The sequence below is a fragment of the Neophocaena asiaeorientalis genome, unplaced genomic scaffold, assembly GCF_003031525.2.
Source record: "Neophocaena asiaeorientalis asiaeorientalis breed wild unplaced genomic scaffold, Neophocaena_asiaeorientalis_V1.1 scaffold113, whole genome shotgun sequence".
NCBI lineage: Eukaryota > Metazoa > Chordata > Mammalia > Artiodactyla > Phocoenidae > Neophocaena > Neophocaena asiaeorientalis.
In genome coordinates this window covers 4,730,293-4,802,381 of record NW_020172316.1, presented here as the reverse complement: position 1 = coordinate 4,802,381, position 72,089 = coordinate 4,730,293, and the positions used below count along the sequence as shown (strand labels likewise).

The 72,089-nt window shown below is 39.2% G+C and overlaps 1 protein-coding gene and 1 pseudogene across 1 annotated transcript; both read right to left on the bottom strand.

Moving 5' to 3' along the window:
- Nucleotides 1-50,533: 50,533 nt before the first annotated feature.
- On the bottom strand, nucleotides 50,534-52,915 carry LOC112414193 (importin-7 pseudogene; annotated as a pseudogene).
- A 2,085-nt stretch (nucleotides 52,916-55,000) lies between these two features.
- On the bottom strand, nucleotides 55,001-58,655 carry LOC112414186 (importin-7-like). The gene is given in 7 exon segments (XM_024766501.1): nucleotides 55,001-55,291; nucleotides 55,294-55,498; nucleotides 55,500-55,595; nucleotides 55,597-56,720; nucleotides 56,723-57,382; nucleotides 57,765-58,099; nucleotides 58,177-58,655. Coding segments are annotated over 7 exon segments (3,117 nt in total). The 3' UTR covers nucleotides 55,001-55,073.
- Nucleotides 58,656-72,089: the final 13,434 nt, after the last annotated feature.

Here is a 72,089-nt window from a genome sequence, read left to right as displayed (position 1 = left end):
TGGCTCAAGATCACACAGAGGACATCTGCTAAACCCAGGCTGGTATTTCTGCCATCACAGAACCTACTCTACCTAAATAGTACTGCTTGCCCCTTTGGCATGGAAAGTGTACTTGATGCAGATGCCCTTTATTTCTCATGTGTATTAACCACTTTGCCTAAAAAACAAGCTCAAGAAAAGTGGAATGGTAATTAAGGATGATTGAAGATTATTGATTCAATTAGTATGGAGATGTTTAAGATGGAATTTTAAGGTTTTATACAGATTGCACAAAGAAAATGTGCTAAACGATGTAGATAACTTTAAAAATTTATAGCAGTGTTTTACCTATGCTGTTTTACAGATGGTGAACTCAGACCAATGTTAGCCTTGTCATAGTTTATATGCTCCAATGCAGAAGGAAAGAAACGCAGTTGTAGTTTGGTCTGGAAGGTTGAAGCTCTTGGGTATTTTGGGATTGATGGACATATTGCATTTTGTAGGTTTTACACTGTTATAATTTTCTTAAAGAGGAGTATACATACAGTCCTGTATATGAGGATTTAAATAGTGATTTTATCAAAATTGTGTAAATACACAAGTTACAACTATGTAGAAATCATGTTTGTGAATAGAGATTAAAAGATAACACATTAGGGTGGTGAGATTATGGGTGAATTTAATCTTCCCCTCTATGTGTGGTAACATTGTTTTTATAATATAAAGGGGAAAATGGTTTTTATTGTCTTGTAAAAATTTGCCACAATCTCCACTTTAGAAAGGCTTGTTTCCTGTCAATGAGGTACCTTGTAAACAACTGAAATTCAAAAGATTTGGTTTGGTTTATTTACTTCAGTTCTAGTTTAATCACAGAAACCAAGGTTAAACTGGCAGAAGTACATATTTTCAAACCTTACTGGGAATTTTGAGCGAAAATAAATGATTGCCCCAATCCCAGCAGGCTGTTTGCTGGCAATGTTCAGTGCATTGTCGATGTTCATACTGATGAAGAAATGTTTAATAAATGTAGCTGTCTTCAATTTGTGTTTTCCTTTGAAACGGTGCAAGGTTAAAAGAGTCGCCAGTAAAGTTCAAGAGATTTTCAAAATTAAAAATTAGAATAGCTGTTGATTTTGCATGCTTGGAGACCTATGTTTTGGTTGAGAACTTGTATTTCTCAAATCATGCATGGATCAAATTGAGGTATAAAATAACATTTCACATATGTGAAAGAAAACTTGTACTTCTATGATATGTCGCATTTCAGTAATAACAGTGTAGCCACCCTTGAATTGTGTATAAAAGCTTCATGGGCAATAATAAAACTTATACAAGTGATCAGTGATTATCCGTTGGAGAAGTCAGGCATGTGTATCGGAATTGCCTAGAAAACTTTTTTAAACCCATGTTTCCCTGCCAGCATCCCCATCCTGTGATCACAGATTTCCAGATTTGGCGCTGGGGTGGGTGGGTGGAGAACGCAAGAGTGTGCGGTTCCAGGACTTTACAAGGTGCTGCAGAGTACTGGTGCCGATGGGGCCTTCAAAGTCACTCCCACCCCAGGCGTGCCCTCAGTTTGAGTTAATTCCTGGGCTCCTGGAGCCGCTAAAACGCCTTGAATACTGAACTCACAGTTGGCTAGAGTTATTCAGTAGTTGTAACAAACCTAGGGGATAGCTGAATGGAGTTCATAGGCTCCCATTTGGAGGTGAATTCTTTGTTCAATCAGTTCCTGTTAAATAGGAAGGTAAGGAATCCAGGGGGAAGACCAGGACCAGCTCAGCCTCCCTCATGCCTGATTTGTAGCATATCAAATACTCCAGCTCCCACAGAACCTTTATTTTCTCTACCAGTTTCTCACTGTGCTTAGAATCCCACCATTAGATTCATTCTTGGGCTTAAAATATAGGCATCTCCAGAAATCTTAACTTTTTAATGCTGACATTACAGGAATCAGTAACACATTGAGTTTTATTAGTTTTATCAGGAACTCTACACTGAAGCTCATTAGCTCAGAAAAATCACTTCTCACCCCTGACACCTGGCTGAAGCAAATTGTTGGGTAAATGGGGATTTTGATAAGGGAAAGAGGGAAAAGAAGCCTAGAGCATTCTAGCTACTACTTGAGAAGACAGGCAGAAGGGGGCAGGGGCTGATTGCCCAAGGGAGTACCCTCCAGGCGCACAGAGGAAATCGATTAACTAAAATGCAGGCTCTGATTGGAGTTGTGGGCAGTAGAGTCTGCATTGCAAGCTCCTAAGTGAGGCCCCTGCTGCTCGTGTGGAGGAGCTTCATCTCCTTCACCTATTGTCTCTAGCAAGTCCTACACCCAGCACGCAGGGGCCCAGAAGTTCTTGTTATTGCACTTCAGTGAGACTGAGAATCACCTGGAGAGCTTGTTAAAGCAAAGTCCTGGGCCCTTCGTCAGAGATTCTGATTCAGTTGGTGGGGGCCTCGAGTTTGCCTTTCCAGTTGCTGATGCCTGGGACTGAGTAGCAATGCTTTAGACAGCACATCTCCGAGCCGCGTCTGCAACCCTGGCAGAGCACCCGATACCCCAACATATGCCGAAGTTCTAAGTCGTGGGCGCTTCCCGACGTGCTGCAAAGGTGAGCCCAGCATCCTCATATTTGCCAAAACTTATCATCTACGAGATCTCCCATTCAGGCTCTCGTGATGTTGTGTTTCCTTTTTTTGCAAACTTAGTCACACACAGGTGGGTCAAGATTTTGTATTATGTCTTGCATACTAATGTATCAGGAGGATAAAGAATAAAATTCAGTAGGCATGGGACTTCAAAATCATTTTGATCAGTTTCCTGGCCTGGTGGGTTGAATTGGTTGAAATCCACAACCTGCTTATGGATGCACAGCAGGAGTTAGGAATGATACTGTTTTTTTTGTTTGTTTTGCGGTACGCGGGCCTGTCACCGTTGTGGCCTCTCCCTTTGCGGAGCGCGGGCTCCGGACGCGCAGGCTCAGCGGCCATGGCTCACAGGCCCAACCGCTCCGCGGCACGTGGGATCTTCTCGGACCGGAGCACGAACCCACGTCCCCTGCATCGTCAGGCGGACTCTTAACCACTGCGCCACCAGGGAAGCCCTGATACTGTTTTAAATATGGCAGACTTTTCCTGGCAAAATCTCTTAAAAACTTTGATAGAAATATTTTAAGAACTTGGAAATTCTTAGGGGTTTTTCTTGGTTTGTTTTTTTGTTTTTGGAATTTAAGAATTCAACACATTGAAAATGAAAAAAACATCCGCAGAGTACTGGAAGAAATTTCTTCACATTCTTGTCTCCTTAGAAAGATGCTTATTATATTCTGGTTAAGCTGAAGGATAAAGATGGGGCTAAGTATAAAAGTATTTTAAGTTAACTTGAAAGAAATTTCAGTCTTAACTATTACTGAAACAGCTTAAAATACAGAACAGATTATTGTTTGCAACTAGCAGTTCCCTTTCCATTTTAATCAGTTCCTTTCTTCGGTGTCTTTGAGTGTTATCTTTATTATGAGAAAATATGGTTACAGTTCCTCGACCTTCATATAGCAGTATTTAATAATTAAGGGTTATCAAAATTTGTCTCAAAGATTAACTATGCTAAATATTATTTTAAAATATATTTTTAAAATACATTAAATATAGAGTTTTCTTTCATTTTTAAATCAGTTTTACTTTTATTAATATGTAGCTCTCCTCTTTGAGCTATAGAGTGTTGTGATTTGTAAAATTTCTCTCAGCGGGCATGCATTTAAGAACATTAGCTTACCTCGTTGGAGATTTGTGAGAACTGCCACAGCTGGGTATTACAACTGGAAATAGCTAAGAAACCTTGGTTTCATAACAACATAAGAACATGGACTCAATGAAACGACAAGAATAAGATTTGTCAAATGTTGCTTGTTAGAGTCTGGTCTACTTAGCAGTGCTAATCTCAATAAATCTATCAAGAGCTCGTTTCTTTTCCTTCCATATTTACAGAAACCTCTATGTCATCTACTATAATGGATGGATTTCTTAGGTAGCTTTCAGTGTTAGTAGTTCAGTTACATTACCAACTGTTCTATCACTATAAAAGATTTTCAAATGGGAAAACTTCCATATCCCACCAACACAGGCCACTTTCCTTTGTTATATGTTCTCCATAAGCAGGCTTTTTTCTTAGCAGAAATCGCTTTAGTCTGTAACTAAGGTATTTTCTTATTTGTGTGTCTATTTGACTATCCATCGTCCTCACCTGGGCTTCTGAGCGCATGTGCACAAGGACCATGCCTTACGCTTCATTGCAAGCCCCGGGCCCAGCATAGTGGTAGCAGCTCAAACTACTTTTGATTAGCAGTTCTCTGCTACGAAAGATTTTTCATAGTTGAGAGGTTAGTTTTCTACTACTGTGTTAGGGACTTGAAGCTTCCATTGTGTTCCTTCTCCGGGTAAAAGTGAACCACCATCCCACCCCCTGCCCACACCCCCTCCACTGGAGCCCATCATCAAAGGAGTTAGCTAGCCAGGCACACTCTTTCTAATGCTTCTGAAATTGTTTTGAGTTGTCTCTTACCATTCTCAACCCAACCCAGCCTGAGCATTCTCTCCTAGCTCTGGCAGGGAGATGTGTGCTCATCAACCAGGCTGGGTCCTACCTACCTATGTTCCAGATCCTCTTTGCCCTGCCAAGCACTTCTCCCACTCCCTGGCACAATTTCCTGTGAGAGAGGGCAAGGGGGATTTTGACTAGGAAAATGTACATTCCTATCTTAAAATGTGACATGAAGGAAATACACAGAAACAAATGTTTTGCATCAAGTTTATTTCTACGTTTAGCATTATTGCTACTTGGGGGAGGGGGTTGTAGATATAAAACGTTTTACAAGTTTTATGAGTTTAAAATAAAAAAACCTTGGGCCATCTGTACCATTTCAATTTCTGTTTTTAATAGGAAAACTTTGGCTTTTCCCCACCCTGGTTTTCATCAAGATAATACCTCCCTTTCCTCTATTCTTATGGTATATGTTTTTATAGTATAATCTTGTTATCTGGATTAATTAAATCTTTAGTTTTGTTACGGAACCAAACTTTGGTCCACTCGCCTGCGTGCAGTAAAACCACTATACTGAAACCGGGTTGTGGTGAAGCAAAGTGTAGCATTTACTGCAGGGTGCCAAGCAAGGAGTCCAGGACAGCTAGTGCTCAAAAACCCCCCCTGAAGGGTTTCAGCAAAGCATTTTTAAAGACAGGGTGACAGAGGGACATCCCAGGGTATGTGATCAGCTTCTGGGCAATTCTCTGATCAGTTGATAGTGAGGTAACAGGGCCGTGTTACAGGGATTAACATTATCAATCCTTAGGCTCCAGTAGTCTGGAGGGCTACATGGTGTGGGTTTTAGCATCTGTAAAACAACTCAGGAAATGTGTATCAGATACTATTATCTAGGTACTTCAGAGAGAAGCTAAAGCAGAGGATATTGGGGAGAGGCCTGTCCCTGGAAGGCCCCATAGTGTCCTACTCAGTTACAGTTTTATGCTCAGCAGAGAGGAAGTATGATTTGATCATTACCTTAAAGCTTTTAACAAGGGTTTGTTTTTCCAGTTTATGAGAAGCAGACAAAATCTGATTAGTTAAATTTGTCAGTATCACACAGTAAGATGGTGCATATAGTGTGGCAGTTAACCACATGGTCTCTTTACCCCATGTTAGCTGTTTAACCTTGGGTAAATTACTTAACCTCTCTGTGGTTTAAATTTTTCATCTGTAAGATGTACATCACAATAGTATGTATTTTTTAGGGTTGCTATAATGAGATACAGGTTGTCAGTGCTGCTGAAAACTCAGCCTCTGTGCACCAGTGCCGAATCGAATCTCAGAGACAGATTTTTTGGTGAAGTAGAAAAGAATCGCTTTATTGCTTTGCCAGGCAAAGGGGGACACAGCGAGCTCCTTCCCTTGAAAACTGTGTGTCCCAACCCAGGGGAATTTGGTAAGGAGTTTTATAGCAATGGTTCAATGGTGGGGTTGCTGATAGGATTAGGGTATGTGCAGGGCCTGCACTCCTTTCATCTGGTCTCAGGCAATCTCTCTATGAGCTTCTCTGGTTTCTTTAATCTGGCCTCAGGAGGTCTTCTCTGGAATGAAGAATGCTAACTCCATTTGTTGGGGGTTTCCGGATCCTAAAGAGCTCAAAGATATTGTTATGTGTCTCCCTTGAGGTAGAACCAGGACCCTGCCCCAAGGCTGCACTATTGTTTCTTGACTGCCGCTCCCTTGTCTCTGCATCCCCTCCCTTCTCTGATTAGCAACTGTTTGAATCTGCCCTTTGGGACTCAGGGAAGGTCATGAAGGCTAGAGTCTGTTCCCTACAAACAAGGAACAGGGTACAAAAAGGCTTTCATGCCCAGGAATCCCACAGAGTCCTGCTTGCTTTCATCAGGAGTGTAGTGTAACTCTACGTGAGCCTGGCACAGTTAGGTGCTCCATCAATGTCAGTTACTGTGTTTTTCAAATGTACAATAGCAAACAGCTCCTCATAACCTTTATTTTCAGAAAAGGAACCCTGTTTCCTAGACAATCTGACTACTTCTTCTAGCTCTAATTGCATGATTAACTGCACCTACTCCAGCCTCTCATAGGGGGCTTATTTCTTTACTTAGCGTCAGCATTTCTGACCGTAGATGAACTTAAAGAAGATGGAACAATAAATCCGTAGGCGACTTGTGTTGCGGAAGTCTTCCTTGTCATGATGTTGCAAAAGGATCCGTGCCTCCACCCAAATCCCAGAACACCTTCTTGTAGTAACTTCATGAGGCTGTCTTGTATTTGGCAAATGTCTGAATAAATCTCTTAACCATTGTCAGGTCCTAAATGTGTTTAACCCAGTTGAGGGCAGATTTCCTGACTAGGTACAATGGACCAGTCCCTGGGGCCCGTGCGTGCTGCTTTTCTTTTCCTGCCAGTTCTAAGTGTGCCACCACCAGGTATATAATTGTGCTCTCAATAATTGGCATTCACACCTTTAGAACTTGGCTCTAGGAATTGGCAGCAACAAGAATAAGGCAATGAAATTCTTTTTCCTTTCAGTCATCACTTTCTATTTTGTATAATTGGACTCTTTAATATCTAGGCCCATCATTTATCGCAGATATATTGATTCCTGAGAATCACTTATTTTACAGTGCCTTCACTTTATCTGACCTAAGATACCTGTGAAATGGGTGATTCCCTTTCCCCTTCCTCAGGGGTAAGCCCCAGGGGGTAAGCTGGCAGTGGGCATTGTTTTGCACAGGCCTTAGGAGCCTCAAGAGAGGGCAGGGATAGGTATTGACTATATGCTTTAAGGATCATGTCCATCTTCAGGACTCCACCCAGACCTTGTGTTAAAAGGTCACTCTAACTCCTAGAGCCTGGATCCAGCTGAAGAAGGAGCTGAGCCATAGGGCGCAATGCAGGTGTGCAGTGTTGTGGTTTTTGACAGCAGTGTGTGGCATCCAGCTGCCTTGTTACCCGCAGGAAGCCTGTGCAGCACTGAGTGATCAAAGGCTTTGTGACATTCTAAAAACCAGAGACATCACCCTCTCTCCTATAGAGGAATAGAAGGGGAAGAACACTCTAGATAAAGGAGGCGTCAAGTATAAAGGCCTGATGGAGCGGATGGTGTGGGTGAGGTTTGTAGGGGCAGAGTTGATCGACTTGCTGACTAATTGGATAAAAAAACTGGAAGAAGTGGGTGAATGTTTTTAAATGACCCTGAACCTTCTAGTTTGGATGACTTGCTACGTAGTCATGCAGTCAGTCAAGAAAGGAAATGTGTTACTAAAGAAGGGAGTCAGAGTAAGAGAGGGTGAGAACTCACTACAGCTATGCCTTGTCATCTCCATATGGGATTTCTTTGATTCCTTTTTTAAAAACCTCAGTATAGGAGATTTTATTGAGACTAAGTACTTGCCCAAGGTTGCAAAGCTAAAGTGGCAGAACCAAGATTCAAACTCAGGACCCTGCAACTACAAAGCCAATGACCTTTCGTTACACCAAAGAGAATAGACCATAAGGCACACTATCTTGGGATGTTTCTTATGCTGCAAGCACTGTGCCCCAATTCTAAAGATGATCCTATGTATTGAAATGCCCCCCCCCAATTAATCATCATTGTGAGGACTGAATGTCTGCAACAACCTGCCCAGTCAGACTTTCTCCATTTACATCAAATGCTATTTATTTAATTAAAGAGAAAGTTATACACACAATTGAACCACCACAAATGCAGCACTGAAGTGTTTTGCTGTTTTGATAATTACGAGTTTGCACGGGAGCCTTGAAACTGAGCATCAAACGTTCTGTACCAAATCGACTGCCAGTTCTATGACCTTGTTATCGCGAACCTCCCTTACTGGAAATCTTCATAATTAGAGCCCATCCTTCCCTAGCACAGCATGCTGTTGCAGACACAATTGACGACCTCGGAGCCCAGATTGGCTCAGGTCCTGAGCAGTATTGGCGGGAGACCCATCAACGTTATTTCCATTTCTCACTATTATAGGCCCCATGTTGTCCAAGATCCAAAGCAGTGTTCCTTAAAGTGTGGTTCCACAGCTCCGCATTTGGGCTGAAGCTAATATACGAGTGCTTGGGCCCCACTCCAAATGTATTCACAGTAATTATTGCAGAGTGATCCAGGAATCTGCATTTTAATAAACGTCCAATATGATTTTCACATATGCTGTTTGAAACAGCTGGTCAAGATGTGTGTAGACAGACCACTGTTACAATTGTGTTGGTGACGGCAGAGGGATTCCTCCCAGGGGAACAGGCAAGAACGGAGTCCTTAGAAATGTTTTTTCTACCACCATCTATCTATTGGTCCTTTGCCTTCTATAAGTGATGCTGAAAATTCGGCCTCTGTGTACCAGTGCTGAATCGAATATCAGAGTTGGGTTTTTAAAAATTTAATTATTTTATACAGCAGGTTCTTATTAGTTGTCTATTTTATACATATTGCATATTAGTGTATATATGTCAATCCCAATCTCCCAGTTCATCACACCACCACCCACCACCCACCACCGCTTTTCCCCCTTGGTGTCCATATGTTTGTTCTCTACATCTGTGAGAGACAGAGTTTTGGGTGAAGTAGAAAAGAATTGCTTTATTGGTTTGCCAGGCATAGGGGGACAGACACAGCAGGATTGTGCCCCGAAAAGCTGTGTGTCCCAACCCAGGAGGATTTGGTGAGAAGTTTTACAGCAATGGTTCAAGGGCGGGGGTTGTCGATAAGGATCAAGGTGTGTGCAGGGCCTGCAAGTCCTTTAATCTGACCTCAGGTGGTCTCCTGATGAGCTTCTGGATGTTATCAAACTGTGATCTTCTCTGGAATGAAGAATGCTAACATCTTCCATTTGTTGGGGGTTTTAGTTCTGTAGAAGATTGTTGTGTGTATCCCTCGAGGCAGAACCAGGACCCTCCCCCAAGGCTGCACTATTGTTTCTTGACTGCTTCTCCCTTGTCTCTGCATCCTCTCCCTTCCCTGATTACCAAATGTTTGAAAGGCTTCCATGCCTAGGAGCCCCACAGGGTCCTGGCTCGGTTTCATAAGAGCACAAAGGAAGTCATCATTTTTACTTACCTGTGATATTGCTACAGTCAAGATACACAGATGATAGCAATAGCTTTCCAAAAAGTTGCCTCTCCTCTTGCTGGTTAAAAGTATATGTGCTTTGTTAAGAGAGGTATTTCATATGCTACAAAACACTAGTGTTTGATTTTCATGGCGTCCTTTTTTGAATTTCTGTAGTTGTCTGCAATTTTTGTTGGAGTTGGCCAAGAATATTTTTCTCCCAAGTAATGCACTAGTAAACTGCTGTGCAGGGGTACCCCAAAACAATGCTCAGTGAAACTGGAAGCAAAACTGTGTCCCATAGGGAGCACAGCATATCATCACTGATTTTTTTTAACAGTATCATATGAAACCAAAAGTGACCAAGAAAAAGCAGAGTGTTTCTGTGCACAGCTTTTTGGCTCCAAAATGCCATTATTTTTATATTGATAGAGCGATCAATAAAATAATTTGATGGATGCACACATCCATGTTGTTAAGTGTGAGAGATATTGATTGAAGACCCTCAGCCAAAAATATGTTGTGCCCAGAAAACTACACTTAGGACTAAAAGGGAGGTGCTTTTTGAGAGGTACCTCAACAAGCATTTGATAAATAAGCACACTAGATCCGTTCTGCTCACTGGTGGAGCCCGAGTCCTACCCTCCCCAAATGACATGTTTTGTAGCTTGTGATTATGATGAAGATTAATTTGGGAGTTTCAGCCAAAGCATTGTGACACGGAATTAGTATAAAATCTCAAAGAAATGATAATTAACCAGATTTTGTTATCATGAATGATTCTGCTTAAAACATATAGCTGAAAATTTGAGAGACTCAGACAACTTCCTTGTCATCTGTCTCTGCAACATTAAACAATGACACTCTGATGTTCCTGGTTACTTTTACTGAGTTTACTGGCCCCTTCCCTGAACTGGTCTAGAGACTAAGGTATATAAATATGAAAAGATAGGGATTAATCATCAAATTAATGACACATACATATATCCTAATGTTGGGGGCCATTAATGTTGGGGGCAGTGGTAGAGAGGAGACTGAATCTGGGATGGACTAATCAGGAAGACTTCCTGGAAGAAGGGCTATTGAGCTGAACTTTGATAGGAATTAAATAGGGAGCAGAAGGTGGCAGAAGAGTGTAGAAATACCTCTGATGATAATGAAAAAAGTACGTTTGGTGGATGGTTTGCTGAGAAATAGGTGTAGGAGAATACTTGCTTTGAAAAGGAGTGAAAAATAAGGTTGAAAAAGTGAATTCAGTGAAAACAGTTTCCTTGAGGATGATGGGGCACATGCAAAATCTCTGCCCTGGGGTCTTCAAAATATATGCTCCTGAGAGCAAAAGTACCAACATACAGATGAAAGCCCAGTCTTAGCAATCACCTCACACAAAAGTCCAATGGGGAGACAATGGAGATACAAATTTGCATCACTGCAAAGCAAATACCTTAAAAAGCCCAGTCACATCAGATAGTCCTTCTTCGGCCCCTCTACCACCGAAGGTTTCATCGATTCCTCTCACCTCTTCCCAGTTTCTTTCCATCTTGCTGGCTCTCCTCCCTTCTTCCCTCTGACCTTTACCCATCTTTGCTCCTTTTATTTACAGGGGAAAAGACAATGAGAAATCCCTTTCTTCATCCCATGCTGAGCGGCTTCCCCGTCCTCTGAAATCTTGCTTTCCACTATGCTCTGCACTCAGGGGGAAAGGAAAGAGCACACAAACATGACGTCTTCCTGAACAAAGGCAGTTCTTTCCCTAAGAGAAATTCTGGTGCCAGCTGTGAAAGTCCTAAGAAAAAATTAACTTCACTGAACGTACAATGACAAACAAGGACTAGAACAAAAAGGATTCTCTCCAGGTCCTCTTAGCTTGCCCCTGTAGCTCATCAAGCTCTCTGTCTCACTAATTTGGACACTACCTACATTTGCTTTGTAAATGGCAGCTGGTTTATTTCCTGGTGATCAGGATCCTCCCCCTCACCTCCCCTCTCCTCCCCTCCCTGCTTTTCTCCCCTCTCTCCCCTGTGGTGATGAGAGAGGAATAAAACTCCTTCTGCCAGGAAAAGTCACTTCAGACCTGGTGTGCTTTACAGTGCTCCCTGGAAGCAACTAATATTCATTACTCGTTAATGACGTCTTGCCCAACATAATGTGGGTTTTACATTCACATACCTTCTCCTATTTAATTATCTCCATAACTTTGTGAGAGAAGTATAATTATGCCCGTTTTTATACGTGTGGGAGCACAATATTTGAGAAATGAAATAACCTGTCCAAGACAATACAGAAAATTCAAGACAATAGGATTTGAAACCAGCTCTGTCTTGGGATTTGAGAGTAAGTTAGTTTGACTCCTTACTACTTTCTACTATTTCAGCTTCTCTTCCAAAGGTTTCTTCCGTTTTTGTCTTGACTGAAAGAAGAATTGCAGCTGTATTAATGTGAACATAACCACTAGCATGTCATCTCTTAAATTACTATTGAAATTACAAATATGCTTCATATTAATGATCCTCTTTATGCATTTCTCGGTACTGCAATCACACAAAACACCTAATCAGTTTATCTCTGCTTTTCTGTTTTCTATCTGAGGATTTCTTTAGCTCATATCCTGTATTACTTAGTTCAGACTCATTCCTCTCAGCTTTCAAGTCTATTCTCAATATATCTTTAAAAACACTCCTATACTAGTCAGGTTCTCCAGAGAAACAACCAATAGGACGTGTGCATATACAGACACAATTAGAAAGATTGATCAAAAGAGAGACTTATTTTAAGGAACAGGTCCAAATGACTATGGAAGCAAAGGCAAAATTTGCAAAGTAGGCTGGCAGGCTGGAGACCCTGGAAAGAATTGCAATTTGTGTTCGAAGATGGGCTCAGAGGCAAAATTTCTTCTTCCCTTGGGACTTTCAGTCTGTTTTCTCTTAATGTCTTCAACTGATTAGATGTGGCCCACCCACCTTATGGAGCATTATCTGCTTCACTCAAAGTCTAATGATTTAATATTAATCCCATCCAAAAAATTTCTCCACTGAAACATCTATAATACTGTTTAACCAAATTTCTGGGTACCGTGGCCTAACCAAGTTGACACAAAATTAAGCATAAAAACTACTTACCCCCAAGCCATTTCTTTTACCTAGGTGCACATTTGCATGTGCAGAAAAAAATGCCCTAAAGTATACACACTTTACAACTAGAGAGGATACATCATCTTGGGCAGTGGGAAAGGGGGAGAAATTTACTTTTTTGGTCAGACCACTCTGTATTGCTTAAATTTTTTTCAGAGTACATTGTGATCACTGTTACTTATACAGTCGTCCCTTGGTATCCCTGAGGGATTGGTTCCAAGACTGTCATGGATACCAAAATCCACAGATGCTCAAGTCCGGTAGTTAGCCCTCCATATCCATGATTCCGCATTCAGGGATTCAACCAACAGTGAATCATGAGGTATTGGAGCATTTTTTGAAAAAAATCGGCATATAAGTGGACCCGAGCAGTTCCAACCTGTGTTGTTCAAGGGTCAACTGTATTTTCAAATTAGTTTTTAATCAAAATAAAATATACCTATAGTTAAATTAAAATAATAGTACAAAGCTTATGAGGAGATTCCCAGGCCTCTCTTCCAACCCTCCCCAACTTCTGATTCCCATTTCCCTCAGGCTTTCAATTTTAACTCTTGTAACTTTTTTTTTCTTCTGGTTTTAAACTCTTTGTTTCCAAAAACAGAGTTTATACACATTTATACAGCTCTGTTTCCAAAAACACATTTATACAGTCTTGGCTTTCAAATTTGAGACATTATCTATTGATACAACACTATACCATGGAAGATGGAGTTTTACACTACCCCCTCCCATACTTTCTCCCAATTTCCCTCATTCCATTCCCCCCAAACCATATCACATTTGTGTTAAATATATGTTTAGGGTTGCATTATTATGATAGCATAAATATCTTCCACAGCAAAGCAATATATTATTTTATAATTACATTTCCTTATACAACTTACTGTCACCCCTCATTGCCTAATTTTACTTTGTTTACTTAGTTTTCTATGTTCTTATGGTTAACTCATTTCCATACTACTACATCTCTAAAACTTGTCTTAATATAGTTTCACACATAGCTAACATATCAGTTTAAATGTTTTCCTCAAAGTCAGCACTTTGAAACTTCTGTCTTCTATTCCAGTCCTAATCACAGACTAGTTATTATTTAATAATATCTTCCCTGTTTATTTTGTCTGAAATAGTTTTCTGGAACTCTTATTAATGGATATTAGAATTCCTCATCTGATTCTATTATTTTCTTATTTTTCCTCTCCTGCTTTCATACTTTCTCTGATTTTGTTTAATTTTCTAAGCTCTATCCTCAACATTACCTTCCAACCTGTTTTTGAATCTTTTATTCTATTATGTTTTTGGTTTTTAAGAGCCCGTTCTTGTTCTCTGAATATTCCTTTTTCTGGTCTCTTGCTCTCTTTCTTCATGCATGCAATATCTCCTGTCTCTCTTTTAACTTTTCTTCAGCTTACTGCATTGTTCTTGATTCTTCCAAATTTTTATTTTTCTGCTTATTTCATTTGGTTTCTCTCTTTCACATCAGCAGATTTCCTTAAATGCCAGGTGATTCTTGATTGTTTATATTTAAGAGTCAGTCACTAAAAAGCTGATTGGAAGTTCTGTGTGCATGGCTGTGTTCGCTGAGTGTGTGGGTTTCACTATAGGATAAAAAGGATTTTCCATGGTAAAAACACATAAATGGTGGTTTAGGTAGGATTTTCCTCTTTGGTTTAGTTTAGTAATGAAAGGAATCTTCCAGTTTTCAGCCTGGGAGTATATCTTGTTTGCCTGCGTGTGGACTGGAGCATGGTCTGGTTTGGGAGGTGGGGAGACTGGAATATTACTATTGGCATTCAGGCTTTCTTTTAATACCCCCTTTTTCCATAGATGCCTCACCCTTTCTTTAGCTGTCTATTGTCCTGGAAGTACCTATTACATGAGAGTGGTGGAAGGTCATACAGGGTGGGGGTGGGAGTTCAGGTGTCCAATTGACAATTAGATACACTTAATTTTCAATCAGTGCTCCATGAATTCATCAATATCTAAAAGGAATTCATCATTACCAAGTGGGTTTCATTCTAGGTATACAAGGCTGTTTCAACATCTAAAAATTAATCCATGTAGTCCACTATATTGATAGATGAAAGAAAAAAAAAGTCACATGATCATATCAATTGATACAGAAAAAACACTGGTCAAAATTTAGTAAACAGTCATGATAAAAACTCTCAGAAAAATAGAAATAGAGGGGAACTTCCTTGGCTTGATAAGGATAATCTATAAAATGACTATACTTAATATTATACTTAATGGTGAAAGATTGAATGCTTTCCCTCTAAGACAGAAAAAAACAAGGATATTCACACCCACCTCCCTTATTCAACATAATGCTGGAAGTTCTAGCTCATGCATTAAGGCAAGAAAAGGAAATAAAAGTAATACAGATTAGAAAGGAAGTAATGAAACAGTACATATTTGCAGATGACATGGCTGTTTTTGTAGAAAATCCCAAGGAATCTATAAAAAACCTCTAGAACTAATAAGTGAGTTCAGTAAGGTCAAAAGATATAAGATAAACATAAGGTCAAAAGATATAAGATAAACATAAGATATAAGATAAAATTAATAGCATTTCTGTATACTAACAATGAGCACTGAAGCTTAAAATAAAATACCATTTAAAATCATTCAAAAGAAGAGAGACACTTAGATGTAAATCTAACATATCATGTGCAGGACTTGTTGCTGAAAACTATACAACACTGATGAAAGAAACATCTATATAAATGTAGAGGCATACAATGTTAATGGATTGACAAATTCAACATAGTAGTAAAGGACCATTCTCTTCAAATTGTTATACATATTTTACTCAATTCCTGTCAAAATACCAGCAAGATTATTTGTAGATATAGAAAAGATTATTCTAAAACATATTGGGAAGCAAAAGAACTAAAATAGCTAAAACCATTTTGAAAAAAAACTAGGTGGGAAGAATTTACCTAATTTCAAGACTTATTAAATAGCCACAGCAATCAAGACTGTGTGGTAGTGGCAGAGGGATAGAGAACCTAGAAATAGATTCACATAAATATGCCAACTAATTGTGGACAAAGGTGCAAAAGCGATTTAATGGAGGAAAGATAATGTTAAAAAACATGGTGCTGGAGAATTGAACATCAATGGGGAAAAAAAGAAAATGAACTTTGGATTAAGTTTTTATACAAAATACTTTATATACCTTATACAAAAATTACTTGAACACATGGACTTAAATGTAAACCATAAAGCACTAAAACTTCTTGGAAAAAAACATGAGAAAATCTTCAGGGTCTAGGGCTAGGCAAAGTGTTCTTAAACTCAACAGCAAAATCACAATCCCTAAAGACAGAGTTTATCAAAATTCAAAAATAAAACTTTAGCTTTAGGAAAGACCCTGTTAAGAGAATGAAAAAAACAACAGAGAAAAAAGCTGGGAGAAAGTTTTTGCAAACATATCTGACAAAGGACTGATACATAGAATATGTAAAAAGCTTTGAAAACATTTTTTAAAATCCAGTATATAAATAGACATAAGACGTGAAGAAGCATTTCACTGAAGAGGATATAGTGATGGCAAATAAGTACATGAAAAGATAGTCAACAGTCTAGCTGTTTGGAAAATGCAAATTAAGACCACAATGAAGATATCACTACATGCCTAATAGAATAGCTAAAATAAAATCAGTAATAATATCAAATGATGGCAAGGATTCAGAGAAACTGAATTATTCATACACTGCTGGTGAGAATGTAAAATGGTACAACCACTCTGGAAAGCAGTTTGGTATTTTGTTTAAAAAAAAAAAGAAAACTAAACATGCAACTTCTATATGACCCAGTAATTGAACTCCTAGACATTATCTCAGAGAAATAAAGAATTATAAAAACCTATACAAAGATAATCATAGTACCTTTATTGGTAATAGCCCCAAATTAGAAGCAACCTAGATGTCCTGAAACAAGTGAACACTTAAACAAGCTGTGATATATCCATATGATGGAATGTTACTTTGCAATAAGAAGGAATGATATAAATTTAATGCAGAAATAAATTTGTTATATTGTTTTCAAGGGTCAGTGCTTATGGTAGTGAGCACTGATCTAATTTTATACAAAAGCTATGAGGTTGGACCAGCCTCATCGTGGGAGTATCTCTTTGCTGCTTTGCTTCTTGGACATATCTTCTTCCCCATACCTTTGCCCAAAGAGAACCTAGTCACTTCCGATTATTGAATATTCTAAAATATTAAACAATATATTTTAATATGTCTAATATTAGGTTCACATAATATGTTAATTAAGGAATATTTTTACCCTCAACAGGATGTAGTAGTATTGATTTCACACCAAGTTCCCAACAATGATCTATTCGTAGTTTAAAGACTAAGTATTTTACATGTTTACTTACTTAAGAACTTTTTACAGAACTTAGCACTGTAAGTCAGGGTGCTAAGCACCTATTAGTCAGGGTTCTGATTGCTTAGAAAGAGAATTAATAGGGCATATGTGTGTATGTATGTATGTATATATGTTTGTAGGTAGGTATTTCTTTGTTATAAGGAATTAGCTCACGTGACTACAGAGATTGAGAAGCCCAGAGCCAGGTGAAATTCCAGTCTGATCTGAAGGTCTGAGAACCAGAAAAGCTGATGGTGTCACTTCTAGTCTGAGTTCGAGCCAGAAGCAAGAGAAGACTGATATCCCAGCTGAAGACAGTCAGCGAGAGAGAATTCTTTCTTATTCAGCCTTTTATTCTATTAGGCCTTTAAATGATTGGATAAGCATCACCCACATTGGGGAGGGCAATCTTCTACTCTGTCTGATACTGACCAGGGTTCTTGGCCTTCCTTAATCAATAGAAATTGATAAGAGGCCAGACAGGGAATTCAGGCAAGGTTTTATTGGGGCCCCTGCTGCAGCAGGGGGGAGTGAAAACAAGTAACAGTTTCCCTTGCTTACTCCCCAAGGGTGAGTGTAGGAGTGTGTCCAGGAGTTGGGCGGGAGGGGAGGCTTAGGTGTTTTTCCCACCCCTTTGGTGGTATTTTATGCGGGAGGCATGTGCAGTACCCTGCTTTTCTCCCAACACTTGCTTTTGCTCCCAGCTCTTCAGAAGTGGCAGTTGGGTTTTTTGGTCTTTTTGTACCTGTTGTCCAGAATTTGCCCCAACTGCACATGCCTACAGTTATTTTTAGTCCCTTATCGTTTCTTTGTATTTTGTTGCTGGAGGAGAGGTGTGTCCAGGTGCAGCCCTGCAGCCCTGCAGCAAAGGGTCCCAGGTCCCAGCCTGTCTCAAGTCTACAGATTCAAACGTTCATCTCATCCAGAAACACCCTCCCAGACACACCCAGAATAATGTTGAACCAAATATCTGGGCACCCCATGGCCTGGTCAAGTTGACACATACAATTAACCATCTCAGTGGCATAGCTTATATTGACCTTTGAAATATAGTGAATAATAAGAATATCAACAAAAAAGAAAAGAGGCGTATCAAGGGTAGAATGTTTTTATCAGGTCATGAAACAAAAGTCAAGGATTCCAATGCATTTCTTTTTTGTTAGGGTGGTTTTCTTAGGTAGAAGGTAGAAGCACTGCCTTGTCTGTGCCTCACCCACGCCGGCCTTATTCCTTTAGCACTCTTATAGCCCTCTCCAGTCCCAGTTTCCCCAGGTCTCATGATCCAAAACCTGTTGAGTTTTCTTTTTCCTTTCTAAACCTATCTTCCAGCTTTCCTGAGGACTCAGGGTCTTCTCTAGGGTTTGTCAGATATTTTCATTTTGTGAGGCCCCTAGAATAATACTAAATAAAGCACTACTAAATCAGGATCACAGAAACAGTGGCATATGTTAAATGTTTGTATTTAACCAATGAACATTTTAACACAAAAATTTGTAATAGACCTTGTTCTTCTGCCAGTTTTATCAACCTCTTTCTGTGCCTGTGGGTGTGGCCGCATTTGGAAGACAACGGCTAAGGTCTAAAAGCACAGTTCTTTGTCAAGGTTGATTTGAGTCCAAATGGTCCAGATCGCATTCCTTCTCTACTAAAGACTATATATACCTTCCCTACTTCTTTTTACTCCTAATAGTTCTTGACTTTTCTACTTTTAGATATCTGGTGAGCAACTACTGCTGCTTCCAACGTCCTTTTCTCACTGTCCAAGCAGTTCAGCCCAGAGTAGAGGGCCCAAAACATCCTAACTCTTTGGAAAGAATATTCCCCAACCCAGGTCTCTAGAGAGTGTCAAACTGTGAGCATAAAATGGTTTTAGTATTTCATTACTTTAATTTTATGCCTTTTACAAATAATTTCTCTCCTTTGGACCACTGTATTTCTTTTTATAGAGAAAAATGGAAACTTCAGTTTTGTCACAGTTACACTAAATTTAGATTAAATTTATATTCACATTCAATGTGACAAATTTTTCTTCAAACAGAAAGTTTCAGAGGTGGTTTTATTGATTTTAAAAAAGCCACATTAATACTTAGTTTCTTTTAATCATGTACTATTCCTTAGGTTTAAAATGTATTTGGTTTTAAATAGGCAATAACTACAAAACTATAGTGTCCATCCCACCTTGGCTTCCAACTCACCCGGGCCCCTCTGTGGATGTAATTTTTCCAGCTTCTTGTCTATTCTTCCAGAGACACTGTATACATATAAAAGAAAACATATTTTCGTCCGAGTGGTAGTTTGTAAAACACATTGTTCTACATCTTGCTTTCCCCCAACTTAACCAAATACCTTAGAGATTGTTCCACAGCAACATAAAGCTCTATTTCATGCTTTACTTTATGGATGTTCCATAATTTACGTAAACTGATCAACAGTGAGGTTTACAAATACCTGTGTAATTTTGTACTTATAGCACTTCAGAAACACAGGGGAATGTATCCGTAGGTTCTGTAGTGTAGGATAAATCTCTAGAAATTCACCAATAATTTTTTTTTTTTTTTTCTTTTGCGGTACGCGGGCCTCTCACTGTTGTGGCCTCTCCCGTTGCGGAGCACAGGCTCCGGACGCGCAGGCACAGCGGCCATGGCCCACGGGCCCAGCCGCTTCGCGGCACGCGGGATCCTCCCGGACCGGGGCACGAACCCGCGTCCCCTGCACCGGCAGGCGGACTCCCAACCACTGCGCCACCAGGGAAGCCCAATAATTTTTTTTTAAACAGGCTGTTGTCATCTCAACTACAGAATTTTCATGTACTTGATAAATGCACAAAACAAAATGGTTTTAAATATTTTAATTTCAATTGATAGCATTCTATAGCTTTTATGAGAAATTAGATCTTAAGACCTGGAAATGGTGTGTGTACTTGCTTTTGCTTGGTTTTACCCTCTTCTCCTCTTTCCTTTTTTCTTTTTATATTCTCTTTTCTGTTTTTCTTTTCCTCCTGTTTTCCTTCCTTTTTTCCTCCCTCCTCCTGTCTCCTTCCTTTCTTCTCTCCATTTGTTAAGATCACAACAGCTTCTATTTGGTTTCTATTAATGGGCAGACTGAGAGCTACGTAACCACTAGGTGGTGGTACAAGAACATAGGGAGAAGTATTTTCGTAAACAGCCTAAGAATTAGTTTTGATTTCCTGCTGTTGTTTTTTTTTTTCTGCTCAGTTTTTAAATTGCTATCCGCTTGGGCCCTTAAATGCCTCCTAAGGGATGTTGTTGTGATCGCTGTTTAGCGGGTGAGCCAACATAAAATTGATGTCGAGCTTTACAACAGCTGTTATAGACCACTTTATGTTGATGTTGAGACTTTTTAAAAATGCTCATGGCTTGAAAATTTTAGCTCTTCAGTAGGAATCTAAGTTTTCTGATTTGAAGTACTTGCATTTATTTCTGACTGATTTACAGATCTTACAATGTTACGGTGGAGACTAAGACTTTATAATCGTGCTTTATTTAGCTGACTGAATTTTCAGTTAAAAAAAACACGACACTTTCCCAGCTCCTTCCTGTGGAAACGAAAAAAGGCATCTGCTTACTGTGGTTTTACCCTATTGACTGCAATTCGGTGTTTTATACAACCTTGCAACATTGATCTTCAGCTAAATGAGTAAAACAGGTGTTTTAAATGATTTTGGAATTTGATGTGAAAGTACTTTCTGTATGTGTTTGCTTAATTAATGTTTGGAAGTCTACCCTGTCCTGTTGCATATCCTGAATCTGTGCTTAAAATTTTGGGGATTGGTTGATCCTCCTTAAATCTCTCTCTCTCTCTCTCTCTCTCTCTCTCTCTCTCTCTCTCTCTCTCACACACACACACACACACACACACACACACACACACACACACACACACGAATCCAGCATAAATATTGAAGGATAGCTGAAATTCTGTATAAAGTATTCGGTACAGGAGTGTGGTTATGGTTATCCTATGAAACATTCTGCTGGAAGTCGCACACACAAGCTCTCATCCCCGTTGTATTTGCAGGGTGGATATACAATGACTCTCCTGTTTTGTCACAGCGTGTTTATGTCAAGTGGCAAATTCACCCCTTCCTGAGAAGTAACCTTACAACAAAGTACCTACTGACTTGCTTTGATGGGTCAGTTATTTTTGGACAAGTGTTGAGGCATGTCACCTTATTTCCATAGCTATTGATAGTTCTACATACAATTTTTGCCAGTGCTCACTGGGTTAGAAAATGAAGAAGCAAACATTTTTGCTAAAGTGTCTCACAGGTTTTGATGATAATGGTGCCTTCTTACCATTTAACATGTCTAGTCTTCCTAATGACATTCTATGGTCTGGTATACAACAGGGGTCTGTTATAACATCACACCTGAAGCCTTCATTTAAGGCATTTTGTGTCTCACGAAAGGGAAAAATGGCTTCTTTGTACCTGTCCACACATTAGGGACAAACAAAAATAATCGCAGGGTTCAATTCAATGGTAGAGCATTAATTCAAAAGAAGCCTCGCTCAGATGATGAAACCATTACAACATTGTTCCAGGAAATAAAATCGACTGCGGCCGATTCCTTGGTTTTATTAGGAAAGATGGCCTATTTTGTGATCTGCAATGTTTAAATCAATTGAACAATAGTGAAATCACTCCCCTGAAATGGCTATTACACAGCTTGCAACCTTTTGTTCAAGAGATTAAGTTTGCATCTCCTCGCATTATCTCCTTGTAATTGGAAAACCTTCATTTTGACAGAGAAAATGTGCCAGTATCCCTGTGAGCTTTGCCACAAGCCAGTGCAGAATGCCATCTGGTGGATGCATGCCCCAGTCGAGCAACAGCCTCCTGTCGGCTTGTATCTGGAACTTTGCAACAGAACAACGAATAGCATCTTAAGCTCCATTTGTCTAGCTCGCTAGTGCTCTTGGCAGAGGTCATAACCAGCAGTGGTTTTGTTGATTTGCTGCATCAAATATAATTAGGTTAAAGCACTCACTGACAGAGGCTCTGATAATGGCATAAAAGCCTCAGGCTTAAATTTACCCATTGTGTCAAATTTAAGTTTAGATCAACAAAGACGTACTAATTTCATCACTAGAACAATAGAACTTAATAATTTTTAAACATGCTTATTTGGGATAACAGGATTTTCTTTTCTTTGGATCTCATAATTGTCTCAAGTTTTTCCTTTTTATTTTTCAGTCTTTGGTTTCCAATGAAGTGGTTGGTATTTCTTGCTAGGAAAGATAGTGTCATAGTACATGGGCTATACATCCCTTCCGAACCTTACATTTGAGTGCCTTGTGGAAAATGATGAGATGTTTTTATCAGGTTACATCAAACAACTTTGAACATTAACAGTTTCATACTCAAAGGGTAGAGGTAACATTATTACTGACCCTTTAACCCTTGCTTACTGGAAAACTCCAGTAGTGTCAGAAGCCTCTTTATAAATGAGTAAGTTTCAGGCTCTGAGTAAGATAGAGAAACCATTACTTTGGGTTAAACTTAGGGCAAAGCTGGGCCCAGAGCACAAGATAGACTTCAGCTGCTGTTAAGAGTCAAAAGAAAAATACAAAAAAAGAATTTCTGCAGAGAAGGAAAAATTCAGCAGATATAAGGTTTAACAGTTTCCTGCATAAATGTTGTAAAACAAGTCAGCGGGGGTCCGTGCAAGAGAGGGAGTGCTTGGACTTGGTCTCAGTGGGGTGGTAGTACTTCCCTGCAATGGCTGGGCTGAATGATCCGGATGAGGCTTTTTAAAGAACTAGCAGAGGAGTGAAGTATGATGTCACGTGCAAAATAATAATATGTGAAATGCATTTTTTTACTGACTTTTACATTTCCTCTCACTTCCATGGATTCTCTAATATCCCTCCAATACTAGAGCTTGAAAAGAAACCGCTATGAAATTTCCAGGGGGTGGCAGTGATTTCTGTGGACTTGCGGAAGCTGTCTTAGTTTGAGTGTTCCAGGTATGCTGCTTTTGAGAAAAGCAATAGCCATATGTGAGAATGAGGTTAAGTAAGTGTTTATTTGAGGATTTAATATCACACACAATCTAGGAATAAAGCAATTATCGTGCTGTTAATTTCATATTCATGTATGACTTATTTATTTGTTGTTTACCTCTCTGCATAATGAAAATGCCATGGAAATCTGCTTCTTCTGGTGCTCTAATTTTAAATGATGCTAAACGTTATGTATAATTTTAAGTTACAGATTGCTATTTCCATTCTATTTTAAATCCTATATGTATGAGAAGCCCCTATGTTTTTGCAGAATGCTTTTTAAGCAGAATCAAAGCATAATTGTCTAAGTAATTGCAGAATAGGTAGTTAATAGATGAAAACATGAGTTCTAAGCATTATATTTTGAACCATATAGTAATCTGAGCCATATATATACATATTATTATACAAATACATATATTATACAAATATGAGAAGATAACAGCACATTGCCCCTACTGATAAATTATTTGTACCTGTTTATTTGTAATCTCATGGCATAGTCAATGTTTGATGAAGTGGTTCTGAAAGTTTCAGGGCACTGCAGTTTTCATCTATTTACATGACATGATATTTTTAAAGAACTAGTCACTGGCAGAATTCTAAGCTAGTTCATCTTCTGGGGATATAACTGAGAAAAAGAAAAAGAAATTCATATCCAATGTACATGAAGTCTCTCTCCAGTCTGGGAATCAACTCGTTACATGCCTCAAATTCCACTTCTTGAACCTTTCTTATTCTTCTCTGCTTAATACCAGATCCATATCTGGAACCAGAATTGTGTGCTATCCAAGTTCGTCTAAATATTTTATTTATTCAACAAGTATTACTGTGTGCCCACCATATGCACAGATAAGGTCCCTACTCCTGGGCGGCTACGTCCAAATTGAGAAGATAACACACAGACGGGAAATACTGAATAAATCATACTGCAGGTCAGTATACATTTAAATACTCCAAAGGCAGAAATTGTTGAGGAAATTCATTGCTGAACACCCTTAACACAACCTGCAAAGCTTGGTATGTGCCAGTTATTCAATCTCCATTGTTATTTACAAAAGTGAAGCTTTGAATTAAGAAAAAAAAAAGAGCACCATCTGCCTACCCGAATAATAATGCTTGGTTTTATTCCCAAGCATATCAACCACTGGCTTGGCATTTTAACTAACTGAAGCACTTTTCTCATTAGAGTGTGTCTGTGTCTACAAAGGACCTTTTTTGACTGGTTGCTCATTTTAACATTTCTGTCCCCTGACTCAGCCTTTTGATGATCATGAAGCTTTCCATTTATTAGTGTGGTCAGCTTGTCAAATGACCCTTGCATTCTAGGTAGCTCATGTGCAGATTGTTGGCCTTTGACAGTTACTTATTCAATCAATCCTTTTAGCAATTGACAGCTTAATCAATGTTTATATTGAGTATCTATTTTCTGTGGACCCAAAGGGCATATATAGCTCTTTAAAGGTGCAAAGGACTACAATATGATACCCGCGCAAAACTAAATTTCAGTCAAAGAAAAAGTACGTAAAAAATACTCTATTTTAAGCAGAATTTCTAATCGCCAGACTGAATGTTACACTGAATGTATGTTACATTGAATGTATTCATTCAGTCAGTCATTTACTCAACGAATATTTATTGAATGTTGTGATGTGCCAAGTACTCTGTGATTCACTGGAGATATAAAGATGGATAAATCATGCATGGTGCCTGCCCTGCCCTATATGAATTTAGAGGAAATAGATACAGCTGTCAGCTAGAACCTTGTTACTTAAAGGGTACCTGAGGGCTGGCAGCAGCAGCATCACCTAGGAGCTTGTTAGAAATGCATAATCTCTCCATCCAGAACTATTGAGTCAGACTCTGCATTTTTAACAAGATGCCCAAGTGACTTGAAGTTTGAAAAGCCAGAAAGATTATGGAATGCTTTATAGAGAAGCTGAAATAAGTAGAAGTCACCAAGTTTTATTAAAAGAGGAAGGAAGACACATTTAGACAGGTCATAGTGCTTTCTTGATCGGTTTGGGCTGCTGTAACAGAATATCATGGACTAGGTGGCTTATCAACAACAGAAATTTCTTTCACACAGTTCTGAAGGCTGAGAAGTCCCAGATCAAGGTGCCGATTTGGTGTCTGTTGTGGGCCCGCTTCCTGGTTCATAGACTGTGTCTTCACATAGCAGAAGGGGCAGTGGGACTCTTTGGGGTCTTTTTGATAAGGGCACTAATCCCATACATGATTAGGTCTGCTCCTATGACCTAATCACCTCCCAAAGGCCCCACGTTCTAATATCATCACGTCGGTGATTAGGTTTCAGCATATGAAGTTTTGTGGGGGTAGGGTGGGGATCGCGTTCAGTCTACAGCAGAGAGGATTAGCTAAATCTAATCTAAAACATGACTCAAGATGTAAAGTTTTGGAAGCTAGTTGGAAATAATACTTTAAGAAATGATGGGAAATGATCCAGTAATTGGTTAATGATTCACAGGGAGGAGTAGTGATTGATAAAGTATGATAATATGAGATTCAAGGCTCAGAGGAGGCAGAGCGATTTAGATTCTAGACTCTAGAAGTAGGGAAACGTTGCCAGTGGTAATGCAGTGCCTGGGGGTGGGGCTTCCTTATCCAGAGCATGTCGAGGCAACCATTAATGTTTTCAAAGGTGACTTTTAAATTAATTTTTAGGGCTGATATTTTTTGAATCCTAAAATTGTAGTGAAAGTCAATAATAGATATAAATCAAGCTATAGCATCTTATATACACCAATTTTTCTAAAACGCCTATAATCTATTAGACCTTAGATATGGGAAAAAAGGAGTTATCCGGTAAACTGGATCAGTAATCTTGCTTCAGAATTAATGGAGAAAGTTATTTCGGAGAAAAAGCCTCTTTACATCTTTATCTACATAGAGTTGTGTCTTTATAATCAAGCCGAGGTCCTACCAAGATTGTGAGAAAATGAATTTTATCTGTGGTGCCTTAATCATGCTTTCTGTTTCCCTCCGCTCAGCTGTTGCAGTCTAGAACACACAAAGAAAGAAAGATACCATTGTGGCAAAAGTCAATGAGGATATTATTGAGGGACTGGTGACCTTCTCAAGTGCATCTTTTTGAATCACACTCTTGTCAAGTGGTTTCTGTCCTCTTGTGAGGTCCATCCTCTACGCAGGGATGCTTCCATTCTCAAGTTTGAAAGCATTTGGGGTGGGGGCAATTCTGTGTAACCCAATTAATCCTGTGACAATCGTAAAAAATTTACATTGGCTTATTAGGCCCTTAAGACTGCTTCTGCAAATGACTTCATTTCTGAGAGGCTTTAAAAATGACATCCATCCAAAAGAAAGATTAAAAAATAACCAAAAAAAACCAACATCCATATCTCATGTTTTATGGGCATCTGTTAGTGTGGCATCCAGTGTGCTTTACACACATGACTTATCTGCACATAAACCTGAGCTGACAGGGAGAAGCCTGCAGCTTTCCAGTAACTGACAGACTTAATCAGTGAGACACAGAGCCCAGAGCAGTGTCCCGGACAACGTTTACCTTACAAAGCTCAGAGAACACCATGTGAACGTTTTCAAGGCTGATGTTTCCAATGTATCAGCACAATTGTTAGAAGTTATTCTTTTCTCTGAAGAGAGTGTCTCAAGACAACTTGTTGGATAAGTCCAGGATTTTTTTCTTTATCAGTAAGTATGGGAAGCTGGAGATGTGAGAGTGATGATGCAAGGGTATGGAAGAAGAGTTTTCTAGCTGGAGATGGGGTCCATTGGTGAAATTTTTGTTGCAGACTGAGATTAATTGATCTAACCATTTGAAATGATATTTTCAAAGTGATAATTTTTTTTTAATAATTTAGACAAACCTGTTTTGGGATGAACCTTTTCAACAGAGCCACAGAAATATCCCCTCGTCAAATGAAATAGTAGGTGTACTGAGCATTTGTAAATGTACAGTGTTTCAAGGATAATACTTCTCATAACTTTAGTTTCATGGGTGAAGACGTTGCATTACAAAGATGAGTTATGTACACACAGATGAATATTTTGCTGGTGGCAAATCTTCAGCATTTAAGGGTAGATTTGATATTTTACTTATGAAAGTCGTCTGGAGCTATATGTTATAAATGAGCCAGGTGGTCAATTTCTAGTAAACTACCTTAGGTCAAAAGAAAGATGGAAGGAAGGATGGATGAAAGGAAGGAAAGAATAAAGGAAAAAAAGAAAGACCATGTAACTATGAAATAAGAACACTTTTACACATTTGTATTAAATTCTCGCCTTAGTTCCACATGGCAGCAGCAAAGCTTTACAGTTCCTTTCAAAGAGACTGTGATGGAAGCACACTTTTGAATATCTGTGTTTCAGTGTGTTTGTCCCAAATAGGTTTCACTGTTCTGCAGTCAGATTTAATGCTTATGAATTACTTGATTTTAGCAATCATTTTCAAAGTTTATTTCTGTAATGAGAGCCACATTATAGATACAAGTGCACTATTTCCATCATTACTGAAAATAGAAATTCTCAGTTTGATTTTTTTATGTATGAGAATTAGAATCTATAAAGCATCACATTATATCATTGGAAAGTACAGAGCAGGTGAGAATATTTTCTTCATTTCCTCAAAGGATAGCCGCATTTTATGAGAAAATTCACTAGGATCAGCAAATACCATTTCTGAAAATCTGAGCGTATAGTCAAAAATTATTTCCTAACAGACACAGTAAGGCCATATTTTTTTCCCATCTATATTGGGCATCATTTGGCCCAGTATTAGTTTTATATTTTGTCTCTCTTCATGCTAACATTTTATTTTATCTCAAATTTTTTCCGACTACGTCAGAGTCCCACCAGTGAGAATGACTCAAAATAACTTTCCCAGTTAAGAAAAAATCAAAACAAAACAAAAAAGAAAACTGGGTGCTGACAGAATTGCTGCATGGTGACCGGCTATTGGAGTTCAGCCCGTGAAAGAAAAATGTGGTAGCGCAAGTGGCACCACATACATGATTATCAGTGGAAAAAATGTCACACATCGTGTGGCCTCTGTTAATTTAATGTGATGTACTTGAGTGTAAAAATAATGGGCTCTGTCAGCCTCATTACCTATGCTTGTTCTAGAAGTCAGGATCATGAAATGCCTCCGAACCACCTAATGTAATGGGCCATTTTAGAGCTTTACATGCAAGTCTCTGAGCGAGCAATTGGCAATCCCAACGGCTAGTTCATCTGCAGTTAGAGATGTTGTACTGAGCTGGACTCGCATAATAGCCATATTGGCCACAAGATGATGGAATAATCGATCTTTCTATAGTGGATTTCTTTAGCCTGGTGGGACAAATTTCCTAGTTAATGAAAACATTTTGATGCCTGGGGCGCTTCTCTAGCTCATGCTGCCTCTGTTTGTCCATTATAGTTTAAATATACTGCATTTAGGTTAATGATGGAAGCAAATTAGTCTGTTATAATTGCTCACATGTGCTTCTTTGGTATGTTCTTTCATGTGGCCCTTTGAAAGCGAGAAGACAAGCTAGCAGATAGCTAGCTTGGGAACTATTAATACCTTCACGCCTGAGAATGTACTAATGGGACATTTTATAGGAAAAAAAATATTTGTGAGCGAGTCACTGGCTGCTGAGGACCATTGCTTCTTTCATTCTTCAAGCAAGTTGATCCATTTCAGTGTGTGTGTGTGTGTGTGTACATTTACACTGTGAGCTGCTGAGTGGCAAAGACCATGTCTTTTTTTCTGCCTTGGATCTTGGCATTGTGTTAAGTACCCAATGATTTTGTGATGCATGTTTGTGAGGGGATAGGTATTCTAGTGCAAGCGCACAAAGTTTGGGTCGAGAAGCTTCGGTTTCAGTTCTTTTTGATACTTGCTGGCTATATGACCTTGGGCAAGTCACTTATCCTCTCTGAATCTCACTTTATCACCTCTAGAAGAATTATAATATCCATTCAACTTACGACATTTTCATTTGTTTGAGTGTCAAATTAGATTATGGAACTAATGATAAAATGCTTTATTGGTGTTTGATGGCATTATCCCTCTATTATTACTACTACTACCACTACAATTATTAAATAAGATTTAAGATCTGATCTACTCATAGATTTTTTTTTTTTTTTTTTTTTTGCGGTACGCGGGCCTCTCACTGTTGTGGCCTCTCCCATTGCGGAGCACAGACTCAGCGGCCATGGCTCATGGGCCCAGCCGCTCTGCGGCATGTGGGATCTTCCCAGACCGGGGCACGAACCCATGTCCCCTGCATCGGCAGGCGGACTCTCAACCACTGCGCCACCAGGGAAGCCCTACTCATAGATTTTTAATATTGTGATGCTCTTTCTTACAAAGTTCGGGAAAGCGTGTTGTTGCTATTGTTTGCTATGCATCTGCCTATGTATCTAGTATCCAAGGAATACAGTCTCCTTAGATCATTCTGGAAAGAAAAATTGGTATGAAGGAATAAAAGTGAAAACTTGATATCAGATATTCAGGCCTGTGTACTGCATAACAGTTATAAAACAATCTAATTAGATGAAGATCATTATTTATATAGTTTCTTCCCATTGTAACTAGATTGATAACCAGATTTAGTGATGCCATTTAGATGTACGTCTCACCAACATAGAATAATTAGTAAATAAGTAAATACCAACAGGGCTTTTCCCTTCACTCTTTAACAATGAAAGCTAATTGTTCAGCTAAAGCTATAGGACATTGAGTAAGCCACTTAACCCACCTGAACTTTAGTTTCATCCTATGAAATGAGGGAATAATGTTGAATGATCTCTAAGGCCCTTTTTAGCTCTGCAAAGATTTGACTCTTTGATTTGTGTGTCTTTGAGTATGACATAAGTAAATGATATTATACTTTTCACACCAGGAAGAGAATTGTCTTCAGCTATTTGAAGTAGCTCTTCTCAGTTTTTCTTGATTATATTACCTCTTCATTTTCTTTGTAGCTCTTACCACAGTCTCTATTTATCTTGTTTATTTGTTTACTTTCTTGTTTAGGATTTGCCTCTCCATGAGGTTAGAGATTATCTTGATCACAGATAGATGCCCAGTGCCTAGAAGAGTGAGTGCCTGGCAAAAATATTTGTTGAATGGATGAATAAATGAGTTCATGAATTCAGCCGTTTCCAGAGTGCAGCCTCCTTATTCTTTAAAATAATTTCACTCGGAGTTCAGTGGGATGAAGTTGTGGTTGAATCTGCTATTTATGTAAAAGAATCACTAGAGGATATGGTTAAATGTTTTGCTTTCTATACATGAGAACCATCTGTATTTTATTTATTTATGGCCTTATTACTTTAGCTAATCAAGAGTGGGATTTTCATCAGTAAGTTGTTTATGTGCTTGGTTTTTTAAAACTAAATTTGATTAGTCACTTTGTTCCTAAAATTTATGATTAGTTGTCGTACTTGAGTGTATAGTAACTCTAGGTACATTTTTGCAATTATTTTACTTTGCAAAATAAATTTGTCCATAAGGGGCATGCATTTCCATGTGAGAGAAGAATTTTTATCACCATTAAATGTGAATTGTAAATTTCAGAATTCACTGTGAAAAGTAATACATCTTGAAATTTCCTACCAAGATATTAGAACATTACCACTTCTTCCTCACTTATGTAGTTTCCCTTAACATGAAAATGTTTGAAAATCTTGTCATTTATCCCTTATGAACTGGCTGAATTACTCTTTACTTCAACATACGTTCAAGTTAAGGTCAATCGGGGAGCTATTTTCTCAGCTTTAAATTCATTGGAAAGGTAAACCCTTCTTTGTAAGATGTTACACCTTGGACCTTGACTCCCCATGAAGTAAACCCTTTCAAATTAGAAAAAAAGAATTCAAGTTGATTTGTAACGCAGGACTGTGAATATCAGTGACAGTAGTGTCTGTTATTCCCTGTTATAGGACTCTGTAATGACTCTCTTTTGAACAGTTAAAGGAGACATTATCTTTCATTGTCCTTATTGTTTATAGACAATATGGAATAGTTTTTTTTAACAATGTTACTTTTATCTATAAACTAACAATTTTTCTTCATTGAAAAGCTGTCACATTTTGGTAGAGTGTATTAATGACAGTTTGTTGGAGACAAACGTTTGCAACCTTCTATTATGATTCCCTTGCCCCTGCCCATGGATCTAGGAACTATTCCTGACAGTAAAATTAAGCTCATGTGTGTTTCATAAGAATACTTTAGATTACAAATTATCCAGGAGGTAAAAGTAAACCCAGTGACACGCTGAGGAACACAGGTTATGGTAACATGATAAGGAAAACAGGAAAGAAAATTATTCGCCTTTGCTTTCCTGCAAGACATTTGTTGTGCCTTGGCCCCGATGGGCAAAACACTCTTCAGAATATCCTTGCTGTGTAGCAAGAGTTGAGCAAGAGACTCTCATAATAAACTTCTTTCAGTATCACACATGCATGTGTATATATTCCCACGATACTTTTATTTTGACAATTCTTGAACTGCAACACATTGCATATTAACTGAGTACGACTGGTTTTGAATAGTCTTTAAGAAGGTGCAAATTATGGCTTCAAAGTGACCCGATAGAGGCGAAAATGAACGTTAAGCACAACATTTCTAAAATGGAATCATTTAAAATATATACTTATAGATATGAATTCAGAGTCAGTCTACTTCACTTTTTAGTTAGGAGTTTACTGCCTTAAAATGGGAAATAAATGTGTGAATGCTCTCCAGGGTGTGAAATTCTCCATTTGTACAGACTGGAAACTTGGTAATAATTATGAATATAGAAATAGCAGAAATTATACAGAAGTTTAGCAACATTTTAATTTTAGATGCAAGTATTTCAGAGGAAGAATTTAAGATCTTCTTGGAGAGATTTTTATTGCAGTCTTTGATATTAAAAAGTTAGGGATTTCCATATAGCCTACAAATGCTACTTTTCTCGTAATTTTAAAACAGAAAATTACCTTGACTAATCTCTTTTTCTTTCTGAAGCTGCTTATTCTAAGTGTGCCTGAATCTGATAAACCCATGAGCCCCAACTTAACCCAACCTAAATGAAACTTAACCTTTTCTCTGTTCTCACATCAGCGGACAATGGGCCTCAGATGCAGGGAGCATTAGAGAAGCTTGCCCAATCTCTAGGCCAGCTGGAAGGCCAGACTCCCCTGCTTTCAGCCAAATAGACACTGGCGCTGAGTCACCCTAGGGCAGGGGTTTAACATGGTCTGAATGAAGCTTGGATTTTGAAGTATCCGTCCCTTTAGGTTGATGTCACTGGGAGTCCAAGACTCCTCTTTCATTAACCAGCCTCACATCGATAGCAATGGTGACACAAAACAGCCAACCACTAAAATGGTTGGTTCTTTTTTATTATTTGTAATTTTGTCTATTCGCATGAGAGCCTGGCAGCATATGGCCTGATGAATTAAAAAAAAAAACAAAACCCTGTAAACTCTCATCTACTGGCCACAGCCTCCAGCTCGTGGCATTAGCAGGGACTAGCATGCCTCCACCTGCCACTTGTCTGGAGAGGAGGGCATAAAGTGATGACCTACTAGGTTTCCACAGCCAAATAGTGCTCAGCTAATGCCATGATTTAATTCCTAACGGTACTGTCAGAAATGGCTATAAGTGGCAACACCCACTGTTTCAATACTAAATCTGATTGGCGAGCTACCCGCTCTCTGCCCTAATATCCTACGCTAATTATGCCATAGCAGGCCAACAGGAATAGAGGGGAGCAGAAATGCTTCAGATCCATGCACGCAGGTCAGCTTTGGGTAGAAATACATAGGGATGTGTACTCATATTATCGTTCCCCACTAAAAGGGATGAGCAGCAAATCAGGGAAAGAAACAAACCTCTTTGCAATGCATCTATTTACTTTCTTTACTCTTGGTCTTTCAAAGTCAAAGATTTATATGGTTCTTGGATTTTGGTTTTTCTGAATTAGCCATTTTCTTTAATCATAAAGTTGGAGAAAAGAAATGTATTTTCCGATTTCTTTTGAGAGTTGAATCATTCTTTGCCTGAAACAAATTACAATTTGGATTCATACTACATAGTTAAATGAAATCACAAACCTTTTTTCTCTCCTTAATTTTGTGTGCGTTTATGATTATACAATGTCGAACAAACTATACAAAACATAGAAACAACGTACCGACTTTCATTAATTTAATGAATTGGTATGAAAGTAAAAAATCAAGTCATTTTGTAATTCAAAATCAGTCTGCTAACACATTTTGATGTAGTTTAGAAATCTTTCATTTTCCCTGCATTTTAAGATTGCTAAATACGTTTATACTAAAGACATGTCGTCAGAATTGCCAGCCATCAAAGAAAGGAGGAGATAATCTGGGGGTAGAATCTTCTATGATCTTCTGAAGCGAGAGATTTTCTTGATAAGCCACAGCAGACACATTCAGCCCTGTGAGATTGAACACAGAGAGGACAGTTTACAATATAGAACACACATTCCTGCTCAATGCTAGGCTAAATGCTATCTCACTAAATCCTAAGAATATCTGTGTGAGACGTTTTAAGTTTATTACTTTATGTTTAACAGACAGTAGAACAAGGGCACTGACCAATCAGAATGATAGCCCTGGGAGTAGAGTAGAATCCCAGAAGCCTCCCTGCCTGGCGAGGTATTGACCCTTTGGTTCCTAAATTTGGGGAGGTCCAGAGGATCCTGGAGTAGAGCGGGATTGAGGCAGCAGCTATTTGTCAATGTGTGGAGGTGCTTCAACTCTTTATTAACCAGTGTGGCAGTACCTCTGTGAGCTGGCTGAACGTGGGTCCCTGATGTAGGCATTATTTTACAGATGAAGACATTGTGGCTTAGGTTAATTAACTTGCTCCAAATCACACAGCTACTAGGAGGCAGAGCCAGCGTTCAAATCCATAGCTGTCTCACTCCAAACACAGAGCTCTTTTTTTCTATGCCATGCCACTACTATAATGCTTCTTAGAAATTTTGCACTAAAGAGTTGAGTCCAATTTTTGCTAAGATTCCATCTGAGTAATGTGGATAAAGACATCAGAGATACCCTAGCAAGTGATGAAAGTTCACGGAGAGCAGAGAAGGTTTATTTCAAACTCAGCTGATTGCCTTTAGAGTGGTACATGTTCCTACATATAACTGATGCATAGTAGTTTGTTGAATTAAAATAAAATGTTTATTTTTTGTACTTTTATATAGAGAGGTATGTAAGATATATACCAGCCTTTTTTTTTCTTTTAGATAAGCTACAATTCTAGGTAAGAGCAAGATATTAAACTATTAAAAATTCTGTTATTTTTTTCTCATTTGAAATAATTTAGTTTAAATAGAACTGAACTAAGTGAGAGAGTTTTGCTTGAATTCAAAATGAATATAAATAACTAAAGCTTAAATTATAGGGGACACTTTAAGGTTTAAATTTTTCACATATAGAAGTGAAGTTTGTCCTGAGCAGTAACATGTATTAAGTGCCATCTGGTTGTTGATTTCTTCCTAAGGAAATAAGCAGATTTTGCAAAGAAATGAAAATTGATTAGGTGCTCAGCTCTGTCCCTTCTTATGGGAACAGGCAAGGAAAGACTGTAGATATACTCTGATGTATACCATATTCAATTTAGAAAATTGAATAAGTTCAAGATATCGAGTGTGCTAGATAAAATTTAGCTGAAACAGTCCCCAATGTATGAAACGATTTTGTTCCAAGTGTTTATCTGTAATTCAGTATTCTAGAACTTTATATGCAAATTTCTGTATATAAAACTGAAAAGTCGGTAGATATGTCCTCAGTCTGACTTGTGAAATTTATTTTACCTGTGCTGTATCTCAACCATAGAACTAATTGTGTTTTAGCCTCTACTTTTCATGTATTATATTGTTAATAAGGGAAAGACATTCGGAGTTCCAAATTAATTTCTGGGAATAAATTTGCATTTGGACCTTCAGGCTTGACATAAAGCAAACAAACAAACCAAAAACCCATAGATGAGATCATATCCTCCCATATTTTCTCAGGAATAAGGCAGAAGTTCGTCAAGGAAGGGACTGAAGGGTGAAGTTAATTGCTAGATTTGCAGTGTGATTCCAGGGAAACACGTTGAAGAACACTGTAAATCTGTGTTCCAAATTCCAACTGTCAGCATGGATTGTAGCACTTAGAATGTAAGACCTGGATAGAACTTTCTAGATCAGCAAGTTAGGCATATTCTTCTAATTTCTATAAACTGAATAACAAGTCTTTCTCCTCCCTCTTCATCTAATTCTTAAACACAAGTTAGGACCAAAGAATCTTCATGCCTTTGCCTGGCCCACTTTTCTTGTTGGTATATGGAAGCTCACTATACAGCAAGATTTGCAGGGTATTCAAGGGCCTCACGCCAAGAAATGTTTGTCTTCCATTACAACCTTCCTTTTATTAAAGCATCCAGGGTCTATTCATTGTGCAGCTATTTCTTACATTTCCATCCTGTGCACAGCACAATCCTAGTTGATGGGTAAATACAGAAACAAATGTGGTTTCTATGCTCAGGAAGATTATCTTCTAGGTAAGAAGAAAAGATACAAGCTACTTGTCAAGTAGCAGTTCAAGGGCTTAATCAAGAAAGGATAAACATGCTTGCAAAATAAAGAGTTCAGATGAGAGGTGCCGTGAGTTCCGAAGGAAAGAGCACTGTAGTGGAATTGAGATAGATGAATTCACGGAAGGGCAGGACAGGTGAGGCTGGGGCTTAAAAGTATGTGTTTGAGAGGATGAAGATGGAACAAAAGAACGGAGCACGGGAGAAGAAGGATTCAATCTCAATTGGTGATCTGTTGAAAGGGGTTAATGAGACAGAAGAGAGTCCATGTTTATCATGTGCTGCTGTAATCATCCGCTAACCAGTTGATTAGGGGCAGTGACAACCTGATATGGTAGAATAGCCTTGGACTTGGTGTGGGGTGGTGGGAAGGGGAGATTGTCGGAAGACAGAGTTCATCTCTGCTACACACCAGAGACAGGGTTTTGAATGAGAAGCTAGACTTTTCCTGTCTAATGTTTCTTCAAATGTGAAATGAGGCGCTTGAGTCTGATGGTCTCTAAAGACCTATCCAGCTCATAGTTTCTGAGGCTTTGATTCATTTTGCTGAAAAGAGAGTAAGTGGGGTGGTTGCAGAACAGAAAGTGAAGGGAGTATCAGGAAAGGGATTCTCAAAAGGTCCAGGAGGAAGCAGGAGTGGCGGGCAGCACCCCAGAAGTGGTGAGCTAAGTGGAGGAGTGAGTCTAGAGAGGCATTTCCGTAAACAGTATCTGGGTCTGGCCCCGAGATTCTGTACCGCTACCTTCGACTCCCTCTGTTAAGCAGACTTGTTCATTAACTACTTCCTTCTCTGCTGCACTCCCTTCACTGTCATCACCACCCCACCTACTCGCCATGTGCACCCAAATAGCAGAGAGTAGAGAGAACACAGAGGAAATGGGTCTCTGCTTCTTTATTGTGGCAGTTCCTGCAGCTCTTGCTTTTCCCTTTTTGATTTGTGCGTTTTGAATTGCTACTGACGGTGGCAACTGCAACTCTGCTCCTTTGATTTGCAGGTGCGAGGCCAATAGCTTGATGACTACACCCTTCAAATCTGCCCAGACACCCCTGTGACAACATATTCAAGTATCTCCAGCTCTGTGTGGGAGAGAGGAAAGCTTAGTTAGGAGTAGGGACTAAAAAGAGACCTAGTGAATGCAACTCGAGTTACCAAAAAAGCAGTAGCAGTTACAGGTTGAAGAGTCAGGGTCAGTACCCGAAGCATTTCTTTGTTTGCCAAATGCAGCCTTATGTGGGACTTCTATCAACACATATTTATTGAGTGCTTACTATGTGCCAGACACTGTTATAGATGCTGTAATTTTCTCTTAGATCTAAATCTTTATGATAAATGAAAATAAAATGGAAATAGATTATGAAATACTAATCCCTTTTGAAGAAACTTTCTGCTTCATGTGGTAGCACTTAGAACGTTCACTGCTATGAAAATCCATTAGCATCTATCTTTTTTTCTGGCATGGGCTCTATTATTGAGAGCTCCTCAATACATTTCATTAACATTTTTCTTTAAAGTGACCCACCTAACCAAGATTTCCCAAGTATTACATGGATATGCTTGCCATTTATTTTTGTTCTGTGAGAGAAATGCCTCCTGCCGTTAAAAATCATCTTGTTAATATCTATCTCATCCCTTCTCATGGTCCTCTATCCTCCGTCAATATATTAGAACCAGCTGCTGTACTATTTTGTGTCTCTAGATCTTTGCATAAGCTAGACCCCTGGCTGGGAATGCATTTCCTTTCATGGAAAATACCCATGTAATACTCTTCACAACCATTAAAAAATCTCCTTTGATCAGTTCTTCCGTCCCAGTTAGAGTGCTCATCTCCCTGTTTGGGGCCCAATGTATTCTATACAAATTCCTATTATCCTCTCTCTCACATGGTATTCACAGTTATTTACTCAGTTTTCTTTTCCCAACTAGATTTATGAATTCATTGAGGACAGGGACTATGTCTTATTTGTGGTTATATCCTCAAGGTGTAAAGAAGAGAAGCTCAATATATGTCTAATAAATTAGATGAATGAATAAATGGATGAATGGGTGAACAGACAAGCAAATGATATATGCATGCATACCTTCAACTGCTGGGAACACGTCGTGCTAGTATTGTGAGCAATGAAAAGAAATACAAGCTGGATACTTTCCTGGAGTTACTTACAAGGTACAACAGCAATGCATTGGGATGCATATAGAGGTTCCTGAATAATATACCTTAAAGGAAGAAGGCTCCCCTTTCCCAAAAATGCAGTCTTATAAGAGTCTTTGTAAGTTGGAAGCAATATTTTTAAAAGGCAGAATTCGGTAGTTAAAGAAAATTCAGCATTCGAAGCGTTTCACTACTCCATCTGTGGATATAGTGGAAACATTTAGCTGCCTGCTGTCACACTAGCACTACCACTGACTTCTCAGATTTAGTATTCAAGGCTGACCTGAACTTAACATGCTCTGTGTTAGATTACTCAACCTTTCTGACTCACAGAAACTCACCTCCCTAACCACTGCTTGCTGCATTCTCTTTTTGAGTTTGCCTACACCCAAAGCCGCTGTCAGATGTCACGGGCATGAGACCTCACAAGGTAAGTGAAAAAAACACAAAAAACACAAAAAAACAGGAACAAATGCTTTTCTAGACAGAATTTGCTGAAGGCAGTGGCCCAAGAATGATAGGAAGCACCACCTTGCAGGGTTTTCTATTTGGGGTATGGAAGGACCACACAGCCCTGGTTTATGTGGAATCATAGATGGTGTGAGTGAAAAGAGGCAGAGCCCGGGGTCCCAAGTGCCCTATCTGAAAAGAAAGCAGGCTATGTTGTCTAGACAAGAGGAAATGCTTTATTTTTCAAGGGAAGTTTATCAGGATTTTAAAAGCCAAATGATGCCTAGAAAATATAACTGAAGTTTTACTGATTCCTTGGTTTTTAGAAGACTTTCTTTTTGTTTCATTCTAAAAGTCTATCTTTAAGCCCAAAATGCAAAGAAAACTTAATTAGATTAGTGATTCCAAAAAGATATAGTCCTGTTGTGCAGCAGACATCCTCTTTATTTAAAAAAATTTCCCCTCAGGAGTTTTAAACTTGGGGCAGAATCAATATCATGACTAAGACTTTTCTTAGTCTCCTTTTGGCAAATACAGAGTACATGCTGTTTAATAATCATCTAAAAAGGCTCCAAGTTTCAATGTTGGAAATAGTTTTCTCCTACGTTGTAAATATTAGATTATTCAGGGCTCCTTAAACCTTCTTTTTCACGAAAAGGCAACATGGATGAGAGAGACTTTTAGTCCTCGTTCTTCAAGGATTCGCCTCCTTTGACCTTCAGGCCTTTTGTGCTTTTTCCAGGCTGCTCCCACTGCCCCCTTTTCTGCCCTCATGGAATGTAAGCTTTATCAATTAAGACATATCAATTAAGAAACGAAAATGAGTTCCTTTTAACTTTGATTGTTATACATTCTACACTTTTTTTTTTTTTTTTGCGGTACACGGGCCTCTCACTGTTGTGGCCTCTCCCCTTGTGGAGCACAGGCTCCGGACGCGCAGGCCCAGCAGCCATGGCTCACGGGCCCAGCCGCTCCGCGGCATGTGGGATCTTCCCGGACCGGGGCACGAACCTGCGCTCCCTGCGTCGGCAGGCGGACTCTCAACCGCTGCGCCACCAGGGAAGCCCTCTACACATCTTTATTGATATAAATTATTTTATTACAATTATAGTTGAGAGTCAGCATTTGGGTATATTTACAAGACCTTCCAACATAGAAAATTATATTTTGTGTTGATATGTGTTGGGCCTTTTAGCAACATATCTTTTCCAGTAATTTGTGTTATATTTGTGCAAATCTGAAGTGTCTAGTTCTGGCTCTGGCAACTATTATCCCAGAGGACACTGGACCTGAGATTACACCAGAATTTCGTTTTTTCTCAACTAGAGATGTGTTTTTTTCCAGTGTGTAACTGTGCTCTTTCTCACTGCTGGTTCTAATATCCAGAATTCTCTCTGGGCTCAAGAGACATGATAAGCTAACAGGAATATTTGTGTAGCTTTTATATACACATATTTTATTCTCTTAGTACCTATTCAGGTTATGGGTATATTTTATAGAATAGCAAACTCAAATGGCTGACAAACTGCTGTATAGACTCTGGAGCCCAATTGCTACATTTAAATTCCTAAACCACTGCTGACTGGTTATGTGATTTTAGGCAGATTACTTACTAGCCATCTGCCTTAGTTTCCTCATCTGTAAAATAATGATTTCTACCACGCTGGGTTGTTAAATGAGATCATTTATGAAGTGTTTAGAACAGTGCTTGTTGTACAGTAAGTACTATTTACGTTTTTGTTAATTCAAAAAGATATATGCACCTCAATGTTCGTAACTAGAAAAGCACTAAAGTCATTAATGGAGACATCCGCTCCTCATGGCTAGCAGTAACCTCCTTGTGACTAGCAGTGACCTTCTGCCAAAATGTGTCCTTGATTGAATGTATCTTCCTTCACCAAGATCACATATATGTAACACTAACCTCCTCCCTCACCTCTTCAGAGAGGCTTCTCAGACCTACCTGAGACGTTGTCTCCCAGGCTACAGTCCTCATTTTGCCCCAAATAAAACTTAACTCGCAACTCTCATGTTGTGCTTTTTTTCTGTCAGCAGGTTGTAGGTGTTGATTATCTAGGGAAGTGTGTGCAGGATGAATTTTGAGCAGGATGTGGAAAGGGGAGCCAGAGGGCTAAAAGTTGACTAAAAGGGAAATAAAATGATTGCTAGTGTGAGATCCAGCTGCACTTGTTTCTGCTAGACACGCTTACAGCAACTTCAGTCATATCTTTCTCCATCCTACCCTCACCCTGACTTAATTTCAGGCTGTGACTCATGGTGGCTGATTTGCCCCAGACAGCTACCCTCCTTCAGAATTCAGTGTCGATGATCTGGTAGAGGTTCCAGCAGTATACTCAAGTCTTGTCTCTGCCCGCCACTTGGAATCGTTTTGCATTCCCTGAAAAAGATACTTGTTTTATACAATGTACTTTACTCTCGTTTCTCATGCAATAGGTTCCTGATGCTCTTAAGGCTGTTACCCATCACTTTTGGAAGGGTTCCAAGGAAACAATATGAAATTAATTCCTGGTTGCTTAGCCTTTTGCGGTTCATTAGGGCCCTAACCCTCCTGAGCCAGGGCAGTGTACCTGAGAGGATGACAACACAGATTTAATGGTGATGTGCTTCATATAAGAAGAACTCTATGGAGCCTGGTGACAGAAATTTTGGGAAACAATAGAGTTAGAAATGGTAACCATTCTGAAAATAAAGCAGCATTGTCTTAGAAATGCAAGAAGGCAGAGGCAAAATATATGGTTTGAATCATTAACAATACAATGAATGTCCAGAAAACCCATATTTTAGGCTAAGGGTAGGTCCTCTTTATCATGGCTTTCGTTCACTTGAATTTTTATATTCATTATTCTGGTTGTATTGAGACAGGCCTGGGACTTGGGACCCTTTGCTGCAGTGCTGCGATGCTTGCACTTGGACAAACATCTCCTCAAGCAACAAAATACAAAGAAACTGTATGGGACTAAAAATAACTGCATGCACAGTGCATTTGGGGCAAATTCTGGACCGAAAGACACAAAAAGACCAAAAAACCCAACTGCCCCTTCTGAAGAACCTGGAGCAAAAACAGGGTTTCGGGAGCAAAAACGGGGTTTCGGGAGCAAAAGCAGGGTACTCCACATGCCTCCTCCACAGAACACCACCTAAGGGGTGGGCAAAACACCTAAGCCATCCCTCCAGTCCGACCCCTGGACTCACCCCTACTCTCATCCCATATAAGGAACAAGCTTGTCCCACCCCTACCTGCCAGGGAGTGAGCTAGCAAGGGAACCTGTTGTTCGTTCTCTCTCCTCCCTGCTGCAGCAGGGGTCCCAATAAAGCCTTGTCTGAATTTCTTGTCTGGCCTTTAGTCAATTTCTATTGATTGGGGAAGGCCAAGAACCCTGGTCAGTATCAGTATTTTCTACCAGCTCTAAGGGTGGGATTATGTACCACATTCATCAATTGACATTGGATGGCAGTATTCAGGCACCCATCTTGTCTTCACTTTAAATAGAATAATTTAAGAATACTAATTCTAAACTTACACTCCCTGAAGGCAGGGTAAAGATTTTATAGTGGTATTTTATTTTATTTTATTATTTTATTCATAGTGATTGATTTTAGAAGATACAAATGGTTTTGCTACAATATGTGTGTTACTACTTCTATCTTTACAGGGTTTCTAGTGTCGACTGAAAATAATTACACAACGTGAGAGTTGTGAGTTAAGTTTCATTTGGGACAAAATGAGGATGATAGCCTGGGGACAGCCTCTCAGATAGCTCTGAGGAACTGCTCTGAAGAGGTGAGGGGGGTGGTCAGTATATATATGACTTTGGTGAGGGGGGATACTTTAAATTAAGCACACATTTTGGCAGAATGTCACTGCTAGCTACAAGAAGGTGGCTGCTCGTCACGAGGAATAGATGTCTCCATTAATGATTTTAGTGCTTTTCTAGATATGAGAAGATGCAAGAATTTGCGCTCATAAAATCTTCTCCTGAAAATATCTAACTATCTGAAGGCCTGCTCTTCCAGGTTTTCCCAGAACACAGAGTGCCTCATTCCTGATCTCTGCCCTGAATTCCTTTCAGGGTGTATTGAAGGTCAGCAACTGCGGTGACTAGTGACCTAATCCTTGTAGAGGCAGATGGTGAGTGACAATTTTTATCTGGCACTAGTTTACTACTGTTTGAGAGATGAATATCAATGGTATAACTTAGGAAGAACATTAAAAGTTATCCTAGGGCTTCCCTGTTGGCGCAGTGGTTGAGAGTCCGCCTGCCGATGCAGGGGACACGGGTTCGTGTCCCGGTCCGGGAAGATCCCACATGCTGCGGAGTGGCTGGGCCCGTGAGCCATGTCAAAAAAAAAAAAAAAAAAAAAAAAAGTTATCCTAGTACAATATAAAACTGGACCAATACATAAACCATTTTGGACGTTTTAAAATTTATTCAAAAATTATTTTTCGAGAGGAGAAAAAGATGTTTAAACCCTGCGGTTGGGAAAAAGAAATCTTAAGAGTATTTTTCTGAGCTTTAGCTTTTCTTTGAGTAGTTTCCTCCCCATCAACATATTTACAAAACCAAACTCTACTTTTCTCAAAAAATGCACCTACTGTACAGAGGAGAAGTAGGGGAGTGATAGACTAATGCAGTGTGAGAATTCTGAGTTTCTTTTTTTTTTTTTTTAACATCTTTATTGGGGTATAATTGCTTTACAATGGCGTGTTAGTTTGTGCTTTATAACAAAGTGGATCAGTTATACATATACATATATTCCCATATCTATTTTTTGATGATGGCCATTTTGACCGGTGTGAGATGATATCTCATTGTAGTTTTGATTTGCAGTTCTCTAATGATTAATGATGTTGAGCATTCTTTCATGTGTTTGTTGGCAGTCTGTATATCTTCTTTGGAGACATGTCTGTTTAGGTCTTCTGCCCATTTTTGGATTGGGTTGTTTGTTTTTTTGTTATTGAGCTGCATGAGCTGCTTGTAAATTTTGGAAATTAATCCTTTGTCAGTTGCTTCATTTGCAAATATCCACAAGCAATTAATTGTTTTCTTTCTCTATAATGCTGGGCTTTGGCAATCACTTGTTTAGGACAGAAGTCTTTGAATCATGTGAACTGGCAGAGTGTAAAGGAAATACATAAATAAGGAAAGGCAAATATCCTTCTTATTATCCTTTTTGAAGAAAATCAACAGTATGTTAAAGAGCAGTAGGTCAGATACTGTTCTTCCTGTGATCTCAGGATCAACATTTTACTTCCTGTTGCTTTAAGTTAACTCTTCCGAAAAAAAATTTGGGGTGGGGGGGCGTTGCAGTGTTCTTTTCAAAATTAATGAATAGACATCTTGAATAATCAAAACATGCTGAAAGCCCTTGCTCTGAGAATCCTGTGGGAAGTTTCCATCTGCTGATTTGCTGAGAAGCTTACTTTCAGTATTAACGTGCAGTGGTCAGTTGCCTTCTGGTACAAGTCAGTATAGATAATTAGTCATCAGCTCAATAACTCTTGACAAGACAGGTTTCTACAGAGAGGACCCACCCCTCCCCAGTACCTTAGGGTTTTGCTTAATTGTAAAGTCTAACATCTTTACCCTTTTTAAGATCTTGAAACCTAAAACAAATAATGTACTTCAATCTTATTAGTGGAGAAAATCAGTAGTAGAAAATGTATTGACTAACTACAATGGCCTTTCATCCTGGACACCAAGAGTCACCCTGGAGAATCGTCACAGTAATTGAAATAAAAGCCTTCGTGGGCTCTTCCCTGTGTTATAAATGTGTCTGCCAAGCAGTATGCTCAGAAACTTATTAATGGACAGCTGTTTAAGATAATCTTCTTTATAAATGTCATTGACGTGCCAGCTCCATACTTGCAGTCTCTCTAAGATTTATAATTTTCTGTTCTCATCTTCAAACTACATGAATATAACCCATTTCTAGTAAAGCTTCATCAAAGAATAATAAACAGAATGTCTTTCTTTTAACTATACATATGCACTGATGTTATCTGCTACTTTATAAGTAAGAGGAACTATTGAGAGAGAAATAGTTTTAAAAATAATTTAATGTGGACAGCTCACTAACTGTTTTCATGTGATGCAGGTATAAAAATGATCACAAAAGTAAAAAAATAAGAAAAACAGGTGTGTTCTGAGCGATATGCAAATGATTTTACATGTGAATGTAGACATCATTCAAATAAGCATTTAAAAAATTCATAACTAAAATCTTATGTGTATTAAAACTTCTAATATTTTATGACTCACATCATTTATCTTATATACAAATTAATTTGAATAAATGTTTAATTTCTGTATCATCTCTTAATCCCATTCTCTCTTTTATATTCTCTCTCTCCACACACACACACACACACACACACACACACCTGCCCCTTTTTTCTTTACCAAATGCACACATGGAATATTTTGACGGACATTAAAAGATTGAGGTCCATATTAAGCTTCAGATAATAACAGCTACAAACACAGATTTTATTTAGAAAACTCAAAGTATTTCTAAGAAATGAAAAGATAGTTGATTATACAGGTTAATTTTCTACGATTATAGAACACATGGGTACAAATTATATACAGTCTATTCCTCATAAACTGTGATTTTGATGAAGAATTCCTTCAGTGAATAATTTGATTTAGAAATGAAGAGAAATTTGCTTTTGTGACAATAAGACAAATTCTTCCATTAGTGGCACCTACAAGAATAAAGCCTTTCCAAATCCTCTGGGTTCCCTAAACACTGAAATGGACCTCACTGTAGATATATCTTGGGTTTGGTCCAAAGAGGTTTATACTGTAAGTGTAGCACTTAAGTTGCTTTATCTAGAACAGTGAGGAGTCAGAAACACTAGGAACAGAGCCTCTCTAGGCTTCAGCACAATGCTGTATCCTCTGGTTGCAAATTATACCTTAATTTACTTTTGTTTACTTTCAGCTAGACAGGATGTTGATGAAATTCATGTAGAATGAGCCCTGGCTCTGGGCCAAGTGGGAAGTTCGTACCCTTTCTTAGATTTTACTTTCGAGTGCCTTTTCCTACAACTTTTATATACTGCTCAGTAACTGACAACCACAAGTTTATATTTGTTTTTGTTTGTTTGTCCGAAAACTACCCCTCAAGTAATTCTGTTGAGAATTGGAGCTGCTTGTCTAGTTGTCACTTTACACAGTATTGCAACATAGTTATGGTAAGGTTTATTCTCTGCTAACAGGCTTGCTTATTGTTGAACAGATATGGCTTCTAAGCCATTAAGAATTACATATTTTCTTGACCTGAGTCTTTCAGGTCCAGTGTGAGCTAGCTGAGAAACTAAAGTAGGCAAGGGTGTTTTGGCTCCAAGAGGGAGAACAAATGAAAATGCAAATAATTTAGGAGGCTGAAGGGAAAAACATGGATGGATGGGGCTAGGATTGTCCAAGAAGAGGGAAGAGAATGAAAAGGGTAGAAAATAGAAGCATGCAAATTCAAAATTTAAGCTGAGAATGAAAAACTCAGGAACTGAAAAGGATAAGCCAGCAAAGTAAGAGGAGGTAGGATCCCAGAAGCAATAAACAAACAAACAAACAAAACGGGAGTTGTGAAAAGAATGGAGCCATCTGTAGTTTCAAATGTTGCAGTGAGCTCAAGAAACAGGAGACTAGAAGAGTACTCAGGGATGCTGGGGGCCGTGATTTCATGGTGGACTTTGAGAGAGCATTTTGAGAAGACTGATTGGCTGAGAAGGATGGGAAGTGGAGCCAGCGAGCATAAACACTGATGGAAATATTTGGTAATGGGCAGGAAGAAGCAGAGTGAATAGTTTGAGATGGAGAGAAGACTGAGGGAAGAGATGCATTGGATTTTTTGGTTTTTGAAACTAAAACTCCATTTCTGATGTAAATATGAGAATTTAAAAAGCTCCTGGAGTATTTAGAACATTTCAGGTCTTTAGCTTTAAAATAACAAAATAGAAATAAACAAATGGACAAAGTTAATTTAGTCACTTGAAATAATTTACATTAAGCTTAAACACAAAATTTACGTATTTTTATACTCTAATCAACTTAATTTAGGATACACTGACACATATATCATAAATATCAATTAAAATGACAATGTTGGGCCTCCCTGGTGGTGCAGTGGTTAAGAGTCTGCCTGCTGGTGCTGGAGACACAGGTTCGATCCCTGCCCTGGGAAGATCCCACATGCCACGGACCAGCTAAGCCCATGCACCACAACTACTGAGCCTGTGCTCTACTGCCCACGAGCCACAACTACTGAAGCCCGTGCGCCTAGAGCCCGTGCTCTGCAAAAAGAGAAGTCACGACAATGAGAAGCCCGCGCACCTCAAGGAAGAGTAACCCCCGCTCGCCGCAACTAGAGAAAGCCCATGCACAACAATGGAGACCTGACACTGCCAAGGATAAAAACAAACAAATAAATAAATTTATAAAAAAGATAAATGACCATGTTTGCATTTTCATTTCTGTGAATACCTTTATGTTCTATATGCTGTTGATGACACATGCCAAATATAATGTTGTTAGCTGAACATTAAATAAGTTAGAATGCGATATATCTTTAAAATATGCTGGCATATTTCATAGAAATATAAGAAATATTTTCACTATAATAATTTTGAATAAAAGCTTAAAATAATAGCATTAAGGAAAAAACAAAAGATGACTTCTGTCAATTAAGATCAACAATAGTCATGTTAAGTGCTATGGACTAATGAATAGGAGCAAGTAAAAAAGACACAATAATTGTTAAGTTACAAGCTCTCTTAAATGGGTCTGCATTCCTATTGGTTCAGCCTATAGTGAATAAAATGGTGATCAGATGCTTTAAACTTGATATGGGTTGGATTTAAACAATTTAAGAAAACCAAAGAATGTGTCATGATCCTCTCCATCCTAAACTTCTAAATTTTGGTGTTTCTTATGGCAGCATCCTAGGTCCCCTTCTCTTTTCTGACTAATCTCTCGCTAAGTGATTTCATTCATTCCCAGGGTCTGAAGTACCATTTACACGCTGATGACTTCCAAAACGTCTCTCTCTAGCAAACGCCACTTCTCTAAGCTCATGTATCTATTTTCTCCTTCTTCCCTTCTCCTTCTCCTACTTCTCCTCCTTTTTCTAACAGCTTAATTGAGGAATAACTTGACATACAGTAAACTGTACATATTTAAAATGAAGCATTTGGTAAGTTTTGACCTACATATTTGCCCAAGAAATGATCACCACAAACAAAATGGTGAACGTAGTGACCATCCCAAAAGTTTCCCCATGCCTTTTCTAATTCCTCCAATTTCCCCCACCCCCTAACTGGTCCCCCAGGCAACCGAAAATCTGCTTTCTGTCACTAGTCATTGGTTTACATGGAGAATTTTATATAAATGGAATGGTTTAATATAATGTACGGAATCTTCCTATAGTATTTAAAGGGTTTCAGGGCTATAGCTTTAATATGACAACATAAAGATAGACAAGGTTAATTTAAACAGCCATTTGCAAAAATGTTTTTCATCTTTTTTTTGTCTGGCCTTTTTCACTCATCCTAATTATTCTGTGATTCACCCATGTTGTCGTGTTTATCAGTAGTTCATTCCTTTTTCTTGTTGAATAGTGGTATCCTATGAATATATCACAATGCATTTATCCATTCACTTACTGATGAGCCTTTGAGTTCTTTCCAATTCTTGGCTATGACAAATAAGGCTGCTATGAACATTTGCATAAACCTTTGTATGGACGTGTGTTTTGATTTATCTTGGGTAAATACCTAGGAATGGAATGGCTGGATCATATGGTAGGCATACGTTTAAATTTCTAGGAAGCTGCCAACCTGCTTTCTAATGTGGTTGTACTGTTGTTATTCCCACCACCAGTGTATGAGAGCTGTAGTTATTCCTCTTCCTCGTCAACACTTGGTATAGTCAGTATTTTAATTTTGATAGCTGTGTACTATTATATCCCTAGCAATACATGATGTTGAGTGTCTTTTCAGTGCTTATTTGTGTATCATTTTTGGTGAAGTATCTGTTCAAATCTTTTGCCCATTTTTTAATTGGGTTGTTTGTTTTATTATTGAGTTTTGAGAATAAATATATTCTTTTTCTTGGATATATTTATATCTAAATATACATTTTTTTCTAGACACAATTTCTTTAGCAAGATATATGATTTGCAAATATTTTCTCCCAGTCTATGGCTTGTCTTCATTCTCACCTCAGGGCCTTTCAAAGAGCAGACACCTTTCTCTCTCTTTTTTTTTTTGTTTTTGTTTTTGTTTTTGGTTTTTTTGTGGTACGTGGGCCTCTCACTGCTGTGGCCTCTCCCGTCGCGGAGCACAGGCTCCGCACGCGCAGGCTCAGAGGCCATGGCTCACCAGCCCAGCTGCTCCGCGGCATGTGGGATCTCTGAGGCCATGGCTCACCGACCCAGCCGCTCCGCGGCACGTGGGATCCTCCCGGGCCGGGGCACGAACCCGGTGCCCCAGGACACCCCTGCATCCCCCTGCATCGGCAGGCGGACTCTCAACCACTGCGCCACCAGGGAAGCCCCCCTTTTTTTTTTTAAACATCTTTATTGGAGTATAATTGCTTTACAGTGTTGTGTTGGTTTCTGCTTTATAACAAAGTGAATCAGTTATACATATACACATATCCCCGTATCTCCTCCCTCTTGCGTCTCCCTCCAACCCTCCCTATCCCAGCCCTCTAGGTGGTCACAAAGCACCGAGCTGATCTCCCTGTGCTATGCAGCAGCTTCCCACTAGCTATCTATTTGACATTTGGTAGTGTATATATGTCCATGCCACTGTCTCACTTCATCTCAGCTTACCCTTCCCACTCCCCGTGTCCTCAAGTCCATTCTCTACGTCTGCATCTTTATTCCTGTCCTGCCCCTAGGTTATTCAGAACCATTTTTTTTTCTAGATTCCATACATATGTGTTAGCATACAGTATTTGTTTTTCTCTTTCTGACTTAACTTCACTCTGTATGACAGACTCTAGGTCCATCCACCTCACTACAAATAACTCAATTTCGTTTTTTTATGGCTGAGTAATATTCCATTGTATATATATGTGCCACATCTTCTTTATCCATTCATCTGTCGATGGACACTTAGGTTGCTTCCATGTCCTGGCTATTGTAAATAGAGCTGCAATGAACATTGTGGTACATGACTCTTTTTGAATTATGGTTTTCTCAGGGTGTATGCCCAGTAGTGGGATTGCTGGGCTGTATGGTAGTTCTTTTTTTTGCAGAATTAAGTTCTTCTAATAGATTGCATATATAGATGTTTAGCCATACTCTTTTATCAAGTCTTTAAGAGTAGAATTTTATATCCAATTTACGCTTCAGATATCATCTTTCCTATTTGTTACAGTAAGGTCTTCTATCCAAATATCCACTTGTACACTGAGAGCTTTAAGAAAAAACAGGACACAGAGGGAGTTGCCATTTTTAGCAGCAATGAAATATCACTAACGCCTTTTAACGTACCAAATTCAAGTCACTATCAGAGGTGAGTGCACCACAAAGTCACCAGGTACAAAATTGCTAGTTATTTTTAAATTAATAACTTGAAATTACCCCTGCCCCCCACCCCATTACATCCCATCTTTTTATAAACAGCAAACATTTTGCTATTTTATACATAGGCTTGCAGGCTTGTTTCAATAGGAAAGTGTTAATTCATTTGCACATTTTTAAAATCAGTTATGTAGTACTACAATAAATGTCCAGTAATCTACACAGGAACAATCTTTGATGATGAAAATGACGAAGATTGAATAAGGCTATCGATTACCTTATCTTATTTACATATAAAGAATAGATACCCAATTGTGAGGAAGAGACAGAAATCGGACAAATACTCATAGGTGTAAAAATTACATCTACCTCTGAGCTTATTCTGTAAATGAGACATTTTAAATAGGCCTGTAGCCCATGCCAGTTTTTTCCTCGGAAAAAGAAAAGCTGCCTTCATGACATCCCCTCTTGTTTCAGATTTCCACAGTGTCACTTGAACTTTTAGTCAGAAACTTACTTTCTTCAAAAAATAAAGAAAATACTCCCTGCCCCCCAAGTTACCTCCCTCCCCCACCAAAATCCTTCTGGATTCATTTTCAGTGCCAAGTTGCATGATCAGGTCCCACCTCCTGGGGTTTTTTTTGTCCATCTATTGATCAGTTAGTTTAGAGTGGGTAACATGAACCAGTTCTGGAACCGCTACTAGGAGGAACACAAGCTCTTCACTACAATCACACTGCAGGAAAGTGGTAACTCAATTCATCCCTGGTGCCGGGCCTCCAAAACTGAAAGAACTTGGCACAACTGGAGCACTGAATTTGTATCCTCCATGCTTCTCAATCATTTTGGATTCATGGGCTGCTCTTCTTTGATCAGCTAGAGTTGCTATATCCTGTAACAGGTTTCTTTGTTCTTCATTAAGACCATGAGTCAGAGCCTGATACCACACGGGATTACGATTTTGTATAGTTCAAATATAGCTTTAACTATCTGATACTCATCAACAGGGTTATCTTCATCATCAATGCTTGTGGAATAGCCTTCCAGGGCAGTTTCTTCAGCATCATCTTCTTCCCAGTCTTCATCATGTCCATCTTCGCCCGCTTGCTTAGCCAGGATCTCCAGATATTCTTGTCCATCTTCATCAATATCATCTTCATCACTCCCCGGTTCCTCCGATTTCATCATCATCTTCAGCTTCATCATCACCATCACTGTCTTTCTCCTGTTCTGCATGGCAGTCATATGCTCTTTTTAATCCATTAAATAAAAGAATTAAAAACTGGCAAAATCTGTCCAGAAACCTGATTTAAGACTTGTGGTATTTGTTCCATATCAATAAGAGCACATAGGCCCAGAACACACATCTTTCTGTCATGAAGCCCCAAGAAACAATCAACATCATTAAGCCACTGTGTAATAAAGTGATCTGTAACTGGTTCAATATTATTAGGGAAGCGAAAATGTTCTAAGGTGTTGAGAAGTAGGTGTGGATTATAATACAAAGCTGCAACGGCAACTTGCAGGCACATTGTTCGAAGTTCACTTGTCTTCACCTCTCTCGTCAGTCTCTCTAATGCCGCTTCCACGAACAAGGGAATACACTGGTCAGTGCCACGCCCTTTGCACCACAGAATTATCACCTCTAACAATTTTGCTGCATGACATTCTGCATCTTCTGCAACTCCTGTAAGAACCTTTTTGCACATACTGTATATCATTTCAAGGTACTTGGTATTAGACGGAAGTATGTCTGTATCAACTGTTGCATAATTATGAAGCAGAGGCGTCATATCTGTAAAGTAATCAAAGCCATCTTGCTGAAAAACCTCAAATACCAGAGGTAGTAGCTGCCACATCTGTGGAGACACTTGCTGACATGTCAAACCATTTGCTAAAGAGAAGATCTCCTCATAGAATTCTAAGACATGCTGTTGTAAAACAGTTCCAGTGACCTGTAAGCAGATTCCTTCAAGCTGCTGGGTTATTTCTTTGTGATCTTCAACTACACTAAGAAGTGTGTCGATGGTATTCAGGATTCCCATAGCAGTAGCTGCTTTGTCATCACTTCCTTCTTCATCTGGCCCAGTCTGGATTACTTGATTAAATGTCATTGCCAAATGTTGTGTCATTTCTACTGCAATAGGAGTAACTTCTTCACTGTGCTCGCAGATCATTTTCTGAATTCCATTGGTAAGATCATCATTTTCTGCTTCTCTTATAATATGAAGAAAAGCCTGCATGACAGGTTGGATGAATGGTGTGACGTATTCTTTAGCTTTCTCTTGACTGCCGATCAGCACTTGAAGTGCAATGGCAGCTTCCACTTGAACAGGCATTTCCCTATCATCAATCAGACATCTTCGTGTCAGCTCTAGGGCTGTTTGCAGGTTCTGGTCACTTTGAACTTCACTTCACAAAAATAGTGAAGGACCCAGCAAGCTCTCGCTCTCATGTAGCCTAGTTCACTGCTGAAGAGAGGGAATACATGATTCTGCAACATATATTCCATCTGATCTTTGTAGATCTTGCTCTTCAGAAGTATTTCAGCTAAAGAGCCAATCATATGCAGGGCTCCATCTTTTTTTCGAGGATCAGCATTTGGTTCTGTAAGAATCTGGTAGCAAAATCCCATAGTCCTTTGTAGTACCTCTTTCCTCTTACTACAAGCTGTAAACAAAAGTGTCTGGGCAGCAGTGGTAGGAGAGATGAAATCCTCAAACACATCAAACTTCATGCATATCTATTCACAGGGGTCTTCTTGCCAAAGTTCCTCATCAGCATCTGTATAGCACATCAATGGAAAAATAACATCTTGGATAATGCCTTGTATATGAGGCTTCAGATTCTTCCGGGTGAGAGCATGAGAAACTCCTTGATTAATATAATTTAATGTCTGTTGTAAAACTCGAGGAGCCATATATTGCTTCTCCTTGTACTGATATAACACCTTCAATAAAACTTGTTGGACATCAACAGCAAATACCTTCAGAAATACTTCAGCAAATTCATTGTACTCCTTGGAAACATTGCCAGGGCTTCCATATCTTTCAAAAAGCCTTGCTGGGCTTCCCTGGTGGCGCAGTGGTTGAGAATCTGCCTGCTAATGCGGGGGATACGGGTTCGAGCCCTGGTCTGGGAAGATCCCACATGCCACGGAGCAACTAGGCCCGTGAGCCACAACTACTGAACCTGCGCGTCTGGAGCCTGTGCTCCGCAACAAGAGAGGCCATGATAGTGAGAGGCCTGCGCACCGTGATGAAGAGTGGCCCCCACTTGCCGCAACTAGAGAAAGCCCTCGCACAGAAATGAAGACCCAACGCAGCCAAAAATAAATAAATACATTTAAAAATAAATTAAAAAATACTCCTGTTCTCTGTTTAAAAAAAAAAAATGCTTTGCCGAAAACCTTCAGGGAGCACAAGGCTTAAAAAAAAAAAAAGGCTTGCTAAGATACGTAAAGCCCACTTCTTACATTTCCACCATGGTAACTTTTTTTTTTTTTAAACATCTTTATTGGAGTATAATTGCTTTACAGTGTTGTGTTGGTTTCTGCTTTATAACAAAGTGAATCAGTTATACATATACACATATCCCCGTATCTCCTCCCTCTTGCGTCTCCCTCCAACCCTCCCTATCCCAGCCCTCTAGGTGGTCACAAAGCACCGAGCTGATCTCCCTGTGCTATGCAGCAGCTTCCCACTAGCTATCTATTTGACATTTGGTAGTGTATATATGTCCATGCCACTGTCTCACTTCATCTCAGCTTACCCTTCCCACTCCCCGTGTCCTCAAGTCCATTCTCTACGTCTGCATCTTTATTCCTGTCCTGCCCCTAGGTTATTCAGAACCATTTTTTTTTCTAGATTCCATACATATGTGTTAGCATACAGTATTTGTTTTTCTCTTTCTGACTTAACTTCACTCTGTATGACAGACTCTAGGTCCATCCACCTCACTACAAATAACTCAATTTCGTTTTTTTATGGCTGAGTAATATTCCATTGTATATATATGTGCCACATCTTCTTTATCCATTCATCTGTCGATGGACACTTAGGTTGCTTCCATGTCCTGGCTATTGTAAATAGAGCTGCAATGAACATTGTGGTACATGACTCTTTTTGAATTATGGTTTTCTCAGGGTGTATGCCCAGTAGTGGGATTGCTGGGCTGTATGGTAGTTCTTTTTTTTGCAGAATTAAGTTCTTCTAATAGATTGCATATATAGATGTTTAGCCATACTCTTTTATCAAGTCTTTAAGAGTAGAATTTTATATCCAATTTACGCTTCAGATATCATCTTTCCTATTTGTTACAGTAAGGTCTTCTATCCAAATATCCACTTGTACACTGAGAGCTTTAAGAAAAAACAGGACACAGAGGGAGTTGCCATTTTTAGCAGCAATGAAATATCACTAACGCCTTTTAACGTACCAAATTCAAGTCACTATCAGAGGTGAGTGCACCACAAAGTCACCAGGTACAAAATTGCTAGTTATTTTTAAATTAATAACTTGAAATTACCCCTGCCCCCCACCCCATTACATCCCATCTTTTTATAAACAGCAAACATTTTGCTATTTTATACATAGGCTTGCAGGCTTGTTTCAATAGGAAAGTGTTAATTCATTTGCACATTTTTAAAATCAGTTATGTAGTACTACAATAAATGTCCAATAATCTACACAGGAACAATCTTTGATGATGAAAATGACGAAGATTGAATAAGGCTATCGATTACCTTATCTTATTTACATATAAAGAATAGATACCCAATTGTGAGGAAGAGACAGAAATCGGACAAATACTCATAGGTGTAAAAATTACATCTACCTCTGAGCTTATTCTGTAAATGAGACATTTTAAATAGGCCTGTAGCCCATGCCAGTTTTTTCCTCGGAAAAAGAAAAGCTGCCTTCATGACATCCCCTCTTGTTTCAGATTTCCACAGTGTCACTTGAACTTTTAGTCAGAAACTTACTTTCTTCAAAAAATAAAGAAAATACTCCCTGCCCCCCAAGTTACCTCCCTCCCCCACCAAAATCCTTCTGGATTCATTTTCAGTGCCAAGTTGCATGATCAGGTCCCACCTCCTGGGGTTTTTTTTGTCCATCTATTGATCAGTTAGTTTAGAGTGGGTAACATGAACCAGTTCTGGAACCGCTACTAGGAGGAACACAAGCTCTTCACTACAATCACACTGCAGGAAAGTGGTAACTCAATTCATCCCTGGTGCCGGGCCTCCAAAACTGAAAGAACTTGGCACAACTGGAGCACTGAATTTGTATCCTCCATGCTTCTCAATCATTTTGGATTCATGGGCTGCTCTTCTTTGATCAGCTAGAGTTGCTATATCCTGTAACAGGTTTCTTTGTTCTTCATTAAGACCATGAGTCAGAGCCTGATACCACACGGGATTACGATTTTGTATAGTTCAAATATAGCTTTAACTATCTGATACTCATCAACAGGGTTATCTTCATCATCAATGCTTGTGGAATAGCCTTCCAGGGCAGTTTCTTCAGCATCATCTTCTTCCCAGTCTTCATCATGTCCATCTTCGCCCGCTTGCTTAGCCAGGATCTCCAGATATTCTTGTCCATCTTCATCAATATCATCTTCATCACTCCCCGGTTCCTCCGATTTCATCATCATCTTCAGCTTCATCATCACCATCACTGTCTTTCTCCTGTTCTGCATGGCAGTCATATGCTCTTTTTAATCCATTAAATAAAAGAATTAAAAACTGGCAAAATCTGTCCAGAAACCTGATTTAAGACTTGTGGTATTTGTTCCATATCAATAAGAGCACATAGGCCCAGAACACACATCTTTCTGTCATGAAGCCCCAAGAAACAATCAACATCATTAAGCCACTGTGTAATAAAGTGATCTGTAACTGGTTCAATATTATTAGGGAAGCGAAAATGTTCTAAGGTGTTGAGAAGTAGGTGTGGATTATAATACAAAGCTGCAACGGCAACTTGCAGGCACATTGTTCGAAGTTCACTTGTCTTCACCTCTCTCGTCAGTCTCTCTAATGCCGCTTCCACGAACAAGGGAATACACTGGTCAGTGCCACGCCCTTTGCACCACAGAATTATCACCTCTAACAATTTTGCTGCATGACATTCTGCATCTTCTGCAACTCCTGTAAGAACCTTTTTGCACATACTGTATATCATTTCAAGGTACTTGGTATTAGACGGAAGTATGTCTGTATCAACTGTTGCATAATTATGAAGCAGAGGCGTCATATCTGTAAAGTAATCAAAGCCATCTTGCTGAAAAACCTCAAATACCAGAGGTAGTAGCTGCCACATCTGTGGAGACACTTGCTGACATGTCAAACCATTTGCTAAAGAGAAGATCTCCTCATAGAATTCTAAGACATGCTGTTGTAAAACAGTTCCAGTGACCTGTAAGCAGATTCCTTCAAGCTGCTGGGTTATTTCTTTGTGATCTTCAACTACACTAAGAAGTGTGTCGATGGTATTCAGGATTCCCATAGCAGTAGCTGCTTTGTCATCACTTCCTTCTTCATCTGGCCCAGTCTGGATTACTTGATTAAATGTCATTGCCAAATGTTGTGTCATTTCTACTGCAATAGGAGTAACTTCTTCACTGTGCTCGCAGATCATTTTCTGAATTCCATTGGTAAGATCATCATTTTCTGCTTCTCTTATAATATGAAGAAAAGCCTGCATGACAGGTTGGATGAATGGTGTGACGTATTCTTTAGCTTTCTCTTGACTGCCGATCAGCACTTGAAGTGCAATGGCAGCTTCCACTTGAACAGGCATTTCCCTATCATCAATCAGACATCTTCGTGTCAGCTCTAGGGCTGTTTGCAGGTTCTGGTCACTTTGAACTTCACTTCACAAAAATAGTGAAGGACCCAGCAAGCTCTCGCTCTCATGTAGCCTAGTTCACTGCTGAAGAGAGGGAATACATGATTCTGCAACATATATTCCATCTGATCTTTGTAGATCTTGCTCTTCAGAAGTATTTCAGCTAAAGAGCCAATCATATGCAGGGCTCCATCTTTTTTTCGAGGATCAGCATTTGGTTCTGTAAGAATCTGGTAGCAAAATCCCATAGTCCTTTGTAGTACCTCTTTCCTCTTACTACAAGCTGTAAACAAAAGTGTCTGGGCAGCAGTGGTAGGAGAGATGAAATCCTCAAACACATCAAACTTCATGCATATCTATTCACAGGGGTCTTCTTGCCAAAGTTCCTCATCAGCATCTGTATAGCACATCAATGGAAAAATAACATCTTGGATAATGCCTTGTATATGAGGCTTCAGATTCTTCCGGGTGAGAGCATGAGAAACTCCTTGATTAATATAATTTAATGTCTGTTGTAAAACTCGAGGAGCCATATATTGCTTCTCCTTGTACTGATATAACACCTTCAATAAAACTTGTTGGACATCAACAGCAAATACCTTCAGAAATACTTCAGCAAATTCATTGTACTCCTTGGAAACATTGCCAGGGCTTCCATATCTTTCAAAAAGCCTTGCTGGGCTTCCCTGGTGGCGCAGTGGTTGAGAATCTGCCTGCTAATGCGGGGGATACGGGTTCGAGCCCTGGTCTGGGAAGATCCCACATGCCACGGAGCAACTAGGCCCGTGAGCCACAACTACTGAACCTGCGCGTCTGGAGCCTGTGCTCCGCAACAAGAGAGGCCATGATAGTGAGAGGCCTGCGCACCGTGATGAAGAGTGGCCCCCACTTGCCGCAACTAGAGAAAGCCCTCGCACAGAAATGAAGACCCAACGCAGCCAAAAATAAATAAATACATTTAAAAATAAATTAAAAAATACTCCTGTTCTCTGTTTAAAAAAAAAAAATGCTTTGCCGAAAACCTTCAGGGAGCACAAGGCTTAAAAAAAAAAAAAGGCTTGCTAAGATACGTAAAGCCCACTTCTTACATTTCCACCATGGTAACTTAGGTCTGTCATCTTCTTCAACTTGAAGTGTTTCATCAGGTACATCCCTGTTCACAACAGTCCTTAAAATTTCTATCCATTCTGTCAGGTTCTTTTGGTTTATCAGTATCAACTCCAGTGGTAGTGTATACTGAACAAGAGCATAGAAGATCTTGAAAATTTGTTTCTGGATGAGGACAGATTGATCAGACTGATCAGAAAGAAGCTGGGTAAAACGGTCCTTTAGAACTGGCAGGAAACATTGCACTGCTCCTACCAATGGACTCCGTTCCTCTGGCTTCTTATACCAGAACTACAACTGGCACTCACTCTGACAGAGGCTGGAGCAACAGCTGGAACATTTCCTTAGCAGGAAGATGGGTAGTCATAATTTTTCACAAGCTGATAGAGGCAAAGAAGAATTCCTAGCCAACATGCACTGTTATCAGACTGAAGGTAAAAGCCAATTTTGTCCACAATGGCAGTCCAGCGACTTGGATAATCATGTTTGATAATATGATGAAGGCATGTAGTAAGCTGTACCCTGATGAGCTCAGGAGAGTGGATAATGACTTCTACAATATTTTCTCGACTACAATGTCGATCTTCTTCTAGAAGAGTATAAGGGGATATATCCCCTGGTGACGTTTCCCGATCAGGCCAATACTGTGTTATCATATTTTTCAAATAGATAACACCTGCCTGTCTCACAGGTAAATCCAGTTGTTCTGACATAGTAATCTGAAGCAGTGTTGAAACAAAATTCAGAGACTTGTGTGCGTCACTGAGTTGGCGCTCCATGGCCTCATGCAGGGCTGGGTCCATGGTGCCCCGCAGGGCTTCGATAATGGTGTTGGGGTCCATGGCAGGGTGGACGCAGTCAAACCCAGGGCTCGGGTGCTACTGGCCCAGGAATAGCGCCCCTCACTGCACACATGGACCTGCCATGCTCCGCAGCGGCAACCGGTGCGAAAGGAAAGAGAAGCGCCAAGGCCACGGATAGAACCTCTTCCTCTCGGCGTGGAGGTGGGAGATGCTCCAGCCACTTCCTTTTGGCGTGCCCGTAGAGCCCTTTGGGAGATGTAGTCCACTTGGGCAGTCCGCAGCCCACGTGGCCCGGAGCGACAGCTGGAATCCTGTTAAGTGTCACCCAGAAATGTTCATCAGGAGAGTAGGTGTCCTTAGACCACCCAAGTAAATCAATGGCTCTCTGGTCTTGGAGAACAAAATTAGCCAATTTTCTTGTAAGGGATACATAGGTGGAGCCAAAGTAAACGGTGAGATTATGGGGAGGAGACATTTTTCTTATCCAAGTCCACAGCATGAAGGAAAACAATTGGTATTTCTGCTCCAAGTGCATATATCTGGTCCTCTGACAATATGAGGAGGAGGCAGCACCCCTGGGGTGACTTTTTTCCCTTTAAATCCTTTTATATACTGAATGATCTCCCTGTTGGTTTTCAGGGGGAAATCTTTTTTTTTTTTTTTTTTTTTATACATCAGGTTCTTATTAGTCATCAGTTTTATACACATCAGTGTATACATGTCAGTCCCAATCTCCCAATTCATCACACCACCACCACCCCCGCCCCCCTGTGGCTTTCCCCCCTTGGTTTCCATACGTTTGTTCTGTACATATGTGTCTCAATTTCTGCCCTGCAAACCGGTTCATCTGTACCATTTTTCTAGGTTCCACATATATGCGTTAATATATGATATTTGTTTTTCTTTTTATGTCTTCACTCTGTATGACAGTCTCTGGATCCACCCACGTCTCAACAAATGACAAATTTTCGTTCCTTTTTATGGCTGAGTAATATTCCACTGTATATATGTACCACTACTTCTTTATCCATTTGTCTGTTGATGGGCATTTAGGTTGCTTCCATGACCTGGCAATTGTAAATAGTGCTGCAGTGAACATTGGGGTGCATGTGTCTTTTTGAATTGTGGTTTTCTCAGGTATATGCCCAGCAGTGGGATTGCTGGATCATATGGTAATTCGATTTTTAGTTTTTTAAGGAACCTCCATACTGTTCTCCATAGTGGCTGTATCAGTTTACATTCCCACCAACCGTGAAAGAGGGTTCCCTTTTCTCCACATCCTCTCCAGCATTTGCTGTTTGTAGATTATCTGATGAAGCCCATTCTAACTGCTGTGAGGTGATACCTCATTGTAGTTTTGATTTGATTTCCCTAATAATTAATGATGTTGAGCAGCTTTTCATGTGCCTCTTGGCCATCTGTATGTCTTCTTTGGAGAAATGTCTATTTAGGTCTCCTGCCCATTTTTGGATTGGGTTGTTTGTTTTTTTAATATTGAGCTGCATGAGCTGTTTATATATTTTGGAGATTAATCCTTTGTCTGTTGATTCGTTTGCGAATATTTTCTCCCATTCTGAGGGTTGTCTTTTCATCTTGTTTATGGTTTCCTTTGCTGTGCAAAAGCTTTGAAGTTTCATTAGGTCCCAGTTGTTTATTTTTGTTTTTATTCCCATTACTCTAGGAGGTGGATCGAAAAAGACCTTGCTGTCATTTATGTCAAAGAGTGTTCTTCCTATGTTTTCCTCTAAGAGTTTTATAATGTTTGATCTTGCATTTAGGTCTCTAATATATTTTGAGTTTATTTTGGTGTATGGTGTTAGGGAGTGTTCTAATTTCATTCTTTTACATGTAGGTGTCCAGTTTTCCCAGCACCACTTATTGAAGAGGCTGTCTTTTCTCCACTGTATATCCTTGCCTCCTTTGTCATAGATTAGTTGACCATAGGTGTGTGGAGTTATCTCTGGGCTTTCTATCCTGTTCCATTGATCTAAGTTTCTGTTTTTGTGCCAGTATCATATTGTCTTTATTACTGTAGCATTGTAGTATAGTCTGAAGTCAGGGAGTCTAATTCCTCCATTTTCTTTCATCAGTGTCTTATAGTTTTCTGCATACAGGTCTTTGGTCTCCCTAGGTAGGTTTATTCCTAGGTATTTTATTCTTTCTCTTGCAATGGTAAATGGGAGTATTTCCTTAATTTCTCTTTCAGATTTTTCATCATTAGTGTATAGGAATGCAAGAGATTTCTGTGCATTAATTTTGTATCCTGCAACCTTACCAAATTCATTGATTAGCTCTACTAGTTTTCTGGTGGCATCTTTAGGATTCTCTATGTATAGTATATGTCATCTGCAAACAGTTTTTACTTCTTCTTTTCCAGTTTGTATTCTCTTTATTTCTTTTTCTTCTCTGATCACCGAGGCTAGGACTTCCAAAGCTATGTTGAGTAATAGTGGTGAGAGTGGACATCCTTGACTTGTTCCTGCTCTTAGAGGTAATGATTTCAGTTTTTCACCATTGAGAATGATGTTTGCTGTGGGTTTGTCATACATGGCCTTTATTATGTTGAGGTAGTTTTTTTTTTTTTTTTTTTTTTTTTTTTTTTGTGGTACGCGGGCCCTCACTGCTGTGGCCTCTCCGGTCGCGAGCACAGGCTCCGGATGCGCAGGCTCAGCGGCCATGGCTCACGGGCCCAGCCGCTCCACGGCATGTGGGATCTTCCCGGACCGGGGCACGAAGCTGTGTCCCCTGCATCGGCAGGCAGATTCTCAACCACTGCGCCACCAAGGAAGCCCGATCATATGATTTTATTCTTCAATTTGTTAACATGATGTATCACATTGATTGATTTGTGTATGTTGAAGAATCCTTGCATCCCTGGGATAAATCCCACTTGATCATGGTGTTTGATCCTTTTAATGTGTTGTTGGATTCTGTTTACTAGCATTTTGTTGAGGATTTTTGCATCTATATTCATCAGTGATATTGGTCTGTAGTTTTCTTTTTTTGTAGTATCTTTGTCTGGTTTTGGTATCAGGGTGATGGTGGCCTCCTAGAATTAGTTTGGGAGTATTCCTTCCTCTGCAATTTTTTGGAAGAGTTTGAGAAGGATGGGTGTTAGCTCTTCTCTAAATGTTTGATAGAATTCACCTGTGAAGCCATCTGGTCCTGGACTTTTGTTTTTTGGAAGATTTTTTTTTTATGATTTTTTTTTTTTTTTTCCCAGTACGCGGGCCTTTCACTGTTGTGGCCTCTCCCGTTGCGGAGCACAGGCTCCGGACGCGCAGGCTCAGCGGCCATGGCTCACGGGCCCAGCCGCTCTGCGGCATGTGGGATCTTCCCGGACCGGGGCACGAACCCGTGTCCCCTGCATCGGCAGGTGGACTCTCAACCACTGCGCCACCAGGGAAGCCCTGGAAGATTTTTAATCACAGTTTCAATTTCATTACTTGTGATCGGTCTGTTCATATTTTCTATTTCTTCCTGGTTCAGTCTTGGAAGGTTACACTTTCTAAGAAAGTGTCTATTCCTTCCAGGTTGTCCATTTCATTGGCATAGAGTTGCTTGTAGTAGTCTCTTAGGATGCTTTGTATTTCTGCAGTGTCTGTTGTAAGTTCTCCTTTTTCATTTCTAGTTTTATTGATTTGAATCCTCTCCCTCTTTTCCTTGATGAGTCTGGCTAATGGTTTATCAATTTTATTTAACTTCTCAAAGAAACAGCTTTTAGTTTTACTGATCTTTGCTATTGTTTTCTTTGTTTCTATTTCATTTATTTCTGCTCTGATGTTTATGATTTCTTTCTTTTGCTAACTTTGGGTTTCGTTTGTTCTTCTTTATCTGGTTCCTTTAGGTGTAAGGTTATATTATTTATTTGAGATTTTTCTTGTTTCTTGAGGTAGGCTTGTATAGCTATAAACTTCCCTCTTGGAACTGCTTTTGCTGCATCCCATAGGTTTCGGATATATGTTTGTTCCTATGACCATTTTCTTAATTGTTTTGCGTTTGTTTTTGTAAGTCCTTTTCTTCTCTTGTGTTTCCTACTTAGAGAAGTTCCTTTAGCATTTGATGTAGAGCTGGTTTGGTGGTGCTGAATTGTTTTAGCTTTTGCTTGTCTGTAAAGCTTTTGATTTCTCCATCGAATCTGAATGAGATCTTTGCTGGGTAGAGTAATCTTGGTTGTAGTTTCTTTCCTTTCATCACTTTAATTATATCATGCCACTCCCTTCTGGCTTGTAGATTTTCTGCTGAGAAATCAGCTGTTAATCTTATGGGACTTTCCTTGTATGTTATTTGTCATTTTTCTCTTGCTGCTTTTAATAATTTTTCTTTAATTTTTGCCAGTTTTGTTACTGTGGGTCTCGGCATGTTTCTCCTTGGGTTCATTCTGTATGGGACTCACTGTGCTTCCTGGACTTGGGTGGCTATTTCCTTTCCCATGTTAGGGATGTTTTAGACTATAATCTCTTCGAATATTTTCTCGGGTCCTTTCTCTCTCTCTTCTCCTTCTGGGACCCCTGTAATGCGAACGTTGTTACGTTTAATGTGGTCAAAGAGGTCTCTTAGGCTGTGTTCATTTCTTTTCATTCTATTTTCTTTATTCTGTTCCACAGCAGTGAATTCCACCATTCTGTCTTCCAGGTCACTTATCCGTTCTTCTGCCTCAGTTATTCTGCTATTGATTCCTTCTAGTGTAGTTTTCATTTCAGTTATTTTATTGTTCATCTCTGTTTTTTTGTTCTTTAATTCTTCTAGATCTTTGTTAAACATTTCTTGCATCTTCTGAATCTTTGCCTCCATTCTTCTTCCGAGGTCCTAGGTCATGTTCACTATCATTATTCTGAATTCTTTTTCTGGAAGTTTTCCTATCTCCACTTCATTTAGTTGGTGAATGTGGTTTTTGTTCCACAGGCTGCAGGATTGTAGTTCTTCTTGCTTCTCATGTCTGCCCTCTGGTGGATGAGGGTATCTAAGAGGCTTGTGCAGGTTTTCTGGTCGGAGGGACTGGTGGTGGGTAGAGCTGGGTGTTGCTCTGGTGGGCAGAGCTCAGTAAAACTTTAATCCGCTTGACTCCTGATGGGTGGGGCTGGGTTCCCTCCCTGTTGGTTGTTTGGCCTTAGGCAACCCAACAATGGAGCTTACCTGTGCTCTTTGGTGGGGCTAATGGCAGACTCTGGGAAGGCTCACGTCAAAGAGTACTTCCCAGAACTTCTGCTGCCAGTGTCCTTGTCCCTACGGTGAGCCACAGCCCTCCCCACCCCCCCGCCGCCACTTCTGCAGGAGACCCTCCAACACTAGCAGGTAGGTCTGGTTCAGTATCCCCTGGGTTCACTGCTCCTTCCCCTGGGTCCTGATGCACACACTACTTTTGTGTGCCCTTCAAGAGTGGGGTCTCTGTTTCCCCCAGTCCTGTCAAAGTCCTGCAATCAAATCCCACTAGGCTTCAAAGTCTGTTTCGCTAGGAATTCCTCCTCCTGTTGCTGGACCCCCAGTTTGGGAAGCCTGACATGGGGCTCAGAACCTTCACTCCAGTGGGTGGACTTCTGTGGTATAAGTGTTCTCCAGTCTGTGAGTCACCCGCCCAGCTGTTATGGGATTTGATTTTGCTGTGATTGCAACCCTCCTACTGTCTCATTGTGGCTTCTCCTTTGTCTTTGGATGTGGGGTATCTTTTTTGGTGAGTTCCAGTGTCTTCTTGTCAATGATTGTCCAGCAGCTAGTTGTGATTCAGGTGTTCTCACAAGAGGGAGTGAGAGCAAGTCTTTCTACTCTGCCATCTTGGTTCCCCTCTCGGTAGTTTTATTTTTAGTTTTTTAAGAACTTCCATACTGTTCTCCATAGTGGATGTATCAATTTACATTCCCACTAACAGTGCAAGAGGGTTCCTTTTTCTCCACACCCTCTCCAGCATTTATTGTTTGTAGAGTTTTTGGTGATGGCCATTCTGACAGGTGTGAGGTGATACTTCATTGTAGTTTTGATTTGCATTTCTCTAATGATTAGTGATGTTGAGCATCCTTTCATGTGTTTGTTGGCAATCTGTGTATCTTCTTTGGAGAAATGAAAAGCAGACATCTTTAATTTGGATAAAGTACAACTGACTGATCTATTTTCTGTATTATGGTTTTGGAGTTATATCTAAAAAATATTTGCCTAAACGAGCGTTACAGCAATTTTATATTTTCTTCCAGAATGTTTATTATTCTGTGTTCTACATTTAGGTGTAGGGTTTTTTTTGAATGAATTTTTATGTGGTATACATTATGGATCAAAGCTCATTTTACTACATATGGTATCCAGTTCCTGCATATGGGTATTCAGTCGTTTCAGAACCACTTTCTGAAAGACTATCTTTTCTCAGTTGAATTGCCTTTCACCCTTGTCAAAAAACTAGTTGTCTGTATGTGTGTAGGTCTATTTCTGTAATCTTTTCTGTTCTATTGATCTATTTGTGTATTTCCATGCCAATACCACACTGCTTTCATTAATGTAGCTTATATCCATCTTGAAAACAAGTAGTGTTACCCTGCTTTTTTAAAAGTTATTTTGGGTATTCTAGTTCTTTATATTTCCATATGAATTTTAGAATGAGCTCAGTGAATCTCTATTTTTAAATTCTTTTTCTCATTGTTTCATTTTGATAATTTCTATTGCCATGTCTTTGAGTCCACTAAGTATTTTCTTCTGCAATGACTAATCTACTGTTCATACAATTCAGTGTACTTTTCATCTCAAACATTGTAGTTTTCATCTCTAAAATTTTTATTTTATCTTTTTTGTATCTTCCATGTTTCTCCTTTAACTTTTAAAAATATGGAAAACAATTATATAATAACTGTTGTAATATTATTGACTCCTAATTCTAACATCTGTGTCATTCCTGGGTCAGTTTCAGTTGATTTATTTTGATCCATTTTTATTCCTTAAAATGGGTCACATTTTCCTGCTACTTTGCATTCCTAGTAATTTTTGATTTGATGCCAGGCATTGTGAAGTTTACCTTATTTGTGCTGGATATTTTTTTATCCCTGTAAATATTTTTGGGCTTTATTCTGGGGTGCAGTTAAGTTTCTTGGAAACAACTTGATCCTTTCAGGTCTTCTTTGAAGATTCATTTGGTGGAATCAGAGCAGTGTTTAGTCCAGGGCAGTTACCATTATTGAAGCTAGATAATTCTGAATATTCACTCAATGCCCCATAAGTAATGAGATTTTCCAGTCTTCCTAGGGTGAATGGGATTATTCCAGCCCATGCAAGCTCCAAGTTCTTTTCCCGCTCATCCTTTCAAATGGTTCTTTCTCAGTCCCTCAGGTAGTTTACTCAAATCATTATCATGACCAGTGCTCTACTAAATAGTTGAGTGAGGTTCTCTGCAGAATTCCAGACTTTTTTTTTCTCAATGCAGTTCTCTCCTCTCCAGTTTTCTTGTCCTGTGAACTCAAGCCTTCTTGATCCCCCTACACCCTCAGCTCCATCTCCTCAACTTGGGGCTTTTACCAGGTTTCTGTTCCCTGTGCCACCTTGTGGGAACTCTCTCAGGGATTTAAATAAGATCATCTTAAGCCTCACCTCATTTGTTCCCTGTACCTCAGGGGGTCACTTTCCTTTGTTGCTGTATATCAAGTGTCTTGAAAACAATTCTTTTATACATTTTGTTAGTTTTTTTTGGTGATTCCAACTTTATTTTGGTTGGAAGTAGAAGTCTTCTCTAGCTAGCTTCTTGACATCTCTCTCCACTTGAATGACTCACAGTTGTCTTAAACTTAACATATCTGGAGCAGAACTCTAATTTGCCCTCTGAAAACTCTCCCCCCGCACCCCCACCACTTTTTAAACCATCTCAATATCTGATACCACCACCACATAGTTGCTCAAACTTGGAACTTGGAAACCATATTTGATTTCTCCTCCTTCATAACCACACGAAATCCTTCAGTGAGTCATAGATTATACCTCCAAAGCATGCCTTCAACCCAGTTATTTTTCACCATCTCTTCCACCACCCTAGTTGAGGGCACAGTATCTTTCACTGGGATTATCATAATAGTCTTCTAATTGATCTCTCCATTTCCTTCTTTACTTCTTCCTCCAGCCCACCATAACCATTCATCACATAGCAGTGTTACTGAGCTTTTAAAACTATAAACCAAGTCAAATTAAGCTTCTTAAAAATCCTTTAAAATACTTACTCATCGCACATAAAAGTGCAAACTCCTCACAATGTCCTATAAGATACAAAAAAATTGACCAACATTATCTCGAACTATTCTCACCCTCCTTAACTATGCTCCAGTTACACTGGTACTTATCCTTTCTAGAAAATTCCAAACTCTTTCCTACCTTAGAGCCTTGCCACCCCATAGAATGTTCTTCTTCTAGTTTTGTGGTATGACTGTGCTCTCTCATCCTTCAGATCTTGACCTAAGTAGTACCTCTGCAGACAAGCTTTTACTAACTTTCCCGTTTAAGTACTCTATTGTTTGCTGTCATAGTACCCTGCCTCTTATCTTCATGAAACTTGATCATCTTTCAGTTATATTCTGTAATTATATAGCTATTTATTTACATACTTTATATCTGTTTCTCTTTACTAGATTGTAAACTTTGGAGGCTCTGAAACATATCTTTTTGTTCACTGCTGTATACTCAGCACTTAATACTGCCTATCACAAAGCAGGTATTCAATGCTTTGTTGATTGAATGGAGAAAATGACTGAGTAGAAATCATATTGGTATGCTTTCCTGATGCTAGAAAAACTATCATTGCTACTTTTTTATTGATTGCTGAATTCCACAATTAGAGGGTAATCTCTTTGGCCTAAGACCTATTACTTTCAAGAAAAATTAGACTTTTTAGACTTTAATATAGGAGGTCATTTCCTGAGGATAAAAAATCAGTGGGTAGAGTGAATATCTAAATTCTGGTCACATGCGAAGGATGTTGAGGGGAGAAAAAATGAGACAGTGGAAGGAAGAAGCAAAAAGTGTTCTGGGACATACAATACAAACACTACCCATGTCATATTTACCTGTGCTAGGTGAATCCTAATCTTTATATTATTTCTGTATCTATATCTGTATCGACTGTATGGTCCATTGGCTGTAGTGTAGTTAACAGCTTTTAATTGTGCAGTCCTACTGCCAGACAACTTGGAGTTCTTGAAATGTTTTTTAAATATCCATAAGGAATACTCAGGAATATACAGGGACTATTAAGGACCAGGGGTATTTCTGAGGGATCAGATTGTATCCTGTATGTTCAAAAACACAGTTCTCATTTCCCCAAGAGGCTCTCACATTAAGAATAGTGTCCTCATGTATAAAAATTGTCAAGATTCTGTGATTTGCCAAATCTTAATTAGCTAATATTAGCTGTTGGATGACTGATCCACTTCCTGTGATATTTAAAATTTCTAAAAGCACAGTTATTAAACTGACATCAGCCTTTGTGCTGTATTTTTGTTTGTTTGCTGCTGTGTGGGTACCTGTCTGTTGGAATGTAAATTTAGAGATTAACCCTCTAAAACTATTAAAAATATGGTATTCTTTAAATATCTGAAATTCTGTATAGACACTGGTTTGTCAAAGTTTATGATCTAAGTTCTTGGCTCTTTCCTCCTTTCAGTAAACATCGTATTACACTGACTAGATCAGAGGTAACTAGTGTTTAATCTTTATTCACACTGGGATACCTTGTTGTCCAGGGGAGTTTTTGACCAGCTGTAGCAGGGCAGGCTGATCTCACTGCCAAATTGAGATTGGTATCTATACAACAGAAGGGTATGATTTCCACTTTCTCTCTGCTCTTCCCTACCACCTTGTCCATCAAATTCTGGCTGCTGGTTGACCTACTTTAGTTTATTGCTTTCCCATTAGGTTTCATTCATTCATAAATATTTATGAAGTGAATACCATGCTCCAGGCACTAATTTAGTGCTAGAAATTTAGTAGTAAACTAAAAGATGAAAATATGTGCTTGTGGAGTTTATATTCTAGCAGGAAGTTAAACATTAAATAAAACAAATTAATAAATTATATAGTTCGTTAGACAATGTTATGCACTTTGAAGAAAACTACAGAAGGAAAGGGGAATTAGAGCTCCAGGAGTGGTTTGGGACGGGAAGAGCTGAGCTTGTAAATAGGGTAACCAGAGAAGGCCTTGCTGAAAAGATGACCTGGGCTAAGACATGAAAGAGGTAAGCGTGGGATCTATGTAGGTTTTTGGGACAAGAGCTTTCTAGTTAGAGAGAACAGTAAGTGCTCTGTGGTGGGAGTATGCCAGGAGTACTCTAGATGCAACTAGGAGGTCAGAGAGGGTGGAGTGGAGTGAGCAAGAGGAAAGTACCATAAGGTTAAGTAAAAAAAAAAAGGTACAGAATAACAGATTGCATAGGACTTTATATAGCGCTGTAAATACTGTGGCTTTTACTCTTTGAAATGAGTCCCTTGGAAAACTTTCACCAGCTTAGTGATATGATCTGACAAATTTTAAAGGATCATTTTGGCTTCTGTGTTAAAAATAGACTGTAGAGGCAAAGGTTAAAGCAGTGAGGCCAATTAAGAGGCTATTTTAGTAATCCTAGCTGGATGCAGGTGGCTTGAGCCAGGAAAGTAACAGTGAAGGTAGTGAGAAGTAGTGAAATTCTGGATGCATTTTGAAGGTGGAGTTGACAAGATTTGGATCAGATTGGATATCGGTGTGAGAGAAAGAGCAAAGTGAAGAATGACTCTGAGATCTTTTGTTCTGATCAACTAGAAAAGTGGATTTGTCATTAACAAAAATAGGAAGACAGAAGAGCTGCTTTTGTAGGGGAAGTTCAGGATTCTGGACATTTAACGTGGAGATATCTCTACTTGGGTGTTTACTAGGTATCAAGTTGGTAGTTTTTAATCTGAATTTGAGATCAAGGGAGGGGCCAGTTGAATAGATGTTATTGAGAGCTGTGAGACTGAATAAGGTCACTAAAAGACACAATTATGGGTAGAGAAGCGGAAGTGTCTAAGGTCTGAGCTCTGAGGTATCCCAGTAGTAAGATGTCACAGGGGGCGTACCCAGTGAGTTAGGAAGAAAATTAATGTGGACATGAAAGCAAAGTGAGGAAAGGAGGAGGGAGTGATCACCTTCGTAAAATTCTGCTAACAGAATAAATGAGATAAAACTGAACGTTCACCAGTGCACACGTCAATTTGGAGGTCCTTGGTGGTCTTGGAAATAGTTTTGGTGTAATAGTTGGGACCTCAGCCAGAGTGGAGTCAGTTTAAGAGAAAATTGCAAGACTATGAATATGGGCCCTTTCATTTCAACCATTAGTGTCATTCAGAAGGTTCTTATTCCAGACAATGAACCATAAAAGTCCATGCAGGGAGCTCTTCTCTGTAGTATTTTGCTCTACCCATGACTTTAAACACTCTTTGGGCTCTCTTTCTATCTGATCATTAGGTATGACCTCCAGTGCTGATTAGCAGTTTTGTTCTTGGAAAAATTCCTACTTTCCCCAAACTGCAGAGTTTACTTTCAGTTTTCAGTAGCCGTCCTTTCTTGCTCAGGCAGAAGAAATGCCTGTTTACGCTTTATAGAAAAACATATGCCAAATAAAGGAATTAGAATATCCATATATTTCTACATTAACATTATTCGTCTAGCCTTCTTTTGTGGTTAGAACTTCTCTTCAGAACGGAAAATGTCCTTAGCAAATGACAGCAATGAATACCAAAGATTTACCACTAAAGAGAGAAAATTTGGTGTGCGTGTGTGTTCACAAGTTTATGTGCAAGGGAGAAAGTTACACATTTTTCACGTGTGTGAGAAAAAGTTTGTGAGAGAAAAAAAGACTGGTTGAAAACTGAATGTCACATATTTTTGTGTGTGTGTATTTATACACATATATACACATATTTGTGTGTGTGTGTCTAAGTTTGTTTATTTTAAAATAATATCAAACTTAGGGAAAAATTACAAGCCCAATGCAAATAACTTTTCTTTCCTGGGAGTAAGGTGACACCATGTTGCCACAGCACCTGCAAATATTTTTAGTGTGTAATTCCTATAAACAAGGAAGTTCTCCTACATTACCACAGTATAAACATCAAAGTCAGGAAATTAACACTGATACATTGCTACTGTTTAATCCACAGAGCCTATCCAAGTTTCACCAATTGTCTCGAAAAAGTCCTTTAAAATAAAAGGGTCCAATCTAGGATCATGTGATGCATTTAGATGCCATGACTCTTGAAACTTTCCATCTGGAACAGTTCCTTAGCGTTTCCTTGATTTTTGTGACCTAGACACTGGCCAGCTATGTTGTAGACTGTTCCTCAATTTGAGTATGTTTGATATTTCCTCAATATTAGATTGAGATTATGCAATTTTTCGCATCACATCACAGAAGAGAAGCTACGTTTTTTGTACCGTATTATATTGTATGTCCTACTACTTCACTTTATCTCATTTCTGGTGATGTAACTGATCACTTGGTTAACGTTGTGTTTGTCAGGTTTCTCGCATGTAAAGTTACTCATTTTCCCTTTGTAATTTAATCACTATCTGTGTAGCGATAACTTGAAATTGTGTAGATATCTCATTCCTTACCAGACTTTTTCTCTCCCTAGTTTTAGAATCAATCGACGTTTCTTGACTGGATTACTTACTACAATGATGGTTGATAAATGTGATTTTCTAATTCCATTATTCATGCTGCATTTATTAGTTGTAGTCCACTGTAAGAAAAGCTTTCTCTTCTCCCCATTTATTTATTCATTTATTTATTTTTATCAGTATGGATTCCTGGATTCCCATTTTATTAAATGAGTTATAATTTGCTAATATCATTACTTATTATAATACTCATTTTAGCCCAGATTTGGCCAATGGGAACTTGTTCGTGCTGGTTTCTGTGTATTTTTAGCACGTCCCTTATATTCACTTAGCACTTTCTTACTTTCTGGCACAAGAAGGCTTATCTTGTATTTTCTCTGCCCCAGTCCTGGAATTAATTTTTTCTCCAAGCATCTCTGCTTCCTTTTATGGAGGATGGTATTTAGAAACCAAGATCTGAGTTACATGTGTTTATTGCTACTGGAGTGTCAATACTCCCAGTTTCTCCCAGTGGACAGTGCTAGGGAATATATACACACATATGCTTATACCTGTTTGTATTTTTATATTTATCGATGAATATTGAAAACCTTGAGTTTACACCAATATTCCAGTTCTAATCCAACACTTTGAAATTTATTCTAGTGTTCTCCATTTTTATATGGCAATCCTATGAATAGTGAGAAACCTGGCTCTCATTATTCTAGGTATATGTGCTAATGTGATTGCTTCCATATGTAAAAACTCCCAACTCCATGCCTAGCTGCCCCCTAAGCAAATACCTTCCTTATCTTGCACAGGCTTCAACTGTGCTCCAGGCTGGCTGTCACTGTCTCTCCCTTCACAGAGTCAACCTCCTAACCCCCTTTGGGCTCTAACACCAC